Source organism: Vulpes vulpes, chromosome X (genome assembly GCF_048418805.1).
Source record: "Vulpes vulpes isolate BD-2025 chromosome X, VulVul3, whole genome shotgun sequence".
Lineage (NCBI taxonomy): Eukaryota > Metazoa > Chordata > Mammalia > Carnivora > Canidae > Vulpes > Vulpes vulpes.
This window is the reverse complement of record NC_132796.1, coordinates 9584068-9656156: the sequence shown is the minus strand read 5'-3', so window position 1 is coordinate 9656156 and position 72089 is coordinate 9584068. Positions and strand designations below refer to the sequence as shown.

The window sequence follows — 72089 nt, the reverse complement described above, 5'->3', positions numbered from 1 at the left end:
CACAGAGAGAGGCAGAGACACAGGCCGAGGGAGAAGCAGGCTCCTCACAGAGAGCCCGATGTGGGACTCCATCCTGGGGTCCTGGGATCACAGCCTGAGCCGAAGGCAGACTCAACTGTTGAGCCACCCAGGTGTCCCAATAAATGAAATCTTAAAAAATAAAAGAAGGGAAAAAAATCCCTTTAAAAAATTTTTAAATATAGAAACATTTTTGTGCTTTTAAACCATATTTACAATAATTATCAGACTATAATTTAATTAATTTTCATGCTCACCATCAGGACTAATACCATGCACTTCTACTTCACAAGTCTTTATCTATATTAAACACTCAGTCATTTACAGGGTACATCTGTGAGTGAATTTTCTTAGGGTGGAGTCTTGTTTTTTATGATTTAAAAAAATTGTTTTAAAAGATTTATTTATTTATTTGAGAGAGAGAGCAAGCAGGGGGGAGAGGCAGAGGGAGGGACAGAGAAACTCAAGCAGACTGTGCTGAGTTCGGAGCCCTTCATGGGGCTCAATCTCATAACCCTGAGATCAGACCTGAGCCGAAACCAAGAGTCAGACACTTAATCGACTATGCCACCTAGGCCCTCCCCCCGCAAAAAATATTTTTAAATAATCTGTACACCCAATGTGGGGCTCAAGCTCACGACCCTGAGATCAAGAGTTGCACGCTCTACCGACTGAGCCAGGTGGGCACACCAAGGGTGGAATCTTTAGAGATCATATATAAATGAGAATGATTTTGATGGCTTTTGCACATGACTTGATACGGGATTAGTGACTCACACACAGCCTTCCCCTTCAAAATATACATTCTGTCTTGTGTATCCTGCTGATACAGGCTAGTTGGGTCCAAGGACCCAGAGGGGGTCCCGCAGGACCAGCCAAGAGGGTCCCTGACCACGTGCAGGATAGAAATCAAACACGAGCCCAGAGGAAGTGAGAGTAGAGTTTATTGGAGACGTAGAGAGAGTGCACGTACAGACCCAGTGGCTCAGAGACTCGGAAGGAAGGAGAGTGAGTCTCGTCTTTCCTCGAGAGTCTGGGGTTTTATTGAAGACTATGGTTTGGGGTGTGAGTCCTCTCAGGCTTCCAGGAACTGGTCAAACAAGGACAAGGGCTCTAGTGTCCTCCTGTAAGTCACTTGGGCCCTGGAACCAGGGGTCTTGGCATCAAGGTGTCTGGAGTCAGTGGTCTTGGAAACCGTTCGTGACAACCCGCCCAGTCACCCCTCAGATGTTATCGATTGTGCTGGAAGACTCCAGAGAAATCGTTAACTCCTTGACCTTTACAAGGAGGACATACGTTAAGGCACGTGTAAGGCCTGGGTGCGGGTCCTAGCCAGACCAGAAGCCGGAAAAGGAGCAAAAAGGCAGGTTTTTTTAATCCCCCCCAAAGGGCCCTTTCTGTTTTCCTGTCTCACTGTTACTCTGTGACACTCAGGAGAAGCCTGATTTCATACTCTATAGGTAATTTTTTTTCCCCAAAAAATCTACGTCATTCTTTATCTTTGAAATTAAACCATTAGCTGCTCACCTTCAGATATCGAACAACTTTAGTCCATTTTGCTTTGACTATGATACAGTCTTGCCATCTGGAGATGAAACTTTTTCCTTCAACTCGAGAAAATTGTATTCTCTTCTCCAAATATCCTTTATCTTCCACTTGTCTGGAATTTTCTTTCGGACATGTCAATAATCCATGTATTGGATCTCTAGTGTCTGTGTCTCATATCTGATTTTCTTAGGCTGCTACTGCACGCGTCTTGGGATAAATGCAATCACCCTTTGAATTTTAAGCTTCCAAGCCCAGTTCATCTCCTGGTCAAAACTGGAGCAGTTAGTACTGAGGTCAGCAGCCCTCTTTCCCTCCCTTTGTGAAGGAGGAAAAATCATTTTCCCTCACCTGCTGGGATCTTGGCTGAGACGCTCCTATAATAAAAAGACAAACTAACAAGAGAGAAAAAAAACAGAAGTTCAATAATATGTATACGTTCTGCATACATCCGTGGGAGAGACTCTCAGAAAGGGCCCAGGTCCCCACCTTCCATGTCATCTTCAGCTGAAGACAAAACAAAGACATTGGGGGTAGGGTGCCAGGGATAGGAGGTTACCCGGCAAAGCGCAGAAAGCAAGGTTCAGGCTCCATGCAGATTGGTCGGTGCCTCCTCCATTAATAGAAGTTTCTAGAGATTTGCTCATCTCTTTCTTCCCAGTACAGTGATACAAATGGAGATTTCCCTTATAGATATAAATGTTCTTACAAAAGGATAACTTCTGTTCCATTTTCAGAGCTTCTGTGTCTGCTGTTCCTTAAAAACAACCATCTCAAGGCAACCCTTCCACCAAAGAGGCATATTTTGGGATGACAAGTTCTGCTCCCCTTCCCCTGTCAATGTGGGATCTCAAGAAAATGTGCAAGGCAGACGGGTGTGTGTGTGTGTGTGTGTGAGAGAGAGTTTTTGAGGCTGTATTTTATAGAATTGGGCGGGGGTGGGAGTGCCAACCAAACTCCTCTGGCTATGGAACGTTTGTTGGCTTCTGATGCCTGCGACCACTAGCGGCCCACCTCCAACCACTTCTGGGCTGGCAGGTGCGTTCTTGCAGGTGCACAGTCCGAAGACTCAACCCACAGTGAGCCTGAAGTCTGGTCGCAGCAGTGGCCAGATGCTGTGCATGTGGTCAAGGTGTGTGCAAGGTGTGTGTCCTCCTAAGCAGGAGGCGGCCGAGGACCCAGCGAGAGGCCTCTGGAGAGGGTCTGCCCGCTACAGCAGCCCTACTCGGGGACAGTTTGTAATAGGCGTCCCCCACCCCCAATCCCAGACCCCCAGCCAGGATCGCACATTATATTTTACTGTCCTGTCTTTTTTGTCACCTTTAATCTGGAGGAGTTCTGGCCTCCTTTGGTCTTTAGTGGCATTGGCATTGTGGAAGAATACAGGGCCGCTGTGCAGCAACGGAGCCGAGGCGCAGGCGTGTGACAGCACCTCGCCAAGGGTCCCACGCAGACCAGATTTGGCCACCGGCCACCGCTGACAAAATCCAAAGGCCGAGAGATGGTGGTGGTGAAATGAGAAAGGAATTTATTTCAATGAGACCAACAACCGGGAAGAGTGGACTAGGGTCTCGGAGACCGTGTCCAGAGTGCCAGACGTACGTCCGGGTTTATAGAAGGAGAGTGTGGGGCACCGGCAGGTGGGTGCCTGTAGGTGGGGCCGTGAAGGTCAAGTCCATCATGGTCCTGGGGTCAGTCACAGGCAGGGGCTTGCTGGCTCAGGGCAGCCCTGGTTGCTTGAGAGGGTGGTTTCGGTTCCCATCAGGGCCTGCTTTGCCCACAACGTCATCTGCTTGAGCCAAGAGACAAGGTGGGAAGAACCCAACTAGAAAGTCTGAGGTCGAAATGGAGGCAGCTGGGGACCTGGGTGACTCAGTGGTCGAGCGTCTGCCTTTGGCTCAGGGCATGATCCTGGGGGTCTTGGGATCGAGTCCCGCATTGGGCTCCCCACATGGAGCCTGCTTCTCCCTCTGCCTGTGTCTCTACCTCTCTGAGTGTGTGTCTCATAAATAAATAAAGAAAGAATCTTTAAAAAAATAAAACTAAAATTTTTTTTAAAAAAGGAGGCAGCTGAAGTTTCAGTAACATGTTGGAGGGTATTTGATGTTTTCTTAAGATTACAATCAGGTGATGAATTTCTGGCAAGAGAATTTCATAAGTGATGCCGTGTCTTTATCAACGTATTTTATCAGTAGACATCATTTTGGTGCTGACTAATCATTGAGTTAAGGCGGTGTCGTCTATGCTTCTCTACTGTAAAGGTCCCTTTTTCTCCTTTGCAATTAATATGAACTATTAAGGGGCACCTGGGTGGCTCAGTCGGTTAAACATCTGCCTTTGGCTCAGGTCGTGATCCCAGGGTCCTGGGATCGAGCCCCATGTCAGCTCCTCCCTCAGCAGAGAGTCTGCTTCTCCCTCTCTTTCTGCCCCTCTCCTTTGCTCTCACTCAAATAAGTACAATCGTTTTTTTAAAATTTTTTATTTTTTTATAAGATTTCATTTATTTATTCATGAGAGACATACACACACACAGAGAAAGAGAGAGAAAGAGGCACAGACACAGGCAGAGGGAGAAGCAGGCTCCATGCAGGGAGCCCGACGTGGGGCTCGATCCCGGGTCTCCAGGATCATGTCCTGGGCTGAAGGTAGGTGCTAAACCCCTGAGCCACCCCGGGATCCCCTAAATAAAATCTTTAAAAAATATATGTGAACTATTAAATTTTGAGACTGTAATCTACAGTGTATGTACATTTTTAGTTCTTGTTCAACCTGGATACTCCACAGGAACTTGCACTAGCACATTGTCCAGAACCAACCTCTTTGGCTTCACTCTGTGTACGTGGCGTCTCTTTCCAAATTTCCTTTCTCGGCTGTCATGTCATCTTCCACCCAGAGTTTTCGGCTAGAAATCTCAGGCAGCTCTAACTTCTTTTTCTCCTTTGCACCTGAAGGGAAGGAAACATTCTTCTCTACTCTTCAAGGTCTTCCAACTGGACTAAGGATTAAACTGACACGAGACCGATCAACAGGAGAAAAAAAAAAATCCAAGTTTTCTTACATGTGTACAGAGGCCCCATCATGAAATTGAGACCCAAGAGATTGACAAGGCAGGCAGGTTTTATACTTTTCTAGACAAAGAGACAATTCCTCTGGGAGGAATTGACAGGGCAAAGAAAAGTGAATCTTGGGAGCTTCAATTAGTAAGGAATTCTAAACAATTCAGGCTGGGGTAGTAAATTACTAAAAAGTAACAAGGGTCATGTAGAGGCCGCGTTTAGGCAACAGGCTTGAGCAATGGGACGTAGAGCAAGGCCAAAGGGCCCACAGGGACCACCCAGCTGGCTACGACGAGGCCTATCAGGCGAGCCACCTCAAAATCTCCGGAAGTCCTGGCTGACCAATGGGTTACTTGCAACTGAACACAGGTACCAAGAAAGGAAAATTCGAAACATTCCCCATCCCTGCTCACCTTCCCCCTTAAATACAGCCCACCCACCGCCTCCTGGCAGACAACGTCTCTCCTCTTCTGTCCTGCCCGCTGCTCCGTGTAGTGTATTCAATAAACTTCTATTTTTCTTCTGCCCTATTTCGTTGCCCCACCTTTGGGACCCCATCTGATCAAGAGAGACACCACGGGCTGTTGATATAGACTTCCTGGCTCTGAATTTCCCATCTCTGGTGATAAGGATCTCTCTTTACTCCCTACCACGGGGCTGGTACCTTTTGCGTGGGAGACTTAGCTCCTGCTTTCAGGAGGACAGAGGCAGGTCTGCGAGTCCTACTTGTGCAGGCTGCCCCTGAAGTAACTCTTAGTTACAATAATCAAAATGCAAAGTGGCACATTTGGGGGCAGCTTACCCTGGGCCCCTTGTCACCCAAAAGGCCAACAAGTCCTCCTGATTCCATCTCAGAAACATTTCCCAGATCAAGTGCCACCTCTACCCCAATACTTCAACAGCCTCCTAACTGGCTTCCGTGCTTCCAGAATACCATCTCTATTCTAGGCCATCCTCCGTGCTATTCCAGAATTATTTCCCCTAGGGATCCCTGGGTGACGCAGCGGTTTGGCGCCTGCCTTTGGCCCAGGGCGCGATCCTGGAGACCCGGGATCGAATCCCACGTCAGGCTCCCGGTGCATGGAGCCTGCTTCTCCCTCTGCCTGTGTCTCTGCCTCTCTCTCTCTCACTGTGTGCCTATCATAAATAAATAAAATAAAATTAAAAAAAAAAAAAAGAATTATTTCCCCTAAACTTGACACCATCAGGTCACTCACTGCTCTGCTGAACGTCTGTCCTCTATTACTATCTACTTGTTGACCTCTCTTCATATACAGAAAGTAAATATTCAGGATATGTACAGTATCATCCAAGATTCCATAACTTGACCCCATGCTACCTCCCCAGCCCCCTGTTCTGCACTCCCCACTTTTCCCCTGACCACAAGCCAAAATGAACGGCCTCATTCTCCACATGTTTCATGTCTCTCAAAACCTTATGTCTTGGTCCCTGGTATTTTCTCAACTTGGGATGCCTTTCCTTCATTTATCCTTAGACCCTTGCTCATCCTTTCCAGACTTCTATCTGAGAGAATCTTGTCTTTGAAGGTTTTCTCATCCTCTTCCTCACAGGAATTAGCTGCCCTCTGCCCAGACCCATAAGCTCCAGGATTACCAAGACTGCGGCTCACTCAGTGTTGTGCCTCCAAGCACCTAGACTGTTGCTGGGCAGCGTTTCATAAAGATTTGCTGAGTGAGTGAAGGCACAGGGCAGCCAACAGCATACCGCAGGTTGACAGAGTGTGACAATGAATGTAAAGCTTGGCATATAACTGCACGAACGTTTCATATATTTGTGTCCTAGAAACAATAACTTAATACATCCAGACTCAACGGCACTAGAGTTTCCGTTTCCGCATGTAACAACATATGTTGAGAGAATTTCTAGCAGAGCCCAAGTTGTATCTCAGTCGTAAAGTGGAAATGTCACTGAAATATTGCATCATGTCTTGGGGGCCTGAGAAAGGTGCTATTCACTTAATTCACTGTGAGTTAGTGTAGTTATTAGAATAAACTTTGTCATTTGTTGCCAAAACATTAACTAGAATAATGCATCTTAATTGAGGGGGTCTTTTTTGTTTGGTTGGTTTTTAGTTTTTTTGGTTTTACCTTCCATGTGCTGGAAAAAGAAAGGACGTTACGACTGATGAATAGAGTTATTATCAGAGATTTCTTTCTAAAAGCCCCTTTCAGGCTACATTACTGCGTCAGTGTGGAACGTTCTCCAATAGTAAACAATGAAAATAGATTATCCTTAGTAGGGGGAAGGAGAACACTTTATTTTTAAATGCACAGTATAAATCTTTACTACGTAAGGTCAAACTATGCTATAACATGTACATCCCCAATTTTAGTGGGTTAGAGAAACTAGAAATCTATTTCTTTTTCCTACAAGGTCCAAAAGTGGTGCTTCTGATGGGTCGGTGACATTCCTCCAAGTGACAATTCTGGTACCTCGTTTTTTTCTATCTTGTGGCTCTGCCATTTTCAACATATGGCCTCCAAGGTCACAGGTAATAGGAATGAATTCAAAGGATGGTACCTGGAGGAGTGTAATGGGCGGGGCCTGGAATTCATCCACTTTACTACTGTATACATTTCATTGGTTAGGATGTAGTCACATGACCACCCCGCACTTCAAGGGCAGCTGGGAAATGTGGGTGCTCCAGAGGCGGAAGAGAGGGCTTTGTTCAACAGCTAGGCAGTCGATGCCACGAAGGCCCGATTTTCTGTGTCTCCTTTATCAACTGCTAGAAGCCTAGTCCGTGAAGAGTTGTGATCATAATCATGAACCAATATTATAAGATTTAATTGTCAAAACAAACACCTTATTAAATTAATAATGGTGCTTACTAAAGCATGAAGCTAAAGATGGAAAACGGAATGATTTTTTCTTAGTTCATCCTGAGTTGGATAAAAATAAAATATTTGTGAAACTACTTAACAGCATATAGTTGAACAAAAAAATCAAAATGGCTGCACGAATGCTTCAGTGAAGCTTGATTTTATTTTTTTTAAGATTTTATTTTAACTTAAATTCAATTTGCCAACATATAGCACCCAGTGCTCATCCCATCAAGTGCCCTCCTTAGTGCCTGTCACCCAGTCCCCCTAATCTCCTTCCCTTTTGCAACCCTTTGTTTCTTTCCCAGAGTTAGGAGTCTCTTATGGTTTGTCTTCCTCTAATTTTTCCCCACTCAGTTTCCCTCCTTTTTAAGATTTTATTTATTTATTCATGAGAGACATACAGAGAGAGGCAGAGACACAGGCAGAGGGAGAAGCAGGCTCCATGCAGGGAGCCTGATGTGGGACTCGATCCCGGGACCCCAGGATCACGACCTGAGCCAAAGGCAGATGCTCAACCATTGAGCCACCCAGGTGCCTGTAGCTTGATTTTAGAATAACCTTTTTCTTCACTTCTGCAAACCTCCTCTCCTACTTTCTTAGCCTTCTGTTTCAGGAACCCGGTACCACCCTGAAAACAACTAAGGAGGCTGGCAACACATGCACAGTCCCTGTCTAAACTGGCTAGATCCAAAAAAACAAAACAAAACTGGCTAGATCCTGTGTTCCCCCGTAAAGCAGCCCAGCCTCCTCCTCCTGGAAGGCTTGCAGTCTTTGAAGGCCAGAGCCTGCCACAGCCTCCTTCGCCCAGCAAAGTGATAAAGCTATTGTCCCTCTTTATCCCAGACTCTGTCTTTGCATTATATTTTGGTTCTGAAGCACAGAGGTTGGTTTTCTACAACACTTGTTTATCGAGACTTGCAGTTAATTTTGCTGTCATTACAACGGATTTTGCTGTCATTACAACGTGGAAAGCTGTCACTTTAGTTCATGCTGGAAAAATTGGAAGGGTTGGTTTGTACCATGGCTACTAAAATGCTATGGCATAAATACATGTCACCTAGCGTTTGACAAAGGCAGCCTGCCCCAAGAAATTCAGTCAGGTGGAGGCAATTAATGTGATTGTGCCTGAATGACTCAGCTGGGGGTGTGGACTCACAGAACCCAGGAGAGAAGGGCCGCGTGCGTGTAGGAGTGGAGCCGTGGGAGCCCTGTGATTAAACCTGAGAAGTAGCTGGCTAGTCCTGGAACAGTCAATCTGAAGACTTTTTGGGTACATGTAGAGCCAGCGTTTTATGGGGAAAAAAAGGAGAGTAGAGAAGCAGGCATTACACAGTGATAGCCAAATGGAGTGAGCCAAGGGGGGGACAGAACTATTTCTTTTCTGTCTGTGTCATGGGTGGTGTAGGGGCCAAGGGCATGCTGCCCCAAGATGGGCCACTTTAGCATGAAGATTATTTTGAGTTCAAAGCAATCAAAACCCAGCGGTTTCAGGAAAAGCTCTTTACCTGCCTCTCGACTGCCTAAAAAGGGTTTAGATGGAGGACCTGCTCCAGGAAGGCAGCTGTCACCATAAATACCCTATGATAGGAACTGGGCACGACAGGGATGAAGCTAGCAAACCCGTTTGATCAAAGTCCTCTCTGTCCCATTGTTTCTGAGTGGCCTGGCAAACATTTGCTTATCAAACATTTACTCTTCTCCATCTTCCTGTAAACTGCATTCCTTCTCTTTGAAGTCCCAAATGCCTACTTCCTTCTCCTTAATTCAGGATGACATACATACTTCATTATGTCTGTCTTGGAATTTCATGGCTGTGTGCATTCCCCATAAGCATAAAATTAAATTTGATTTTCTCCTGTTGATCTGTCTCATGTTAATTTGATTCTTAGTCTGGTTAGAAGGACCTAGAAGAGCAGAGGAAATTCTTCCTTCCCAACAGTAGCATATCCGGTGAGTTCCTAAAGCTGCAAACACCTCTTTGTTTATGATGAATGGTCAGGAAATCTCATGGACTGAACCTAAATGAAAGGAAGTGTTTGGCAAGCCATCTTATTTCCTCTTGTAGTGTCATCTCCAGATGCCTTTGTGTGAGGCGAGTTAATAAGGCAGCCTTTCCTAAAAGAGGAAGCACATAATAACAGCCGCCATCACTGAGCACACAGCGCAGAGTGGGTACCCTACTAGGCACGTACACATGTTATTCTGATTGCAGATGGCGGTTGTTTTTGAAAGGAACTAACTTGCTAATTTTCTTTTTAATTTTTTTCTGATTGTGCTAAATGAGTGAGATATGTCAAACCACACCAAACAATAGCAATTGTGGAATAATAGCCCCCTTCCTTCTCTAAAAGTGAAAGGATGTAATTTGCAAAAGACAGATAGATTCGGAAATACAAAAATTAAACTTATTCAGAGGCGCCTAGGTGGCTCAGCTGGTTAAGTGTCTACCTTCAGCTCAGGTCATGATCCCGGCGTCCTGGGATCAAGTCCCACATTGGGCTCCCACTCAGCAGGGTGTCTGCTTGTCCCTCTTCCTCTCCCTCTCTCTCTCTCTCTCTCTGCTCTCTCTCTCTCAAATAAATAAATAAAATCTTTTTTAAAAATTAAGCTTGTTCATAAGAATATTAAAATAGTTCGATTTGGACTAAGCACTAGAGTTATTTTCTAAAGAATTCATTCATAACTGAAAAATATTTTAAGTTACTGATCAGACTCCATGTATTTATTCATTTTGGACTAGGCACTATGTTTGTAAGAGAGTAAGCACATGGTTGTTGCTTATCTGGGGTCTTCAATTTGGGGAGAAAAAAAAACAGTGGTCCTTAAACATTGAGATCACTTGGGGAGTTTTAAAAAAATACTGATGTCTGGGTCTTGCTTCCAGAGATTGTGAGGTAATGAGCTTAGAGTGTGCAAGCTACATTGAGATCCTTTGCAGATAGACATGTAAGAAGCGTCTGGAGCATAGGGGAGAGGATTAATTGGCCTGGGACCATAGGATGTGAAGGCTTTGAGCTTAAGTTTCGAAAGATGAATAGGAGTTTCCCAGGCACACAAATCTGGAAAGTCATCTTGGGAAATGGTACATGTGAAGGTCCAAAAGAAGGAAGAAAGCATGGCATTTTGAGAGCGTTAACCTCAATGGGTACTGCTGGCATGTTACTTGTAATGGGACAGGTTGGGGGAGATGAGTCAAGAAGATATTAAGTCCAGGCTTTTCAAAGGTTAGGCTTCCCCTCATAGGCAGTGGAGGGGTGTTGAATTTTGAGCAAGATGAGATCTGGAAAAAATGGGCAATCACTTGTCTAAATAATCAAATCCCCAGCCTGCTTTTATACAGGTTTCACTCTCAAATGAAGGAGAGAAAGTCCTGTAAAAGCTGTGTCTTGTACAGAAACAAAGGCCAGTAGAGTGGGTTTCTCTCTATATTACTTACTTCTGCTGGTTTGAAAATGTGCCAGTTATATGGGCACAGATCTCATGAGAGCCCAGAGATCTGTGGGAAGCATGGAGTGTAGGCTGCAATAGAGAGGGACACTGACCCAGGGAGCCTTAAATACAACAGGTAGGGGAGTGGTAGTGACATTTCTGATCTGCTCATTGACAAAACTGTTAAAATATCTACCCTCGAGTGACGAAATCTCCAGGGGACTCTAACAGGTTTCCTAATCCTTGGTCCCAAGGGAAGACCATTTTATTTTTTCAATTTAAAAAAATATATATATTTTATTTGTTTATTTGCGAGAGAGACAGCGAGAGCATGAGCAGGGCAGGGGCAGAGGGAGAGGGAGAAGCAGACTCCCCTCTGAGCGAGGAGCCTGAGGCAGGGGCTCAATCCCAGGACCCTGACATCATGACCTGAGCCCAAGTCAGATGCTCAACTGACTGAGCCACCCAGGCACCCGAGAGAAAAACAAAAAACAAAACAACATTTTAAGGTATTTGACGGTCATCCTGTGCCCTTGCTGGCTGGTTAGCGTGAACATGCAGATTTAAAAGTTTTTAGGAGCTGACTGTGATGGTTACCCAAAAAGCTTGCGTGGCATGACCAGGCTCCTGCTTCGAGCATGGAAGTGAAAGAATAAAGAGAACAAATTCAGGATGGTCCTGCCTCTAGGGAGGGGGCCATGTCCCATCACGGTCACTTTCGTAGAGGCAGACGAATGGAGAGCACATTTAAGGATGGCCTTGCTTCTAAATTGGAGTCCACCACTGTCATGGCCACTCTTGAGCTGAACAGAGAAGAGAATTACACCCACAGCATTTGCTAAATAGGGACAAAGAAAATTATCGTGCGGGGATCCCTGGGTGGCTCAGCGGTTTAGCCCCTGCCTTCTGCCCTGGGGCGTGCGTGATCCTGGAGACCTGGGATCGAGTCACGCATCGGGCTCCCTGCATGGAGCCTGCTTCTCCCTCTGCCTGTGTCTCTGCCTCTCTCTCTCTCTCTCTCTGTCTATCATAAATAAATAAATAAATAAAATCTTTAAAAATAAAGAAAATTCTCGTGCAGTGCACCTACTCTCTCTGGCCCATTTGGAACCCAGCAAATAGATTTGTCTTATATCACGCAGGCAGTACCTTGAAGTTAGTAAATCAGAATGCTAAGACTTTTTCTGTCACTTTAACAGCTTTGAAATCAGTGAATAGATTACTCTTCTCATTTTTCTTCCTAAGCCTCGACTTTTAAAATTGCAATCAATACAAGAAAAAAAATCACATTTAAATCAAGGTGGAAAGATTAGAACGGGAGAGGAGATTACACCATAGCCTGACATGAGCTCTGGTTGACCCTCTGCTGCGACCCTCAGTGACAGGACTTGGCCACGTGTGCAGGGCTCCAGCACACCCAGTGCTATTCTGCAGTGGCTATTCTTTCTTTCTTTCTTCTTCTTCTTCTTCTTTTTTAATTTATTTGAGAGAGAGAGAGAGAGGAGGGAGAGGGAGAGAATGAGCAATGGGGAGGGGCAGAGAGAGAAGCAGGCCCTCTGCTGAGCAGGGAGCCTGGTGGGAGGCTCAATCCCAGCACCCCGGCATCATGACCCGAGCCAAAGGCAGACACTTAACTGACTGAGCCACCCAGGTGCCCCAACACATATGCTTCTGAATTAAAGCATTACAAACAAGAGCTCCCTGAGTTCTTTTTTCTTTTTTCAAGATTTTAATTTATTTATTTTTGAGAGAAAGAGGGAGCACATGTGAGCAGGGGGGAGGGGCAGAGGGGAAGAGAAAATCTCAAGCCGACTCTGAGCAGAGCTGGGAGCCTGATGCAGGGCTCCATCTCCAGACCCTGAGATCATGACCTGAGCCAAAACCAAGAGTCGGATGCCTAACCGACTGAGCCACCCGAGAGCTGCCCGGGTTCTACTAGCAATTGTACTTTCTTTTTTTTTTTTTATAATAAATTTATTTTTTATTGGTGTTCAATTTGCCAACATACAGAATAACACCCAGTGCTCATCCCGTCAAGTGCCCCTCTCAGTGCCCGTCACCCAGTCACCCCCACCCCCCACCCTCCTCCCCTTCCACCACCCCTAGTTCGTTTCCCAGAGTTAGGAGACTTTATGTTCTGTCTCCCTTTCTGATATTTCCTACCCACTTCTTCTCCTTTCCCTTCTATTCCCTTTCACTATTATTTATATTCCCCAAATGAATGAGAACATATAATGTTTGTCCTTCTCCAACTGACTCACTTCACTCAGCATAATACCCTCCAGTTCCATCCACGTCGAAGCAAATGGTGGGTATTTGTCGCTTCTAATGGCTGAGGAATATTCCATTGTATCCATAGACCACAGCTTCTTTATCCATTCATCTTTCGGTAGACACCGAGGCTCCTTCCACAGTTTGGCTATTGTGGACATTGCTGCTAGAAACATCGGGGTGCAGGTGTCCCGGCGTTTCATTGCATCTGTGTCTTTGGGGTAAATCCCCAACAGTGCAGCAATTGTACTTTCAAAGCTTTTTTAAAAATTCATTTATTCATGAGAAACCCAGAGAGAGAGGCAGAGACATAGGCAGAGGGAGAAGCAGGCTCCCTGTAGGGAGCCCGATGCGGGACTCGATCCCAGGACCCCAGGATCTCACCCTGAGCCGAAGGCAGGCGCTCAACCACTGAGCCACCCAGGCGCCCCTGGGCTACTCTTTCAAAGGCAATACCTGTGGGCTGGAAAACAGTCTCTCTTACATAACAACGAATCCATATTCAACTACACTGCAAATTACTTCTAAATCGTACGGTTGCTATTTACCAAGGTTTTCAAGTATTTGGCAATATGACTTTGACAAAGAGCTCGTGCTGGGTATTTTTCTTTTTTTCCCCTTCCAGCCTCAAGGTAAACTCTTGTTCCTGATCACGAATTTGTTTCAAAGTGTTCAGAGCCGGGAATAATCCAGTTTGTGGTACGTATGTGTGTGTAGAAGAAAACGAACTGGGATCAAGGATAGAATCATCCAAATTAATTTTTATTTTATTTTATTTTTTTATTTATTTTTTCACATTGAATTTTAAATCTCAAGAACGTTCCAGAAAGAATAGAGAAACTCACATGTGCTCTCATGGGTCCGGGGGGTACATAGTCCTTTTGTAGACCAACCACCTTTCTAATGGGTCGGAATTGTCACGAGGTACCTTCCAACTCTCATGTGAGGGACAGATGAAATAAAAAGCCAGGGTCGCTTGGGGGGTTCAGCTGTTGAGCGGCTCCCTTCGGCTCAGGTCCTGGGATCGAGTCCCACGTCGGGCTCCCTGCGTGGAGCCTGCTTCTCCCTCTGCCTGTGTCTCTGCCTCTCTCTGTGGGTCTCTCATGGATAAATAAGCAAATCTTTAAAAAATAATAATAAATAAATAGCCAAACTGCTGTACCTGAAGGCCATGTCGCCCTATCTTTAGCAAGGAGAGCAGAAATGAAACTTTCTTTCCGCACCTAAGTGACGCCAGGTTTGTTGTACCCGCTATCCTTAGCACACTCTGTTCCTTCTGCCGGCCTGCTTCTCTGTGCTTTTAGCTCTGAACCTCCTTCCTGAAAATGTCATTTTTATTTGTCTGCAGAAATAAAACCCTTTACCCTTGTTTTTCCAGGTTTTAATATCGAACGTGTTGGTTAGTTTTGTTACCCAATGAGGAAGCAGTAAGGAGGTCCTGGGGGCTGGGAAAGGTCACAGAGTCTGGAGACCAAGACCTAGTCCCTCATGGTGACACGGCAGCCCTGGTTGTGATGGAACAACGACTCTTCTATTTGTACTTACGCCACAGCTCTGAACACACACACACGCACATGTACACAATACCTTCGGATAAAAACACACATAAAGTTGCACGCGTACAATAGCAGAAAACAAAAATTGTAGGGACACCTGGGGGGCTCAGCAGTTGAGGATCTGCCTTCATCCTAGGGCATGGTCCCGGGGTCCTGGGATGAGTCCCACATCGGGCTCCCCACAGGGAACCTGCTTCTCCCTCTGCCTATGTCTCTGCCTCTCTCTCTGGGTCTCTCATGAATAAATGAATTTTTAAAGAATATTTGAAAGTACAATTGCTAGTAGAACCCGGGCAGCTCTCGGGTGGCTCAGTCGGTTAGGCATCCGACTCTTGGTTTTGGCTCGGGTCATGATCTCAGGGTCTGGAGATGGAGCCCTGCATCAGGCTCCAAGCTCTGCTCAGAGTCTGCTTGAGATTTTCTCTTCCCCTCTACCCCTCCCCCCTGCTCACATGTGCTCTCTCTCTCTCTCTAAAATAAATAAATAAATTTTTTTAAAGAAGCATTTATTGGAATATATGCTGAGTGAAATGTATTGAAATCTTTTGCTAACTGAATTTTAGTATAACCAGTTTTCTTTGTAACTCCATGCATTTTGGCATTTTGCTTATGCATTGAAATGCTTACTCTGGACAAGGTCCTGTGGATTTTGTCAGACCACCGTTGGACGTCGTAGTACAGAAAAAAATTCAAACGCTGACTCCGGAGAGTTAAGAACGATAACTTCACATGGTACAGAACTTTCTGATGATCTCACTTGATACAAGTACAGGCTTGGAAGATCTAGAAGGGAGATAAGATAGCATGTCTCTTAAATTGTAAACCTCTTTCTGCTAAAAAAAAAAAAATAAAATAAAATAAAATAAAATCCCATGATTTTGAGTATTTGCTAAAGTTACAAAGAGCAATCAGAGAGCAAGATTCACGGGGCCCGATGCCTTGCCCTTTTTTTTTTTTTCAAAGATGTTATTTATTTATTCACGAGAGACACACAGAGAGAGGCAGAGACACAGGCAGAGGGAGAAGCAGGCTCCCTGCGGGGAGCCCGAGGCGGGACTCGATTCCGGGACCCCAGGATCACAAAGGCAGATGTTCAACCACTGAGCCACCCAGGCGTCCCCCTACATCCTGCTTTTTAAATCGTATCCTATTCACTGAGAGAATAAAACTTGAACAATTTACTTTGCCTGTGTGAGTATGGCCTTTGCCATCTTGAAATAATTTCTGTCTGAATTAAGGCATTAAAGGGCAATCAATCAGCTGAACAATGGGAGACTGGCCCCAGAGTGGGCCAGGTCCTGATGTTATTTGTTATATTTTAATATCATACATTGTATGTCATCTCGGGCCTCCTACTGTCCCTGTAATCCTCTCGAGTATCCCTCAGCTACGCTCTGGCGCCCAGTTGGAAGGCCGGAATGCACCATGGCTCCTGGTTACAGGCCCTCTTCCCACGGAACCGCCTCGGACTGCTCTACCCCAACATCTGCTGAAGACAGACTTCCAGTTCTTCACTCTCTTATCACTGAGCATTTTTCCAGCATCAGACATTATTTGTCTCTCAAAGTATTATAATCCTGGCTCTAACCTATTTGATATTTTTTGCAGGAAATATTTAAGTATCTTTTTATTAAAGCATAACATACATAGGGGGAAAGTGTACACGTTAGACTTGGAAACTTGAGTTCTTGCAAAGTGAACATACCTGTGTAAACAGTACCCAGATGGAGAAACTCAGCATCACCCATACCCCGGGAGCTCTCTCCTGACCGCTTCCTGGCCCTATGCACCCCCCCAACCCCACCAACAGCAACTACAAGGCTGACTTCTAACAGCCCAGATTAGGTTTTGTTCCCCCCGTTTTTTCATGCTCTACAGAAATGAAACCATCAAGTATTGCATTTGTGTCTGGCTTCTTTCTCTCAACAGTGTTTGTGAGATTCAGGTTACTGGAAAATTTTAAACTCGAAAGTTTAATTCTTGTTTATCCCTCTTGAAGGTTAGTGTACGGTGTGGGGAAAAGAACAAAAATATTTCTTTTAGAAAAGTTGACTCTCAGGGGACCTAAGAATCCAGCCCTCGTAGTTTGGATAGTCTGTTTTTCACTTGTTCTGTGCTTTCTTTTTCTTAGAAATTGAGCTTTGATTATCATTCTGTTTCCTGTCCAGAGTCAGCGTTGAGTACAATGAAGCTGTGGCCCCGGGTATATTGGACACCTCGCACAGAAATTGTACCTGAATTCTTGAAAGCAATTAGAAGGTAGAGCTTGCTGCCCCGCAAAGCCACCCAGAGCATCGTAGCTGCACATCTAAAGTGAGCCAGGCGCTACTGCATTATTACGTATTTAAAATCCTTTCTTGACTCCTAACTCTGGGAAACGAACTAGGGGTAGTGGAAGTGGAGGTGGGCGGGGGGTGGGGGTGACTGGGTGGCAAGCACTGATGGGGGCACTTGATGGGATGAACACTGGGTGTTATTCTATATGTTGGCAAATTGAACACCAATAAAAAATAAATATAAAAATAATAAAGTCCTTTCTCATAGCTGCTTCTCTGTGTTACATGCCGTACAACGTCGATGAGCAGAACCAACACGGGGCAGTGGGAAGAAAGCTGAGCAAAAGGGATAAAAGACTCCTATTCTGTTCCAAACGTGGGCTCATCCAGTTGGGTCACACTGAGTCTTTGAGCCACACTTGCCCTCATCTCTCAGGCTTGAAGGAAAGAATGAGACCACGTGTAAGAAAGGCTTCACAGACTGTACTGGGCCACACGGTTGCGAGCTGCCCCACATCACTGCACCCTCTCGTTCCACACTTGCTGTTCCTATTCACAGGAGATCTGATTCCTTCTTTCTGCTCAGCACTTCTTTTCCATGACCTTCTCCCTGCTCAGTGGCTCATTTTCCTTTCCTACCTGTTCTTCGATGCCTACCTCCATGTCTGACATGGTCGTGAAGTTTCTGCCATATGTGTGCCTGTTGCTTTCTCTCTCTTCTTTGGACTCCTTTTATCCTCATGGATAATGTTCCCTCTTTGTTTTCTTTTCTCAAATAGAAAAATATATATATATATATACACACACACAAGATATATATATATATATATATATATATGCACATATATATACACACACACATATATAATTTTTTTGGTGGGTCTGCTAGCTTAAAAAGGACATGGCAGGCATTTCACGCATAGTGTTCATTGCTTGTAAGTATTTAAAAAGAAGGGATAAATTCAATGGTGCATTGGCAAAAGCCCTGGTTTGTAGCATTTGCTGATTTCCATGGTGTAAATACTTCCATCGTGGCCGATGTCAAGCTACCAGCCTGTCATCAATCAACTCACACAATTCCTGAATTTTTAAGAATTAGATCTTACGGGCCAGTGTGAGCTGGCTCCAGCACCCCACTTGACAAAATGCTATAAATAAGAAGTCCCTTCTAAATAAACATCATAACCTTCTTCCTGAGTCATAAGAAAATCTGGTATTCAAGTTTGTCAAAATCATTCTGGTGCTTCCTAGTCTCCCAAGAGAAGGTTGGAGATGAACATTTTTCAAGAATAGATTAACATGGACAGATGCTACAAGCCAATGCTTAATTTCTCAGAAGCTTCTTGCTCTGTCTGTCGAGTGTGGCCAACGCCACAAAGTGATTCATCTGTATCATGTGTGTGACTCGGTGTCACCTTAATTAGAAATGCCACTCTTCTAACCATAGAACTGCGCTTCAATTTTAATTTGAAAAATGAAAATGTTCCCACAGCGGAAAATGTATTTCCAACATGTTGAAGCTTTGAGTAGAAGGCTCTCAGTTGGTGAGGTGCAGGATTTTGATCTTGAAGCTGTAGGAAACTCTTGAGAGCTCCAGGGCGGCAGGGGAAGGAGGCCAGGACACCAGGGAGACTTCCTAAAGAGAAACATACCAGAAAGCAACCAAAGGCCCTATACATTCCTTGAGTGTTTTGAGAGATTTAGTACTAAAGTCTCAACAAAAAGCTTAAAATCATGCAGTAATCGTCTGCTTGGCAGAAAAACACAGTTTCTTAAAAAACCATATGAAGTTCATTTTTAACAATCCATGTCTCTGTAGAGAAAGCAATCTGGTTTAGTGAGGTCAGATTCTTATAAGCATCAAATAAGATTCATCAAGATATGATAAATTTGGACTTTTTACCTAGCCTGAGCCAGATCTTTGGAAATTTACTATCTCTGGGTGACAAGGAAAGAGCGAGGTGAAATGCACATGAGCAGACGTACAAAGGCCATATGAAGGAATAATTGAACTACGCTATGCTAGCTGAGCCCTGATCCTTTGTTTTCTGAGACAGAACTAGGAACTGACCTACATACCAATCATTTATTTTCTTTTTCTCTTGAATTAAAAATGAGTTCACTGTACAAAAGTGGCTGGTTTCCACGGGGTGGGGGGTGGATCAAGGGAATGATACAAATGGTTTGCATTCAAAGGGCCTCTGTAAACAATGAAAAGCAATTCTCTGGAACTGTAGAACTTAAAATAAATAAAGCATGTGGGCATTTTGGGTGGAAATCATAGGGGTTTGAGATGTTGAAGTCCCAGCTCACAGTAGTTCAAAATCTGACCTTATTTAGAAATAGGATCATTGTAGATGTAATTACTGAAGATGATGTCATACTCAAAAATCTTCAACAAAATACCAGCAAACCCAATTTAAGAGCACATCAAAAGGATTATTCACCATGACCAAGTGGGATCTATTCTGGAATATAAGAGTGGTTCAGCATATGAGAATTCATCAGTGTAACATGACACATTGATAGAATGTGAGACAAAAACCACATGATCATTTCAATTAATGCAGGACAAGCATTTGACAAGATCCAACACCTTTTCACTATAAACAAACAAACAAACACCCAACATACCAGGAGTAGAAGGAAACTACCTCCACATAATGAAAACCATATGGGGACTTGGATGGCTCAGTGGTTGAGCATCTGCCTTCAGCCCAGGGCATGATCCTGGGGTCCTGGGATCAAGTCCTGCATTGGGCTCTCCGCAGGGAGCCTGCTTCTCTCTCTGCCTGTGTCTCTGCCTCTCTGTGTCTCTCATGAATAAATAAATAAAATCAATAAAATCTCTAAAATAAATAAATAAATACATACATACATACATACCACATATGAAAACCCCAATAGCAAACATCATACTCAGTAGAAGATGAAAAATCTCCTCTAAGATCATGAGCATGATAAGAATGCTCTCTCTTGCCACTTTAGTTCAACGTACTATTGGAAGTCCCAGACAAACCGAATAGATAAGAAAAAAAAAAAGAAAAGGGATTCAAATTAGGAAGAAGTAAAATTATCTTTGTTTGCAGAGGACATGAGCTTATATGGGAAAACTCGAAAGAACCCCACAGCAAAGTGTTAGAACTAATAAATGAAAAAAAAAAAAAGAACTAATAAATGATTTAGCCAAGTTGCAGGAAACAAAGTGAATGTGCTAAAATCAACTGTGGCTCAACACACTGACAGTGAACAATCTGAAAAGAAAATTTAAAAAATATTTACAGCAGCATCAAAAAGAATAAAATACTTAGGAAAAAACCTAAGCAAGGAGGTGAAAGACTCACATATGGAAAACTATAAAACACTGTTGAAAGAAATTAAAGACATAAATAAATGGAAAGACATTTGTGTTCATGGATTGAAAAACTTAGTATTGTTAGGATGTCAGTACTATCCAAAGCGATCTACAAATTCATGCAAGCCCTGTCAAAATCCCAGCTGCACTTTTTGCAGCCAACCCCCTCCCAAAAAAGCCAGAAAAAAAAAAACAATTTAAAATTCATGTGAAATCTCGAGGGACCCCAAATAGGCAAAACAATGTTGAAAAAGAAGAGTGAAGTTAGAGGTCTCACACTTTGTGATTTCAAAACATATATTTTTTTAAAGATGTTTATCTATTTATTCATGAGAGATGGACAGAGAGAGAGGCAGAGACATAGGCAGAGGGAGAAGCAGGCTCCATGCAGGGAGCCTGATGTGGGACTTGATCCCAGAACCTCGGGATCACGCCCCGAGCCAAAGGCAGATGCTCAACCACTGAGCCACCCAGGTGTCCTTCAAAACATATTTGAAAGCTATAGAAATCAGGGGCTCCTGGGTGGCTCAGTCAGTTGAATGTCTGCCTTCAGCTCAGGTCCTGGTCCCAGGGTCCTGGGAATTGGGCCCTGCATCAGGCTCCCTGCTCTGTGGGGAGTCAGCTTCTCCCTCTCTGCCTGCTGCTGCTCCCTTTGCTTATGGTCTCTCTCTCAAATAAATAAAATATTTTAAAAATAAAGAGAGAGAAAGAAAGAAAGAAATAGTATTCAAAAGAGTGTGGTACTGGCATAAAGACAGACCTTCAGACTAATGGAATAGAACAGAGACCCCAATAAACCATCAGATATGTGGTTAACTGGTCTTCAACATAGGTGCCAAGACCATTTGATGGGGGAAAGGATGGACCTTTTCTACGAATAGTGCTGGGGAAACTGGATATCCACATGCCAAAGGGTGAAGTTGAACCTTGCTCTTATACCATATATAAAAATGAACCCGAAAGTAGATTAAAGACCTGAACTTAAGACTCAAAACTGTAAAACTCCCAGAAGAAAATGAAGGGGGGCAGGATGAGATATTTCCAAATGTGCTGCTTTGACATAAAGATTATTTTGAGTTAGAAGTCATCAAAACCCAGCAGATTCAGGAAAAGCAGTCCTGCCCCCCCCTCCCCCAACTGCCTCCATTTACAGTGGAAATGAGAGCCTGCGAGGGAGGGGAAGTAGTATCAGAGGCCCCTTGGGCCAGAAGGAGCTTCATCTGCATCACAAAACCATCTTGTTTCTGCAAACCTCTCCTTTCACCTTCTTGCCAATGGGCTTTCTTCCCTTGGTGTCAGCGGGCCGCTCCTTTTTCCTTGGCTCCTAGGCGCTTCGCGGTGCCTCGGGGTCCCTGGAATCTCCTGTCTGGGTGGCTTCCCTGTATCTGTGCTATTCAACTTGATTTTCTCCTGTTAATCTGTCTTATGTCAATTTGATTCTAAGTCCAGCTCTAGCCGAAGGGCCTTGAAGAGCAGAGGACGGCCTTCCTCCCTGACAAAAGCATAAGGGAAGAACTCCGTGACTTTGGATTTGACAATGATTTCTTGGAAATGCACAGAAAACAAAAGCAATAATAGACAGATGGGACTCTATCAAACTTACAAGCCTTTGGGCGGGAGGCAGCTTTGGGATAAAGCTGAGCATCTCTTTCCCAGCTACTGGCTGCCAGCAACTCCTTGAAGTGGATGGTGAACGCAAGCTTCGTACCTTTTACGAGAAGCCTGTCCTGTAGAAGTTGTCGTTGATGCTCTGGGTGAAGAATGGAAGGGTCACATCAGGGGTGGCAATGGCAGGCAAGGCTTCCCCAGGGAGCAGGGTGTCTTGACCCATGGCCGTGTTCACCTGCGCCCATAGGACGTTCCTGCCCCAGACCAAGGAGGCCTGGAGAAAGGAAGTGCAAATCTGTTCGGGGTTGCACCTTATCCATCTCCGTGTTCTCAACTTGGTCATGGTAAACAAAAAAAGGAACAAGGACATTTCTGGACTCACTGATACTACTGTGCCTCGTCGCCCAGGGCCCAGAAGAGCTCGTGGAATCCGCAAACTCTCCGATCTCCCCGGAGAGGATGCCTGCCCGTATGTTGTGGAAAGCCCCTAAACAAAGACAGTAAGAAACCTAGAACCGAAGCGCCCAAGATTCAGCGTCTTGTGACTCCACGTGTCCTCCAACGCCAATGTCGACGTATCACTCAGAAGAAACAGCGTACTAAGCAAGGAAGAGGCTGCAGAACCTGCTACACTTTTGGCCAAGAGAATGAAGGAGGCCAAAGAAAAACGCCAGGAGCAGATTGCCAAGAGACGGATGGAGGTTGTCCTCTGAGAGCTTCCACCCCTAGGTCTGGGTCCAGTCAAAAAGGACTCTCTAAGAGTAGCCAGTCGATAAGGTCAGACATCAACAAACCGACCAACCCGCAAAACAAAGCAAAACAAAACAAAGTTTGCGTATCAGAGAGCATAATCAAGAAAATGAAAAGGCAACCATCTGTCTAACAAGGGACAAATAATTAGAACACAGAACCACAACTCGATAAGAATAACAGCAAACAAATAACCTGATTTATAAGTGGCCAAAAGACTTGAACAGACATTCCTCCAAATGGCCAAGAAACCCATGAAAAGATGCTCAACATCATCCATTACAGAAATGCACATCAGTACCACAATGAGAGGCCGCCTCACATCCAGTATGATGGCAAAGAAAAGAAAAACAAGTATTAGTGAGGATGTGGAGTGATGGAAACCCCTGTGTCCTGTTGACAAGATCGTAAAATGGTGCAACCAGTATGAAAGAGTAGGACAATTCCTCAGAAAAGTAAATCTAGAAGTACTGCATGACCCAGTAATTCCACTTCTGGGTATATATCCGAAAGGATCGCAAGCAGGGTTGCAAAGATTGCCTGTTCTGGGAAACAAACTGTTTTGTTTTGATCAGGCCCACGGAGGACCTGAAGCCTCTGGCCAACAGCCCCCTGGAGCTGAGGCTTGCTGATAACCACATGGAAGAGCTGCAAACAGATCCTCCAACCTCAGCCAGAGGTCAAGGGACTATAATCCTGGTCAACAGCTCAACTGCAACCTCAGGAGGTCCCAAGAACCATCACCCAGCTAAGATGCTCTTGAATTCCTGATCCACAGATGTGGTGAGATAATAAACGTCTGCTGGTTTAAACTATGATTTGGAGGGCCCCTGGGGGCTCAGGGGGTCAAGAGTCTGCCTTCAGCTCAGGTCATGATCCCGGGGTCCTGGGATGGAGCCCCACGTCGGGCTCCCTGCTCAGTGGAGAATCTGCTTCTCCTTCTGCTTCACCCCCTGCTTGTTTTTTCTCTCTCTCTCTCTCCAAGAAATAAATAAAATCTTTAAAATGACAACAACTATGATTTGGGGGAGTTTGTTATGTAACCATACAAAATAAACAGATAGCCATAGCGCTAACATTGTGAATGGAATGGAGACATTTAAACATCACTGCAGAGACGCATCCCTGTTTTTCAACTTGGGCTGCTATTGTACATTTATGGGAGGAAAAGAAAGAGTTCATTGTTTAAAGTGCTTTTTAAATGTACATAAGCATGGCTGTTTAATAGTGGTGGGAATGTCATAACCAAATATCGAAACTAGAGCACACAGAAAATACCATGAGATCCCATCAGACTGTGACCACTGATGTTTGAAGGATCAAAATATTATAAAGTATTTTGGATAACTGAAAAATGTTGGCCTCATACGCCCTAGCAATATTTTCACTTTATATTCAAGATATTCAGATTATATGCTGTATTCCTCGCTAGGATTGCATGCTCCAGATCACAGAACATTGCCTCCCCTCATCATGATTTGAGAACATTCTATTTCACTGCAATTACAATTTTCAGGAGCGGCAGCTGCTGAATAATCATAGGAAAATTGCTTTAGTTCTCTTCCATAAAATCAACATGTTCCCAAACCCAGCATTTGTTGAGATTGTAATCCCCATGGCTCGAAAATGTGTGTGTAGACCTCTGTCTACACAAAGATCAAAATGAAATCTAAATGTATTTTGTGAGACTTCCTTTGAATACCTTGGCTGCTTTACAGCATCGGGCAAAGGGCCTATTAGTATTCTCTGAATTATCTATTCAACCACTTTGTTTTTGTTATTTGCCCCAACTTGTCATTTAAAAAAGAGTATAGAATGTATAGATCCTCCTTAAAATGAAAGGTTAGAATAGTTGATAGATAATTTTTAAGGTTCATTTTATAGACTGTAAATGTATCTAAGAATTGACTCCTGGGCCTAAAATGAGGAGTCTTGGGGCTTGTCTAGAAGCCCTCTGATCACCTAGTGTGTGATCTAGAGTGTGTCCCTCCTTCTGGGGAGAGGCCAACTCTCCTACATAGAATGGAACACAGACTGACCCTGAACAAGATACAGGCCATCCTGCTGAGGATGGAATCGATGATAGGAATGTTCTGGAATCTAGGCTATTTGTTGTAGTTCCTTAGCAGGCAGGTTGATTTTTTCTGAATAAAGATAAAAGAGTGTCCTTGGGCAGAACCATTGGCGTGTGGCCAATCCATGCAGCAGGCACAAGCTGCAACAGGAATGTGTATGTGGTGGGGGTGGGGTGAGGTGAAGGGAATCTGAGAAGGAGGAGCCCCCCTGTGGGGGGCCCCTTTATACAAGCACGTAGATCCCAGTGAGGGGACAGTAAACCCTGGATAAGCTGGATGTTTCCAGGCTCCCTTCTATTGATACATGCCTCCTTTGAGGAATGTGAACCTTAGAAGCTTACAGAGAAAAGTCTTTGTCAAGAAGCAATGAAAAGGAGTGCCGGGCTGGCTCAGTCAGAAGAGCATGAGACTCTTGATCTCGGGGTCACGAGTTCAAGCCCCGCATTGGGTGTAGAGATTACAAAAATAAATAAATAAACCAACTTAAAAAAAAAGAAAAGCAATTAAACAAGAAGGAAACACACTAGTTATTTTAACAGAGAGAATTTAATATACTCAGGGAAATAGGTATTAGAGGACTGAGAAGTCGTGGAGGGAAGACTGTAGGGACACTGACATAGTCACTGCTGCTGGAAGCAGCTGTCACTCCTAGGCCCTACGGGAGCAAACAGACATTGGGGCTATCAGAACCCCAAATCTATGAGCAGAGACCTGTAGAGCCAGGGTCTAGAGCTCTGAGGAAGCAGCTGCTAGTTGGCTGGTGTTAGTACCCTCAAGGGGATGGAGAATACTGGAAATTGGAACCAACTATTACTGGAAGCAACAGCTACAGGGCAAGGAAGCATGGCTAGGGTGGCACTGACCTGCCCAGCAAGCAAATGGGAAGCAGTCGTGTCCTCCGTCCTTTTCTTCCTCTCGAGCTAGCACCCTTCCCTGGCACGGCCAGACCGGGGGACAGATGGCAAGGGGGCCATGAGGTTTGCAGAGTTCCAGCCCCAGCAGCAGAGGACAGAGTACAGACGGCAGGGCTTGAGCCGAGAGACTGTGGTTTAATAACTAGTCTAAGAGGCAGATAATACACAAAAGAGGGGCTGTGGCCTGGCATGATCTCAGAGCAAAGGACAATGGACTTGAGGCCGCTCAGAGAGAGTGGCAGGAAGTCACGGATCGGACCCTCCTCCTGTGAATAATATTGAAGCCAGGGATTGGACTCAGGGGGGCAGTGGAAGGCACAGGGGGCCAGGGATAGTTGGGCCATTTGGCTCAGGCCTCAAAGGTAGGTTTGGATGGGGCTCCATTTTAGCCATTGTTCAGCGGAGGGGTTTATAGGGGAGCAGAGTGAGTCCTCGTCTATGTGCACAGGCCATCAAGAAAAAGCAGTTCCTGCATTTAGGTGTAGCTCCGAAACTAATCTTGAAATAGGTAGCTTGCGTGCATCCAGGGGCGTTGGAAGTAGGTATTAAAATGCACAAAATATGATTAACGGTTTCCTGATTTGTCACCAGGGAAACTAGGAAGCTGATGGCCACTTGTTCTGCAGAGTTGAGTGAATGGTGGTGGGTGAGTAGCAGAACCTGTGACACACGCATGCGCTTTGTATCTGTACTGCACTATGCGTTTACATGCCTTGGGAGAAAGTTGGTGAAATAGTACTTTAGAGATTTTTATTTATTTACTTATTATTTGAGAGAGAGAGAGCAAGGGGGTTGGGGGTGGGGGGAGCAGAGGGGGAGGGAGAGAATCTCAGGCAGATTCCCCACTGAGCGCAGAGCCCAACGCGGGGCTTGATCTCATCGCCCTGAGATCATGACCTGAACCCAAATCAAGAGTCGGACGCTCGGCCCCCCGAGCCCCCCGGGTGCCCCTGCGAAGTATCACTTTAATACTTCCTTCAAATTCCACCGCTCAGACCCTCCATGGCCATGCTCAGTGTGCCCGAGAGGCCCCTGGTCTCTGTTTGCTCCCCTGTGATCCCTTGCACCACTCTGAGCTTTCCTAGTTTGTGGCCCTCGTGCCCCAACCTGCTCCCCTTACAACGAAGCAAAGTTTCCACTTAGGGAAAGACACTCAGTGCCAGGTTTCTTGTAGAATCAAGATATTAAGACCCCTACCTACAGGGGTCTCCCCTCTTTCCCCTTGATTTCATGCCACAGAAGGGGCAGGAGGATCCATGTAGAGGAACTGAGTGATTATTTTCCAGCATCACTGATTCTGCTAAAGGAGATTCTAAAGAGAACTACCCACAGCCACAGATTCAGAAGATACAAGGGGTTTTGATGCCAAGAACAAAAGATGCTTTTATGACCCAAATTGGATGAGTCGGAAAGCCGCAACCATGGCTCTAAACAGGATGGGAACTGGAGCAAGTTGATGACAACGAAAAAAAAAAAAAAAAGATTGCAAAAGATTCTAAATTGTCTCCTTGATTTCGTTTTACTCGATGACGTCCTCTTGTGAGCTATCAGATCTGCTTCTTAATATTTAAGGGTTCCTGTTTTTATAAAGTACAAATGGAAAACCGTGGTCATGGCAAAGCTCCCCTGTACCTGGTTTCAAGTGCCCCAGAGAACAATAGCCTTTTGAGTTTTGGGGGCGGCAGTCTCAAAGATTCAAATGAGCAGTAATAATGCACACACTAAAAGCATGGGACGACAGTTGTCGCTTTGATCCCTGGCTGTCTCCAAAGCAGTCCCAACTAGGAATTTCTTGTACGCGTCGCCAGGCTCGCAGCTAGGTCCGTGCCGCGCGTCGTCTGCAGACTAACCCAGGGAGTAATTATACAATCTGTCACTTCCGAGTCGTAAGGTTGGGCTGTGTTTCATCAGAACGTCCAGCATTTATCACAGCCGGAGGATGTATACGCTTGTACTCAAAACCACCTGCCACGCCTGTGAATAAGCCTCTTCCTCAGCTGCCACCTGTTGGGGTTGGGACTTGTAACTGGATTAATCGAGCTTAATCCAGAAAAGGAAGACGAGCTGAGTCTAGGGTAGATTTCCCTTGCGACTTTCCCAGCCGGGGTCTTTGCCTACTGTGCACGCGTCCAAGCTCCTGGCAGCATTTGCCTTTCAAGCTTCTTACCATTCATTCTGGCCCCGGATTTCCCACAAAAGCAACCTGTCCAAGAATCTCATGTGGATGGTGGCCAATCATCCTGGGGTCCCGGGACCCAGGGCTGCAACCCCCAGCCCCGGCCGGGCGAACCAAGACAGGTTGGTCAGCCGGCAGCTGGAGGCCTGGCCCCAGTAGGCATTAGGTGACAACCTCAGTGGGCGTCTTTTTAGGCCTAAATTCAGTCTTCCTGTAACAAGTAACAAGAGCTTCTAGTAGGTTTTCTGGTGGTGTGGTTAGAAAGCAAGCAATTTTGGGTTTACCCAAATGTAAATTTTATTGTTTAAAACAAGGGTCAGCAAATCCTGTCCATCACCTGTTTTTCACGTTTTTATTTTTTTAAAAGATGTTATTTATTCATTCATGAGAGACACACAGAGAGAGGCAGACACACAGGCAGAGGGAGAAGCAGGCTCCCTGCAGGGAGCCCGATGTGGGACTCGATCCCGGGACCCCAGGATCACGACCTAGGCCGAAGGCAGACACTCAACCACTGAGCCACCCAGGCGCCCTGTTTTTCACATTTTAAGATGACTAAAAAAAGAAAAAAACTACAGGACAGAAATTTTCCTAGCCTGCTCCTCGAAGCTGAAAATATTTTCTATCTGCTCCTTTACAGAAAAATTTGCTGATCGCCCGTCAAAGACACAGTGAGCTATAGAAATACCATATAGCCCAAACACTAGGCCCATTTTTCTGATATGAGGAGATATATTTCTTACAAACTGCCCCAAATTCCTTTCTAAATTGTATATTATTTTGTCATATAATGCCTTATACATTTACAAAAAATGTAAAATGTTCAACTGTTTAATTTTTTTCTATATTTGCAAGTATCACTCCTAGTTATTTTTCTTTCTGAATTCAGTGAAACAGTAGAAATCATATAACCAAGCCCTCTCATCTTGTAGGCGAGTAAACCGAGGCAGGGCGGAATGAAAGGGCTTGACGGAAGCTAGTCAGAGAAAGAGCCAAAATGAAGAACACTGCCCGGGTTCTAGAAATCTCTTTTCTTTTTTTAAAGTTTATTTTCGGGGCACCCGGGTGGTTCAGCGGTTGAGCATCTGCCTTCGGCTCAGGATGTGATCCCGGGGTCCTGGGATTGAGTCCCGCACCCTGCTTCTCCCTCTGCCTGTGTCTCTGCCCCTCTCTCTCTCTGTGTCTCTCATGAACGAATAAATAAGATGTTAAAAAAAAAAAAGTTTATTTTTAAGTAATCTGTACAGCCAGCATGGGGCTGGAACCCACAAACCCAAGATCAGGAATCACGTGCTCTACCAACTGAGCCAGCCAGGCGTCCCTAACATTCTTTACTTTCTCATTCAGGATGGCAGTGTAAAGATTTTTTTAAAATTTTTATTTATTTGAAAGAGAGACAGAGAATGAGTAATGGGAGAAAGAGAGAAGCAGACTCCCGGCCAAGCAGGAAGCCCGATGCAGATCCCAGGACCCGCCGAGCATGACCTGAGCCACAGGCAGGCGCCCAGCCCACTGAGCCACCCAGGAGCCCCGGATGGCAGGTCAAAGATGATCATTACTAGGTTGTTAACATACCAAATGTATTCTCCTGGATGATCCCCACTCTCTGTCCCCACTAGCCTGAGATAGAGGAACGTCCTTCCATCTCTCTGGGGCCACACTTGCCCAGGACACCTGCCGATCCGGTGGTCTCTGGCAGTGTGTGCTTCAGACCTGGGTTTCCAGCCAGCCTTCCCGCTGCGGAGGCCAGTAGACTGGCCTGATGCGTGTGCACATTTGTACGTGTGTGTGTGTGTGTGTGTGTTGTTTTGTTTTCATGTCGGCCTCAGTTATTCTAATCCAGCCTCCAGTCTGAGTGGAACCTAAGAGACGAGTATGCTTTTAAGGCTCAATTGATTCTAATATGAACCACTGTGTTTTACAGAAAAGAAAACTATTTTTACAAAGGGTGAAATACGGAATCTCTTCACCAGAGCGCATACTCTGATTTTGGAAGTGTCTCAGGCCTGAGCGATTTTCAAACAACAGAATAATCTTAATTAGGAACTTCTAAGGGAAAAGCCATAGATTCTGCAGACTGTATTATAAGGTGATTGAAAAAAAAGAAAAAAAAAGAAGGTGATTGAAGACGGATTCGGGCAATTCACTTTGGTCTCCATTTTAGGTGCCTCTTTATAAAGTTAGTTATAATCACCCTTTTTTTTTTCCTGGCATCTCCAATCTACTTGATGCTATGAAGAGGGCACTTAACTAACTCGTACCTCAATGTATGTAATAACTAGTGACCAATAGTCCTTAGAGTGTGGGGTCTGGGGTGGTCTGGTCAACATGGAGCTACTTGGATAGAACAATTGGTACCTAAGGAGAACAACACAGTTGGCCCTTGAACCGCACAGGTTCGAACAACATGAGTCTATTTACACGTGGATTCTTTTTCTCAGTAAATACAGTGCACTACTCTAAAAGTATTTTCTCGTCCTCATGATTTTCTTAATCACATTTTCTTTTTTCTAGCTTACTTTATCGTAGGAATACAGGATACAATAAATCTATACAAAATAAGTGTTAACCGACTGTTTGTGCTAGTCAGGCTTCTGGTCAACAGTAGGCTAATAGTAGTAAAGTTTCGGGGAGTCAAAAATTATATACAGCTTTCTGACTGCACAGGGGGTCAGCACCCCTCACAGCCACATCGTTCAAGGGTCAGCTGTATATGTTTTTATATACATCTATACCTATGTATATATGTGCATATATATGGGTATATATGAGATTACTGATATTCTGATTTCTAAATATTGAGCTGAAAAAATTTTGGGCCAGGAAAACATGATGTTAAATAACATAAACCTACTATGACATGTGATTTTAAATATAGATTTAATTATATATATATATATTATATGCATGCATATTTGAACAATGTGTATTTTCCCCTAGTGTGTCAAATTCTAAGAGGTTATAAATATTTCCAAGTGAGGAGGATGAATTCTTTAATCACATTTCATGCCATTTGGAGTATATTTAAGACTCAGCTGAGCGTGAAGTAAAGACATGTTGTTGGCTGTAAGAAAGCAAAATTACTGCACGTAGGAAAATTTTCACCCCTCTGTGCTCAATATACAATTTTCTAAAATTTTACACCCACTGCTTAGATCAAATCTTCCAACGATAGAGCCAAAGACGAGAAATTATCATTTGGGTCCTGTTTCTTTGTAAAAAAACAAAACAGAACAAAAAAAAAAAAAAAAAACAAAGACGGTTCCATATTCTAAATTAATACAGTGAACATGGGAATGTAAGTCCCTCGAGGTGCCCATTTGTCAGTAGCAATTTGACTCGATAGGAATTTGTAAATGATATTCACAAAGAAGGCCATAGAACAGAGCTCAGCCTGGGCACCACTGACATTTCCAACCAAAGAAGTCTTTGTCACTCGGGGCCGTCCTGTGCATTGTTGGATGTTTAGCAGCATCCCTAGCCTTGACCCACTAGATGCCAGGAGCACGCACACCCCTTATTTGTGACAGCCAGAAATGTCTCCAGACACTGCCCAGTGTCCACATGGGGCGGAATCATCCCGGGTTGAGAACCCCTGCCAGGGACTATCGACCACAGAAGGGAAATCGTTCAGCAATGAGAACGTGAAATTACTTTGTCACTAAACCCCTCTCCTCCTTGCAGTATGAAATGGTAAGATGACAGGCTCCTGACAAGAGTTACGGTGACATAAACAGTGACTCAGTTTCTAGGATGGCATTAGCAACTGGCAACGGACTCTCCTATTTATCATCACATCAGGCTTCCACTAAATCTTTCAAGTCTGAAAAGAAGAGGGCCAGGCCCTTCCAGGCACAATGCAGTCAAAGCTGAAACTGTGTCTTCATTGTAGCTGGAGAGAGGTTCTGATGGGGACATGGCTCTTCCCCGTGAACTGGTCCAGCGACCGTGCGTTGGAGGGGGATGGGCAACCGTGAGTGGAGGTGGAGTGGAGGGAGGGGTGCCGGGTAGACATTGGTCACCCCAGAAAATATGTCAACATCTGTCCATCACTGCGGCCCTGGGCCGAGGATCATTTTTTCTGCTTCTGTGAGCACCAATGAGCTGATGCCACCGAGCTGTGTCCTTTGTTGCCAGTGGCATTTCCCACCACTGTGCCACCTCTGATATGCTAATGAGGAAGCCCAGGGTTTTGTGTGGCTGAAAAGGCTTTCAGGCACCTTCGAGGGTCAACAATCCAACAATCTGGTGACTCAGCGGGCTGGGTGAGGGGCTCCCCTTCCCAGGGCCCTTCCTCACACCTTTTCTGTGAATGTGTGTGTGCTTGAGGGAGGGCGATTAACCATCTGGCTGCCAGAGGAAGGAATAGAACGTTACAGAGACCGAGGGTGCACCCTGACAACTGCCAAGTGGCACACGACCGTCTAGTGCACTCTGCGGTGAAGCCAGGAACCCGTGGCCCGGATCCGACAGTGACCCGATGGCACCAGCTCGTAGGGAAACTTCGACGAGAAAAATCCATGCAAGAGCTCTAACCCCGTCATGCCTGGTTCTTCATGTAAATCTACCCCGTGTGACTGCCACGGTTTAAAAATACCTTCCGTAGGCGTGCAGCATCATAAGGTCATAGAATTATGAAACGTCAAGTGGCAGAAGTATTTTCTTTTTTTTCTCTCTTGGCAGAGGTATTTGCTCATCCTAAGTCTTCAGTATTTATTCATTGGATCGAAATCAACAGGTTTAAAAGGAATCTTGCGTGGATTCTTTTTCTAGAATGGTCTCTCCTTTCTAGAATTATTTAATGATTATTGTGTCTTTATTCAGATCAAGTAACCCCAAAGGTTTTTCTTGGGGGGTTTCTTTTGCCTTTTATTTTTTTTAACAAATTTATTTATTTCAAGTGGGCTCCATGCCCAGGGTGGGGGCTGAACTCACGACCCTGGGATCAGGCCTGAGCTGAGATCAAGAGTCAGATGCTTACCCAACTGAGGCACTCAGGTGCCCCCAAAGGTTCTTTTTTTAATCCAAATAAATTCATACTCATAAACTTTTCCCCACCCCTCACTGAAATTCTAAAAATTCCTGCTAATACTGTTAACAATTGCAAGGAAATACTGTTGTTCTCCTTTAAAGCCTGGATTGCCTGCTCCCAGGGTTTATTTATTTATCAAAGATTTATTGTGTCGGACACTCTAATAGGCCATGACAACTCAAAGAAGAGTAAGGTATAATTTCTGACCCGAGGAGAAACATAGCGACATTAAGGAGATAATATGTAAAGCAATGGGGTCAGTACCCGACAAAGCCGTGTACACGGCGTTTCGGATCACAGAAGAGGGGTATAACCAGCCAGGGGAAGTCAAGGAAAGCTTCCTGGAGGAGGTGAAGCTGCGTGCTGGACAGTGTGTTAGGTGCCTAGGGAAAAAGAAAGGAAGTGTAAGGTTCAACTCTGGGTTCCGTAAAACAAACAAACTACCCTGTAGAGAGAGTCAAGAATACACCAGGGAAGAAGCACTGTGTAGCTGTAATGCTAAGCTGGTCCTCTCTGTTGTTGCTTTTGTTTTGTTTTACTATTTAAATGTTCTTTGTCTTTCTCTCTTTTTATTCATTCAAGAGAGAGGCAGAGAGAGAAGGAACAGGTTGGGGGGGGGGCAGAAGGTGAGAGAGAAATAGACTCCCTGCTGAGCAGGGAACCCATGCGGGGACTCGATCCTGGGACCCTGGGATCATGACCTGAGCCGAAGGCAGATGCTTAACCGACTGAGCCACCCGGGCGCCCCTTAACTGTTCTTTCTCTTGAGATATTTCCGTTTCACTGACAGAAGAGAAGAAATCCTCATAGGAGAACATGAAATTTCCCCTTGTTTTCTTTCTTATTCTTGGTGACTATCAGCCCATCAGAAATAAGATTTAAGTGAATTTATGTTTTACCCCAGCAAAGAGCCCGGAGTTACCAGATCTGCTCAGTCTGCTCGGAAGATAAAAGGCAGATATTCTTATCCCAAAGAGGCGCCATCAGATTCATAGAAGTGTGGGTTGTTGGACTTCTGTGGTGTTAAATGTGTCTATCATGCCGCCTTCATTCATTAGCTAGTTGATTATTTCGCTTGAGATGTGGCTGCCTACACAGTGCAACCTTCAGTGATGCGAAGAGGACCGGAGCCACTCCTTGACCTTCAGGAGCTCTGTCTGAGGCATAGGGGACACGTATGCACGTGACCCTGAACTGAATCTGAAGATCACGCGTGAGTTTTCCACGTGAAAAAAATTAGAGAAATAGCGTTCCTAGCAAAGGAAACAGCATAGGGACAGCCCTGGAGGCGGAGGAGCTCGGTGGGCTCTCCTATCAAGTGGTGAGATGTACCCAGGAGACTGGGGGGCAGAGAGGGTTCTGGAAGAGAGGGCTGGGGTCCTTTGGTGAACGATCCTAAATGCCAAGCTAATCTGGTTGGCAGAGACACATAAGCATGAGAATGTCACCAGAAGCTCTACGGCTACACGGTACTGTCCCGTAGGACCCCCTGCAATGACGAAAATGTTCTATTTCTGCACTAAAATATTGTAGCCACTGGCCGTGCCTGACTATGGAGCAACTGAAATGTGGCTTGTGTGACTGAGAAACTGAATTTTAATTCGGATGTCATTTATATTGATTTAAGCTGAACTCTGACAAGCCACACGTGGCTGGTGGCTAGTGACAGCAGTGTTAGAGTCCCTAGGGCTGGAAAGCTACCCCAGGAGCAGCAGGGGAGGGAGGGGAGATGGCCGCCCATGGGAACCAATGACTCGATTGGAGAGGGAACGACTTGTCTTCTCTTTCTTGCAGAGCTGGATCTTTAATGTGATATAAACAATTTTGACTGTGGATTTGTGTATACGACATACAGACCCTAAATTATTACAGGGCCAATTTCGTCTGGGTGTCTGTAATGGAGAGGAAAGGTATTTCAGGGTAGAGTTATGGAATGCACCACTGATCCCACCTCTAGGCTGAGGATGGGACAGTGAGCAGTTCTTTCATTCCTTAGATTTTTTTTTTTTTTTTTTAGAAAGGTGAGCAAGGCAGACACTCCACCTTCAAATTTTTTTTATTTTTTTTATTTATGATAGTCACACACTGAGGGGGGCGGGGCAGAGACACAGGCAGAGGGAGAAGCAGGTTCCATGCACCGGGAGCCCGACGCGGGACTCGATCCCGGGTCTCCAGGATCGTGCCCTGGGCCAAAGGCAGGCGCCAAACCGCTGCGCCACCCAGGGATCCCCATTCCTTAGATTTTTATTTCAGAGAGCTGAACTTCCATCCCACCCACCCCCTCCAACGTCTCTGCACACAGTGGCCAAGACGGTGGTTCCCCATGGGGGGTGGGGGGGTGGGGCAGCGAGTTTGTCCCTCAGGGTACATTTGACATTTGGCAATACCTGGAGACATCTTGGCCGTCATGATGGTCATGATGGGAGGAGCGGATGTTAGGGGCCTCTCCTCGGTAGATGCTGCTAAACGTCCTGCAGCCACAGGACACCCTCCCCCACAGCTCAGAATGAGCTGGCCCAAAGTACCACCAGCCCTGTGGTGGAGAAATCCCGGTCTAGGACAGGACTTCTCAACCCTCAATGCCCATTAGGGTCACTTGGGAAACTTCAGAGGTGTCCCAATGCCCTGGGCCTTCCCCAGGCCCAACTGAATCTGAAACTCTGAGGGTGCGGCCCAGCCCAGGCACTGGGGCTTTTAGAAAACTTTCCAGGCGATTCTAACATGCAGCCGGAATTGGGAACTCCTTCAACATCCTAAACCCCTACATATGTGATTCCCAAAAGCATCCGTTTTGCGTGTCTCATGGAATGTTCTGCATCCCCACCTCCCCACCCCCACCCCCCCAGACCGCCGCCAGGTTACTTTGCCTATTTGTCACTGTGGGGCTCCTGAGACCTGTCGCACAAAGATAGGTTTGGGTTTTGCCTATCAAGTGAAAGAGGATTCGGGGGGCTTCTCTGGTAAACCACGCCATGGTCTGCTTCCTGCCCAGCAGAGGAAACCCAGAGTTAAAAATGGCTAACAGGAAAGCTAGTAGAGGGGGATCATTAGCAACTATTAGTTCTTTGGTGGCTGTAGTCCTACTGCGTGGGATTGCTCAGTAGCGGGGAGGGCCGGCCTTCTATCACGTCTGTTTAGCTTAATAAAGTGGAAAAGAACAACAGTTGTTTTCGCTTCTTTTTTTTTTAAGGTGGAAGAAACACACGTTTTGAAGTTGCCCTTGTTAATCTGTTGAAATGTCATTGGAAAAGATGTTTCAACAGAAGAGAAAAAATTTCATGGTTTTTGCGAGAGCTCAAAACACTTTCCCTACATCATCCTTTAATTGTCAAGAGACGCCAGAGGGAACTTTCTTACCCTTGTTTCGCTTAAAGCTAACAGCTTGGGGGGAAATCAGACGCCTTTGTTCTCTGCAAATTCTCTGGGCAGCCTGTATAGCCCAGTGGCTCCAGGACTGGCATCTTTGGAGATGCAGCCCTGCTGCGCATGCGGCTCTGGTTTTCAGATTTTTTTTTTTTTTAAGATTTTACTTATTTATTCATGAGAGACACACAGAGAGAGGCAGAGACATAGGCAGAGGGAGAAGCAGGCTCCGTGCAGGGACCCCCATGGGGGACTCGATCCCGGGACCCCGGGATCATGACCTGAACCAAAGACAGACGCTGGACCGCTGAGTCACCCAGATACCCCTGGTTTTCAGGTGTTTCATGCTTTACTAGGAGTTTCATTTGTTCGATGCCATATAAACTCTAAGCATCCCAGTTACGCTTGCTTACCTGGCGGAAGCACACTAGGCTCTCAGTCCCCTGTCTTTGGCCACATCTGTCCGGCTAGTAGCTGGTCCCACTCGGAGCAGCTGAAGGAAGCCGGAGAACCAACATGTTCATGAATGCGGAGCGCTGTCAACATAAAACCTTCCAGCTCGAGTTGGGGCACTGTCCCTCACTCTCATCTTCAACACTGGGCTACCACTCATCTCAGGCTCGGTTCCTCCACCTCTACACAAATGACATTTGGGACTGGACATTCTTTGGCATCAGTGGGCTGTCAGCGAATGTCCAGCAGCATCCCTGGTCTCCACCCCCTAGATGCCGGTAATGCCCCCTAATGATGACAACCAAAACTGTCTCCAAACCTTGCCCCCGGGTGGGGGTGCAAAATTGCCCCCAGTTCGGAATCTCTGTTGTGGACTTCCCAGCTTCTAGTTAATAATTCCAACAGGGAACCTCGGCAGGGCTTTGAGTGTCCAGCTGGCAAGGGAGGTGAGTGATAGATCTGACTGCTGCTCTAGGGGGAGTGGGAGGAAAGGGGATAAGAAGAGATTCTGGACCAGATAAGTCAAGGCACTAGTCCAGGCGAGGGAGGGTGATGGCCTAGACAGGGATTTTAGCCGTGGGAATGAGAGATGTTAAAAGGGAGATAGAAGACCCAAAATGGAGTCACTTGTGCTAAGCGCACATCACCAAACTGAGATTTATCACTTCGCTCACTTACAGTTTCAGCTGTCGCAGGAGGGGAGTCTTAAACCAGTCAGTCTGGAATGAGCTTGTCAGCACCAGTGAAGTAATTGGCCTGAGGGACCCCTGCCGTTCCCAAAGGCAGGCAGCTGCCTGCAAATGATTCCTTCTTCCCTGGTAACTTCCTTGTCCCGTCCCCTTCCACCTACAAAAGTCCTTCATAGCATACAGTTCTCAGGAGCTCCATCCTATTTGCTTGAAGGGGTGCTGCTTATTCAATGAGTCATGAATATTGTTGATTAAAATCAGCAACACCTTTAAAATTTACTCTGCTGAATTTCATTTTTTGGCAGAGAGACATGCACTGGAGAAGCATTCTGAGAGAAGCCGTAGGGCCAGTCGATGGACTGGAAAGGGTGTGTGTGAAAAAGGTCACCCCAAATGGCTCTCAGGTTGCTGGACCTCGGTGCCACACACTGGGAAGCAGGCTACGGGATGAGAAACTGCTAGAACACACGGGGAGCCCGGGACGGGGTAGGCCAAGAGTCCTGCTTTGAACATGCTAGTTTTGAGATCCCACTAGACAGTCTGGCAGAGGCAGTGAGAAGGCGATTGGGCGTCAGGGTCTTAGAACTTGGGAGGGAGGAGTTGGGGAGACAGATTTGGCCAAGCAACGTCAAGGATCTGTAGGAATATGACACGCATGAAAACATAGGAGACTTGGGCAGCCCTGGTGGCTCAGCGGTTTAGCGCCACCTTCGACCCAGGGCCTGATCCTGGAGACCCGGGATCGAGTCCCACGTCGGGCTCCCTGCATGGAGCCTGCTTCTCCCTCTGCCTGTGTCTCTGCCTCTCTCTCTTTCTCTGTCTGTCATGAATAAATAAATAAAATCTTAAAAAAAAAAAAAAAAAAGAAAAGAAAAAGAAAACATAGGAGACTTAGAATAGTTACATCTTCCTTTGTCTAAGGCCATAGTTGTCTTTGTGTATATCAGCCCAGTGACCCCCAGGAAGGTTGTTGTTCTGTCCTATTATAATTCTATAGGAACCTTCACACACAGAAGGGTCTGGGCTTCTCTAACCCTCTCCGGGGGCCGGCTGGGCCGGAATCCCACAGCTGACGGGGCTTCACACCCAGTACCCAGTGCTGCAAGTTCACCCCAGCAACACCCGTGCCTGTTCGTTAGCTGTGTCCCCATAGGAGCACGACAAAAATAGTCATTCCCCATCACCGAGGGCCCGCCCCGTCAGATAGGGACTCTTCCTCTCACTTCTAGGATGATCAAATGGAAGCACAGAGGAGAAATGAGAGCATTGATTCTCCCTTGGAGCGCAAACAGGCTGGAGGAGGGCACCTCTCTATTTTAGATTTACGCCACCGTCTTGTGATTTTACAGGAGACGCAGAAGAGACCCACTTTTCCCTAAACAGCCAAATCCCACCCCCACCCCCTTTCAAGAGATAAGATGGTAGCTCTAGCTCGAGTTTCTCTTTCTGGAGGGATCTCCCACCAGAACTCACTGTTCTAGTGCAGCTTTCAGCAGCATCCCATGTGTGTGCTTCTATTTAAAAGTTGTCTGTCTGCAAATGCTCGAGGGAACAGACAATCTGGTTTCTCCTTCACTTTTGGTTGGTCTGTGCTGGAAATAAATGCCCGTGTTTTATGTGACGAGCGGGGACGGGACCCTGCAGGAAGGAGGCCTGGGACCACGACTGGCTGGGGATGAGGTAGCTCCCAGCCCTCACACACCAGCACATCTGGCCAGATGCTTAAGGGCCAAAGCACAGAACTTCGGGACCAGTGAATTTATAAACATACACTCAATGAACAGAGGCCTGGACAACCGTGGGGTCCCCTCCTTCCCCGGTCACTGTGCTTAGCCTCCCGCCATCCAGCTGGCAGGGCCCAGCAAGGGTCTGCAGGATGGCTCAGCTCAAGACCCATCCTGTTCTGATTGCTCTGACCTTGTGCTCTATGATTGTTACAGCTGCTGAACATCACCCATGGGTCAAGGTCACACTTAAGAATCAAATGACCTGGGTTTTGCTGGCTCCACCGGTGACACACCTCATCCTGAGGGCTTAGTTTCCTCAGCTGCAAAACACGAAGTTGCAAGAACCTGTAAACTGCTTCGTGCCGTGATCAATAAATAGTACAATTGCTTTTAAGTTTTAAGCCCAGGTACAAAGAATCGGCTCTCACATTCCCGACTCTCTCCTTCCATCAGCTAAGGCTCTTTCTTATCCGTTGGGCCCACGGAATTGTCCAGAAAATCCAGTACAGCTTAGTCACTTAGAGGGCTGGGAGGCTGAGGCTTCTCCTTTGTGGGGGTTGTGATCGAAAGGGATGTTTCACTTCTTCTGACGCGTCACATTTTAGAAATATGTTTTTAAGCATGCTTCACGTTTGCCCTGAAAGCAATATCAGCATTTTATTCCATGACCCCTTGGTGCTCCTCAGAGCCTGGATCTGCTTCTCCGGGTGCCCCCGACCCCCACTGTGCAACGTGGGCCTTACCTACTATTCACAGCGTCACCCTCGTTTTCTGTTCCTCCTGCCTCCCCTTGTTGGGCAGGTTAGATACACTGGGGTCTTTTTGTCTTGTGGCCACAAAGGGTGAACTTCCTGTTTCCACGCCACCCGTAGATTCTCTTATCTCTCAGTGGCCTTAAACTCTGTGTGTCACAATGAGTTGCTGTCCTCCTACCTCAGGGCCTTCTCTCTACCCATCAGGAGCTGGAGATCAAGTTTCATTGTTTTGTCCTCATAGCTGTGTGTTGCCACATTAGATGATACAGTAGTAGGCCACCGAGAGAAGTGCAGGATGACCTCAGTTGTACGAGTTAGTCATCTATTGCTGTGTAACAAATCACCCTAAAATGTAACAACTTAAAAGATACAAGTAACGATCTTATACTTTCTGCAGGTCAAGAATTGCGGAGCGGCTTAGGTGGGTCTCTCACGAAGGCTGCGGTAAGGTGCTGGCCGGGAGCTACAGTCATCTCAAGGCTCAAGTGCTTGTGGGCAGGATTCAGTTCCGTACATACTGTGGGACTGAAGGCCTCAGTTCCTTGCTGGGTTTGGATCAGAGGTCTCTCTTTGTCCTTTGTCTTGTAGGTGTCTCCATAGGCCAGCTTGCAACATGGCATCTGGCTCCATCAGAGAGAGCAAGAAGAGCCAGAGAAAAAGCAAAGCTGGAGTGACAAGCTTTAGGACTTAATCTTGGAAGCCATATCCTATCACCTGCACCATATTCTATTTGCCAACAGCAAGTCACCAGGTCCAGGCCTCACGCAAGGGGAGGGGACTACACAAAGTGTGACTACCAGGAAGTGGGGATTGTGGTGGCCATTTTGGGAGCTGCCAAGCACAGTGTAATGGTGCAACATGGCATGAAATTAAGAAGTTCACGTGAATTTAAGCAGAAACGTATATGGAAATCATTGTCCTTAGCTAGTTTATTCCCAAACATCAATACCACATAGAAAAATCAGAGATTTCTAGGCTAGAACTGTATATAAATGGTAACAAGTCCACCAAAATGCTTTAATGACCACTATTTTCTGGGATAAAAAAGTTTGCATAGTGCCTTTATAAGACTCAACTGAAGGGGCACCTGGGTGGCTCAGTGGTTGAGCATCTGCCTTTGGCTCAGGTCGCGATCCCAGGGCCCTGGGATCGAGTCCTGCATCAGGCTCCCTGCGTGGAGCCTGCTTCTCCCTCTGCCTGTGTCTCTGCCTCTCTCTGTGTCTCTCATGAATAAATAAATAAAATCTAAAAAAAAACAAAAACAAAAACTCAACTGAAAAAAACTTGAGTGCAAAAGGGCGTTATTTCGGTAAAATATGTCCCACATTGGGCAAAGGCATTTTAAGGCTAGGAAGGATTTCACGGTATGAAAAAACAAAGACAAGTTTCATTTCTTCTGACTTTATGTGTCAAACATGGTTTTAAGCACAACTCAATTTCCTTTGACCTATTAAATCAGTGAATACATACCCCCTTCTACCATATGTGTTCTTTATATGGAGCAAGAAAATTTATGGTCCCAGACTCCCTCCATTGAAGAATCAAATTGTCTAACCCCTGCCTATGCCGTGGCTCTTTATGACGGAGCCATCGCATCCACACTGCCTTACTAGGTGTATCACTCCCTTCATTCCCATTCTGAGTTGTAATAATTGGCCTAGTTTTCTTCCCCCCAGACATTTTTCTACTAAAACGGAGGCCATTTAATGCCTCTTACTGAGTCAGCCTCACTGTAGAGCGGTGGTTCTCAACAGGAGTGATTTTGTCCCCAGGAGGCGTGTGGCAACATTTGGAGACATTTTTGATCATCGCAACTTGGCAGGGGATGGGGGTGCTATGGGCATCTAGTATGTCAAGGCTAGGGATGATGTTAAACTTTCTACAAAGTCACAGGACAGCCCCCACACCAAAGGGTTATCCAGTCCCAAGCCTCATTGATGCCAAGGTTGAAACCTCAGGGGGAATTGAGCATCTTTTGTTTGGTAGGGAAGTTACTCCAATGTCAAGTTAACCTGGGTCCTGACCTTGCTGTGACCTCACCCTAATTCGAATGCTGGGGTTCCTGTGTGCACCTCTCTACCTTGGTATCCCAGGTGTCTTGCTCCTGGGTAGTGTCTGCCTGCCCGAGCCCTGCCAGAGATACAACTCAGAACCTAAGCTCTGGATCTCAAGCCGGGATCCTGCCTCTGATTCATAGGCAGTGGGAGCCCAGGCTGATGTCCTTTCTGATCTTTCTGGCCAACCTCCTGCTCCTCGCAGATTGGCTACTGCATGTACCTAACCCTTCTCTGGCACTCACTGCTAGTCCATCTGCCCACCTTTCCCACCCTTTGTCCCCATGCTCCTGCTATTTATTCCAATTTCTGAAGCTATCTGTCTGTGGTCTCCCAAATGTTCTATGGTCCAGCTCTCTGAACTTCCCCTCATATAACTAGGCGTGGTCTGGTCCAAACTTCTGGTCTTTCCCAATGCAGAAGTCGATTTTCTAATATCTTGCTTGCCTAGTCTAGTCCTTCCTTTTTTTTTTTTTCAGTCTAGTCCTTCCTATTGCCTGATGACCTCTTCTTCTGGACCCATGAGACAGAGCCAGCTACATGTTGACTTATGCCAGAATAGGCACTAAAATCATAGAAAACAAATTCATTAAATGGATGATAACTGATTTTGTGTAGGTGAAACAGCAACCAGGAGAGCCTCTTGGCTGAATTTTTTAATTTTCCAAGGTTTTGTTTTTTTTTTAAGGATTTATTTATTTATTCATGCGAGACACAGAGAGAGGCAGAGACATAGGGATGGGGAGCAGCAGGCTCCTTGCAGGGACCCCGATGTGGGACTCCATCCCAGATCCCGGGATCACACCCTGAGCCAAAGGCAGACGCTCAACCGCTGAGCCACCCAGGTGTCCCTCCAAAGTGGTTTTGATTGGTTTTTAAAATTGTTTGTTGTTATTGTTTGCTTTTTGTTTATTTGCTTCTTGAATTATAGTGCAGGGTATCCCAATATGCCACCTCCAAACATACCACTTTGGCATGAGATTATTTTGAGCTGAAGAAAATTGGGAAACAGCAGATACCAAAAAAAAAAAAAAAAAAAGCTCTCTGCCTTCCCTCCATTGGCCTCAAAGCAGAACATAAAATTCCATTTCCAGAGGTATCTCTCTGTCTGGTACCAGGAAGAAGGGGACAAATCTTAGACTCCTAACCACTAGGAACAACCCTAGACTCTTATCAGCCCTGAGATGAGAAGATAAATAGCCATTATCTTCCATTAGTTTCCCCCCACGTATTTACTTTGCCATGGCTTGTCACTCCTAAAAGCCTAAGCCTGCTTTTCTTTTTGTCTTGTCACTTCTTTGCAAATCTATTGCTCTTATTAAGATGCCGTAACAACTCAAGTTCTAACCAGTACTTTGAGGTAGCACTGAATTTCTTCCACATATATGCACTCTGCTCATGTTAATAAACTCAGTTTTTCTCTTGTTAATCTGTCTTGTGTCCTTTTAACTTCCAGGGACCCAAGCAAAAAACTGAAACGGTAGGGGAAAAGTTTTTTCTCCCTTACCGTAGACACCATTGAAAAGTTGGCCCTGGTGTGTTTAGAAGGGCTTCCCGAGAGCCTATTTTGAAGCTTATGGGCTTAGGCAAAAGAAGAGAGGGGGTCATCAAAAGCCAAGAAAGAAGAGTAGGAGAAATAATGACTAAATGCAATGTAGTGTCCTGGATGGGATCCTGGAACAGAAAGAGGACGTTACGGAAACACTGGTGAAATTCAAATAAAGTCTGGGGCTTGGTTAAATTATAATGCACCAATTTCAGTTTCTTCATTTTTATAAATATGCCACAGTCTTGAAAGATACTAACCGTGGGGAAACTGTGTAAGGGGTTAAAAAAATAAACACAAAGAGGATATTTGGGGGATTTTTATGCTGTGAAAAAACCCTCCAAAAAAAGCATAAGGACATGGGTTTTGTTTTGTTTTTAAAAGGATGTGATTCCAAGGCCGCTTCTGTTTCCTCCCCTGTCCAGACACTATCCCTCAGGTCAAGACTGTGAGGTAATGGTTTTCCAGGCGAATCATATGGTTGGTCCCCCACATTCCTTTTTTTTTTTTTTTTTTAAGATTTTATTTGTTTATTCACGAGAGACACATAGAGAGAGAGAGAGGCAGAGACTCAGGCGGAGGGAGAAGCAGGCTCTATGCAGGGAGCCCGACGTGGGACTCGATCCGGGGACTCCAGGATCACTCTAAACCACTGAGCCACCCAGGGATCCCCATGGTCCCCACACTCTTCCTAGTTCAGAATGGTTTGAAACAGATGTTTCCATACAACCATTTGAGGACAGAATCCATTTCCGTGCTGAGAGACTCATGCCCGCCCTTGTGTGTATTTGTTAATTTCTCTCTAATACGTCACTTCCTATCGTAGCAATAGTCTTCCAGTTTCAAACATATGAAGTCCTGGCCTCAGTGGCCCCACGGAAGTGTGCACTGTTATTAGAAAGGGTTGGCCTGGGGATCCCTGGGTGGCTCAGGGGTTTAGCACCTGCCTTGGGCCCAGGGTGTGATCCTGGAGTCCCGGAATCGAGTCCCACGTCGGGCTCCCTGCATGGAGCCTGCTTCTCCCTCTGCCTGTGTCTCTGCCTCTCTCTCTCTGTGTGTCTCTCATGAATAAATAAATAAATAAATAAAATCTTAAAAAAAAAAAAAAAAAAACAAACAAAGAAAAGAAAGGGTTGGCCAGAGCCCTAGATGAAGAAAAATATGAATTTGATTTCCTGGCATTTTCAGTAAGACTGAATTCACATAAGCAAGTGCCCCCTGTCCTCGAACATGACTTTTCCATTTATTCTGGATGGCCCCTGTTGGAAAGTTTACCACTGCCGGGTCAAGTACAGATGCATCTGGCAAACCCATTATAGAGGAACTATAATGAGCCCCCTCCCCCGTGTGACCTCTGAATCGTCAAACAATGTGTTCAACATGGTATCTCCTAGTTGTAACATTTTTCTGCAGCTAGGGAGAAACCAAGCATATTTTTCAGAAAGTAAATCATCCAGCAAGTAAATAATTACTGAAGGTTTTCCCTAAGGTATTTTCTAAAGTAATGTAAGTGTAGTTAAGGGTGTTTTGAACGTGTCGTCTCTCTGCAGAATAATAAGGAGAATATTTAAGAATCTTTTGCCATTTTATGCAGCATGGGTTTGCTCCCTTCCAGAAAGACAGTGATGAGGTTTTTAAGATGGAGGATCTGATTTTCATCCAAGATCATGCCTGTTTTAAAAGCATTTGTTTTTTACTACTATTCAAATAATATTCAAGAAAATGAAACTGATCCATATAGCCAGTGTTTCCCTTGTAAGATAAAAAGACCAACCTTCTATATAAGCAGATTAATAAAAATAAATAAATAAGCCTTGGTTCAGAATGAAATCACTGACGATGCAATTATTAGTGAGGATAATTGAAATGATAAAGAAAAATGATAATAAATATGCTCATTTCCTCCCATTATAGATCATGCTGTTCTTATGCTGTAAAAAGCATTCTGATTCCTTAATCTGCTCATCTTGGCCGGGCAGCCAGCATGCGGAATCCATGGGGCTGGACATGGAAGGGTTAACTTGCATTTATTGTTCCGAGATGGCTGCATGCTCCAGGACCTTATGGGATATAGCCTTTGTGGAATCAGTAAGTCACAAGCCTGAGGTCTGTGATTTCCCTATAGAGTTCCAGAACTCTCTCCTCGGGGCTGTCTCAGCATCTGGCATCACAAGCCACAGAGACCGAGAGAATGGGAGCTGTCTCCATAAGATCGCCCACAATAAGTAGTTATTGGCACTTTCAATTAGATGGTATCTATACTATAATCCTGAGTTTCTCAGCCTTAGCCCTGTTGACATTTGGGGTCAGAGAATTCTTTGCTGTGAGGGCTGTCCGGCGCATTGTAGGATATTTAGCAGCATCCCTGGCCTCTGTCTGCTAGATAGCATTAGGCTGTGGCAACCAAACTGTCTCCAGACATCGCTGAATGTCCCCTGTGAGTCACAACAACCCACCCCCTCCCCCACCCCCACCTTTGAGAACCACTGTCATAGTCAACAAGGAAGAAATAGCTGACCCAGAGCAGCTCAGGGAAGAGGCCAAAAAGACAAAATACAAAGAATGAAAAAAAAATAAAAAATAAAAAAATACAAAGAATGGGGAAAAAATTTAAAAAAAATAAAAAATACAAAGAATGGTGCTACGGGTTTAAAGTCTTTAAAAAGTCCATCTATTACTGTCTACTTTGTGGCCTTTGGTACATTTACAATGTTATGCAAGCATCACCTCTATCTAATTCCAGAGCATTTTCATCACCACAGGAACCCTGTACCCGTGAAGCAGCCATTCCCTTTGCTCCCTCCTCAGTCCCAGACAACCACCATCTACTTGCTGTCTACGGATGTATTTATTCTGCACATGTCATATCAATGGAATCATATGACCTGTGGCCTTTTGTATCTGGCTTCTCTCACTTAATATAACCTTTTCAAGGTTCATCCATGTCGTAGCACGCAGCAGGACCTCATTTCCTTTTACTGCCAAATACTTTCATTGTATGACTGGACCACAATTTGTTTATCCATTCATCCACTGATGGACGTTTGGGTTGTTTCCATCTTTTGGCTATTGTGAATAGTGCTGCTATGAACATGCGTGTAGAAGTTTTTGTTTAAACACCTGCTTTCAGTTCTTTGGAACCCATACCCAGGGGTGGAATTGCTGGGTTACATGGTAATTCTATGAAGAGTAGCCCATTTTTAATCTGGAAAACTAAAGTGGTTAGTGTTTTCAACGATTATTTTTAAAATCCACCGGTGACGACTTAACACCAGTGATGGCTTTGAAAGTCCCTAGAATAAGCCTTGTTAACCTTGGGTTTCAAATGGTCTTGGGCAATCTCTGGATGGGTTTCAAAAGACCTGAAAATCTCTAGAAATGTGGTATCAATTTTGTGCATGTACAAATGTGAACCTTGCTAGGGAGAAGGTTAATAGTTGTCAGTACAATCTGAGAGGGGTCCATGACCCCTCTCACCAAACCTGGAACCCTCTGTATCAGAATTATCATTCAGTTGCTTGAAGAAAAAATAGCAAAGCTAAATATATTACAATGTTATTTGTCGATTATATTATACCTCAATGAAGCTGAAAAAATAAGAGACCATCTGGAAATCCTACTTATAAGACTGGGAGTGGTGTAATTCTTGGCAAACATCAACATTTCTGAGCTTCCCCATCTGAAAAATGGCTCCTTGCATTCATCTGCCTGACCCCCCGCCCCCGACATCATCCATTGATTCTCAACATTGCTGCACAGGTGATCTTTTCATATGCCAATTTGATTAAACCACCCTTTCTAGAAACACGTCAATGGCACCTCTTTGTTCTCTGCATAAAAACCAACATGTCAGTGGAGACTATGATATATTCTCATCTATACTTTCCATTCTGGCATTATCTCCCATCAGCCTCCCTCCTTTTCAGAACTGCTTCTCATTTCTGCGACATGCCAAGTTCCCTCCTGCCTCAGGACCTTTGCATATGCTAATCCTGCTGCCTGGAACACTCTCTCACCACTCATCACCACCTCCTCCACCTGCTCATACCTATTGACCCTTGAGGTTTTAAGGCAAACATTATGTCCTTAGGAACATTGTGTCTTAACCTCCCACCTGCATTTTAAGCCAACGGGCCCAACTGTGGTTCTCGTGGCACTTAAGACAACTGTACATTTACAATTACCTGATGATGGGATTACAGCTTGTCTCACCCAGAACAGAAATTCCATAAGGGCAAAGACTTTTTTGCTCACCATTGTATTGCCAGCACATTACAATGTATATACACATGTAATTCCTGAATAAAAGAATGCTAAATTCATCTGTAATGCTAAATATGTAAAATTCTGATATCAAATTTACCTAAAAGAAAAAAAATTCCCTAAAGGAGATTAAAAAATATTGAGAGCCTTTATAAGTGGATCTCAAAGTGTGGTCCCCAGATACCTGGGGGTCCCCAAGACCCTTCCAAGGGTTCTGTGAAGTCAAAACTATTCTCATAATGCCTCCAAGATGTTATTTGCCTTTCTCACCTTGTTGATATTTGCACTAGTGCTATAAAGCAGTGGGCAGGGGCTCCTCGGGGGGCTTAGTCGGTTAAGCATCTGCCTTCAGCTCAGGTCATGATCCAGGGGTCCTGGGATAGAGCCCCACATTGGGATCCCTGCTCAGCGGGGAGTCTGCTTCTCTCTCTCCTCTGCCTGCTGTTCCAACTGCTTGTGCTCTCGCTCTCTCTCTCTCTCTGTGTCAAATAAATAAATAAAATCTTAAAAAAAAAAAAAACAACCAAAGGCAGGGAGCAGTACAGCCACTGGCACCTGAATGTGAATCGAGGCATTGGCACCACACTGTACTAGTGGGGATTGTGCTTTTCACCACCATGCACTCGCAGAAAATACAAATGCCAGTAAAATTATTACTTTTACTACCTTTCAACCCTTGGGTACACATCTTCTTAAATTCTGTGTGACCAAGTGAGAAGTACGTCTAAATCCTTTCTGCCGCCTACCAGTGTTCATATACTGTCTCAAGGAAAAGCACTCCAGTGACTGAAGTGCCAATATTTGAGTTGCCAGATAAACTAGCTGCTGTTTTCATGTGACACCATTTTAACTTGAAAGGCTAACTGACAACCAGGGACTTTACGGAGTTGAGGATTAGACAGACATTTTCTCAAAAATGAACAAAACGGGCTTGTCAGTTTAAGGAAAACAATTGACAGTATTTGCTGCCAATAATAACATTTGAGTTTGAGCTTCCGTTTTCAAGTGACAGTTACAATTTTAGAAAACTTGAATATGCCCCCATGGGCTTGACAGTTTCACATCACTTAAAGACTCCTCTGAGGAGATCAGTGGTACTAATGAGTGTGCTTTCATTCTATACTGTATAGGGAAGAGGTGCATAACTCAATGAAATAATATTTCCCTCATGATCAACGCATGATGTTACAAAATCATGCATGGGTAAAATATTCATTCAAAATGTAAGGTAAACCAATGAATTTTAATGTAACAGAGTACAAAAACGTCATTATTATGGTTTCGAATCTCATAATGCATATTTTCCTCAATAAACTACCACTTTTCACAATTTGGTGTAGTACCAAAGGAGAACGTCCACAACTACCTGAAAAAGCTGTTAATATACTTCTCCTATTTCCAAAGACATATATGTGGGAGGCTGGATTTTCTCCATATTTTTCAGACAAAACAATGTTCCAGAATCTATTGACTATAGAAGCAAAAATGAGACTTCAGCTGCGTCTATTAAGGCAGACATTAAAGAGATTGCAAAAGTGTGTAACAATGCCATTTTCCCAATGAATTTTTTATTTAAGAAAATAGCTATTTCCATGAAAATGTGTTATGTTAACATATATTGGGTTTGTTACTGTGATTTTTAAATAAATTAATACATAAGCATTCAGAAATTTTTCTCTGCCTTTATCTCTAACTTGGTGACACCAATTGCTAAAATCCATACAAAGACAAGCTCTCTGGAGTCGTCAGTGATTCTTAAGACTAAATGACTCCCAAGACCAAAATGTTGGAGAACTACTGACTTACATTACAAATAAGATTTCCATTTTAAAATTTTGAAATTGCGGATAGTGCTGTAACATGTGGCTGTTATTCAAAATATGTAAGGAACTCATACCACTCAATAGCAAAAACCAAGGAATCCAATTTAAAAAAATGAAGAGAGGACCTAATAGACATATTTCAAAGAAGACATCCAGATGGCCAACAGATACATGAAAAGATGCTCAACATCACTCATTGTCAGGGAAATACAAATCAAAACCACAAGGAGATATCACTTCTTACCTGTTAGAATAGTTAGTATCAAAAAGACAAGAGATGACACGTGTTGGAAAGGATATGGAGAAAAGGGAACCCTTATGTACTGTTGGTGGGAGCATCACTTGGTGCAGCCACTGTGGAAGACAGGTGGTTTCTCACAAAATTAAAGATAGAACTACCATATGATCCACCAATTCCACTTCTGGGTACATATTCAAAGGAAATGAAATCAGGATCTCAAAGAGATATCTGAACTTCTATGTTCATTGCAGTATTATTCACAATAGCCAAGATACAGAAACAACTTAGATGTCCCTGGATAGATGAATGGATAAAGAAGATGTTTCCATATGGATATTATATATATATATAATGTAATAATATATGTAATGTATATATATGCAATATAATGTATGTATATGTAATGTAATATATATAATGTAATAATATATATAATGTAATAATATATATATATATAATAGATCTTAAGTGTTCTCATCACAACAACAAAAAGTAATTATGTGAGGTTATGGATGTGTTAATTAATATTATTGTGGTAAAGGCAGCCCCTGTGGCGCAGCGGTTTGGTGCTGCCTGCAGCCTGGGGTGTGATCCTGGGGACCCAGGATCGAGTCCCACATCGGGCTCCCTGCATGGAGCCTGCTTCTCCCTCTGCCTGTGTCTCTGCCTCTTTCTCTCTGTGTCTATGAATAAATAAATAAAATGTTAAAAAATATTGTGGTAATTATATATTATATATTTATATGTATTATATAAATATACATTATATATTATTATAATAATATTATATATTATATATTATATTATTGTGGTAATTATATATATAATACCCACATGGAAACATCTTTATCCATTATATATCCATTATATCCATTATATATATATATAATATCCATATGGATATATAATACACATATACACACACAATGGAATATTATTCAGCCATGAGAAAGGAGGAAATCCTGCCACTTGTGACAACATGGGTGGACCTCGAGGTCATTATGTTAAGTGAAATATGTCAGAGAAAAACAAATACTGTACGATCTCACTTACATGCAGAATCTAAAAAAGCCAAACTCGGAAACAGAGTCGATTGGTGGTTGCCAAGGGCTAGGGAGTGCAGAAAATAGAGAGATGTTGGTCAAGGGGTACAAATCCACATTTATAAGATGAATAACTTCTGGGAATCTAATGTATGGCATGGTGACTACAGTTACCATGGCAAAATGGCACTATATACTTGGAAGTTGCTAAGAGAGTAGAACTTAAGTGTTCTCATAACAACAAAAAGTAATTATGTGAGGTGATGGAGGTGTTAATTAATATTATTATGGTAATCATCTCACAATATATACGTGTATTAAATCATCACGTTGTACACCTTGACGTTAGACAGCGCTATACATCAGTTGTATCTCCATAAAGCTGAAAAGAATACAATTATAAAGCAACCAGACTGTGGAGTCTGTAGAGATATAAAAGCAGGTATGTCTCCATTATTTTAACAAAAACTCTATTAAGTACAAAAAAATCTCTATAAATTATAGATAAAAAAGCTAAGAGCAGTCACTCATTCAGATATATGCACCTGTTTAGGAAAACAGGAGTAATATCCAATTACCAATTTCCATGTCCAAGTGCCTACTTCCAAGTGCATATAACATAAAAGTGAGGAAAAAGTCAAGAGGGTAAATGTTAATAGAAGGACAACTCTGATTCAGTGGAACTATTTAGTTATTAATAATCACTGATCAAAGAATAAAACACGCCTGCAATCTTGAAAAAGAAGGCATCTGGGGCACCTGGCTGGCTCAGTCAGTGGAGTATGTGACCCTTGATCTGTGGGGTGGTGGGTTCAAGGCCCACGTCTGGTGTAGCGATTACTTAAAAATGAAATCTTAAAAAGAGAAAAAGAGGTAATCTGACAAGACTGGATCATGGAAATATCCCCTTTTTTTTTTAAGTAGGCTCCATGCCCAACGTGGGGCTCTAACTCACCACCCCGAGATCAAGAATCACATGTTCCACGGACTGAGCCAGCCAGGTGCACCAAAACTGGATCACGGATGTACTATTTGTTATATTTTTGTTTGTTATATTATTTATTATTTTTTTGTTATATTTGTTATATTATTCAAATTTGTTATATTATTTTATATATTATATAAAATATATGTTATATTATTATATAAAATATGTTATATTATTCTCTGTATTTTCTATGCTTGAAATTTGCATGATAGTAGAAGAAGCACACCACATAGGTAAACTGAGGATATAGAGTGAGATTCAAAGTGGGAACAGGAGGGTAAAGACCCTGAAACAATACAATTTTAATAACATTTATTCTTTACCCACATACTTTTATCATTTTTCCCAAACCCATAATGCCATGGATTATATCCTGGAGCAGGGCCTCTCCTCCCTGCCAGTTCTTGTCCCACTTCTACATTTACTTAGGGAAAGACATCAGAGACCTGGAGACGCCCAACTGCCACCAGCCTGCGTGGGGTCTCCTCCAAGGATTCACCACAGAGTTGCCGCTAGTCTACAGCTTCCTCACTCTCCACACCCCCAACCCCCACAACCCTAGGGATTATTTCTACATGAGGACTGACTGCAAAAGGAAGCCTGCTCAGTGCAGGGCAAAGGTCTGGTTTCCTGGCAGTGCCGGCAGAAAGGCAATTGCCCCGGAACAGGCATCTTCTAGTTCAGATACATGTTTCTTCTTACTTCCACCCACCCGTCTCTACGGACATGGTCTAAAGACTTTCCTACGTTGTGGTTGGTGAAGATGATGACGGAGCTGATGAAAATGCAAATTTAACACATTTAGCTCTTAACCCTGTCACCATCCCAACTATTTTCCCTGGGAGTTTGTCTCATTTCCCAGTGTTTTGCTATAGGTAAAATTCACATATAACAAAACACACAGATCTTCAGTGTACCGTTCCGTGAGTTTTGACAAATCCATGCCACACCACCTAATGCAAACCCCGGTGAAAATGGTCATTACTTTCACCCCAGAAAATTCCCCCTTGCTCCTTCCTTCTTAGCCAAAAATCACTATCCTCTCCAGCTTAGAGGCAGTCACTGTTTGCTTTTCCCATCACCTGAATCTTGAGGTGTGTTTGGGGATTGGAGAGGGAGGAGGCGAATTTCTGAGATCCCTCATTCATTAAATGAGTTGAGGTGTGGATTCATCCAAAGAGGCTCTCCCCAGTCTTGAACTGGAGGCCAAATTCTCACAAGTGGGCTTTTGATTAGGGCCTAGCTGAAATCCATTTTCCCCAATGTTGCTTCTGTTTTCGTGGACATAACTCTGGTGCTATATTCAGGAGATGTCAGTGCTGAAGGGCCAGGGAGGAGAAAATATAGCTAGGTAAAGAAATCAAGACTCAGGGGCGCCTGGGTGGCTCCGTTGGTTAAGCATCTGCCTTCAGCTCAGGTCACGATCCAAGGGTCCTGGGATCGGTCTCCCTGCTCATTGGGGAGTCTGCTTCTCACTCTCCCTCTGCCCTTCCCCCCTGCTTGTGCTCTCTCTCCATCAAATAAATAAATAAAATCTCAAAAAAAAAAAAAAGAAAGAAAGAAATCAAGACTCAAAGTTTAAAATCTAGCTCTTACTTGGAGCTCATCATTTTTACATCTATGCTTTAGATGAAGAGGCTTCAGACTAGGGATCTAAATTTTAAGCATATCCCCAACCTGGACTGGCTATGACTTTAGATAAATTACTTCCCATCTCTGAACTTCTTCCAGCTATAAAGTGAGAATCGCACTGCATTGATCTCCACTATAACGGACAGTGTAAATCTTGTAGCCACAGCGTTTGGGGCGATGGCTTGTTTATGTGCACCCAGGCTTCTTCAGCTTCAAGGAAAGAACAAAGTAGTCCTGCTCCGTGATGTCTAATATAATGAAAGCGAACTCTTTCAGTCACAGCATAAGAGCTGTCGAAGAGAAAGTTCGATGACAAAATTAGCCATAAACTTGTGGAGGAGTGACAGTTTCCAGAATTTTATTCATTATCGAATCAATTTGGTTGTTTTCTATTTCCTGCCAGATTATTTTTCAGATGTCGCTATTCATAAGTATGCAAAAAAGCCACGCCGCCTTTCCAACTCTGCTAAAGTCACTTCTGTATTGTTGTGTTCATCAGAATGTTCAGGAAGGATTCATTTGGTTCGTACAATAAAAGAGCTCCAAATGGTAATGATTCCCAAACAGTACTTGGTTCGCAAAGAATCCCACACCAGAACATTGAGGGGGCTGCCTTCTGTGGTGGGAACTCAGCTGCACCATGTGTTCTAGCAGAACCCGGTTTCTCCCTGCGAGCCAGTCATTCTCCTTGGCAGCCCAGAGTCTCCTTTCTCTCCCTGTGGGGCTCTTTACACCCGGGGTGGCTTTTGCTTCTATCCCTTCCCACCAGGATTCGAGCAGCATCTCCGTGTGGAGACCCAAAGCAAACAGTCACAAAGTCAAATAAGCAAACCCTCAGGTATAGAAAGCCCTTCTCTCCTGTCGGGCTGTACCTACTCCTGGGTGCGCCCCGGCTTAGGAGGCAAGTTGGCTGTGAATGCACGTTCTGGGCACTGGGTGCCCCCCCAGTAGGCTGCAAACACGTGGGCAGGAGTCACGGTGAGCGCTCCGGCCTGAGATGGGGAATCAAGTCCTTGGGGTGCATGTGGCATTTGAGAGAGTGGAAACACCGGGGGAGGTTTAGGGGTTCCAGCTTCCGATTCCAGATCTGGGGCTAGAAACCCCCAGTCTCTGAGCTTCAGTACCCTCTGCTGGAACTGTGAAGTGAGGACCCACGTACTTGTAGAACTTCTCTCAGACTTTCACCCTCATAATTCTGCCCCGAGGGCCTGGGGACACTGCAGATTCCGATGGCGCAGATCTGGGGTGGGGCCGGAGCCTGCAGGTCTCCCGAGCTCCCAGGGGATGCCGCTGCTGCTGCTGGTCTGGGGACCCCAGGTTGAGGAGCATATTCCGTGGCCAGGCCTGGCAATGAGGTGCTTGGTGTTTAAAAACGTCTTCAAGCTGTCACAGTGAAGTTAGCATCACTCCGTGTTATATGAAAAGAAACTCGGGGGGTGCCTGGGGGGCTCAGCCGTTGAGCGTCTGCCTTCGGCTCAGGTCATGATCCCCGGGTCCTGGGATCGAGTCCCACATCAGGTTCCCCGCAGGGAGCCTGCTTCTCCCTCTGCCTGTGTCTCTGCCTCTCTCTGTCTCTCATGAATAAATAAATAAACTCTTAAAAAAAGAAAGAAAGAAAGAGAGAGAAAGAGAGAAAGAAACTTGGGCTTGGAGAGGTCAGAGAGTGTGGGGCATACAGGAAATCTGGTTCCCCAACCAGTGAGGGAAGGAAGCTACAGCAGAGCTGGTCAGCAGCACCTGGGAATGTGCTGGAAACACAAACTCTTGGGTCCTGTCTCAGACCTACTTGATCAGAAGGGCCGGGGGTGCTCCCTGCAATCTGCGGTGCAACAGGTCACCCTTTACTTTTTTTTTTTTTTTTAAGATTTATTTATTTATTTATTCATGATAGACATAGAGAGAGAGAGGCAGAGACAATGGAGGAGGGAGAAGCAGGCTCCGTGCCAGAGTCCCACGTGGGACTCGATCCTGGGACTCTAGGATCGGGCCCTGGGCCAAACGCAGGCACCAAACCACTGAGCCACCCAGGAATCCCCACCCTTTGCTTTTCGGAGTCTGCCCAACGTCCGACTTCGAGGACCACTGAACCAGAGCACTGCTTCTCAGGCCTGTTGGGGCGCACCACCTCCCGGGGCTCCTGTTACACCGCGGCCTCCGATTCCGCAAGCCCAGGGCCCGGCCTGATGTCGCGCGGCTGCCACAGGCCCCGGGGCCGCCGGTGCTGCTGGGCCAAGGGCCACACTGGGGCCCGCAGGGAACTGGATGCTCTCTCCCTCCAGCGGGAAGACTTCGTTGAGTTGCCTGCGGGCTTTGTTCTTCACAGGCAGATGGAGGCGCAGGAAGGAGCAGAGAGTGCACTCCTGGGTTCAAGGACCTGCAGAACTGGCTCAAACCAGAAAGCTCTGAATTCCATCTCAAGCTTCTGGGATAAGCACTAGTACAGTAAAGCACCAAAAGACAGGATGGGCAGTTGCTTCGAAGAGAAAATTCTGGTGTTGGGCTCAGCACTGCCCTCAGAGAATGGAGAAATTCCGCCTGCAAAGACCAGGGTTCAGGGCCCCTGGGTGGCTGAGCGGTTGAGCACCTGTCTTCAGCCCAGGGTGTGATCCCGGGGTCCCGGGATGGAGTCCCGCATCCCCTGCAGGGAGCCTGCTTCTCCCTCTGCCTGTGTCTCTGCCTCTCTCTCTGTGTCTCTCATGAATACATAAATAAAAATCTTTTTAAAAAAATAAAAAAAGACCTTTCTCCATCACAAGGATAAGGATGCCTTGTTTTAGCTACCCTGGCTGAGCCTCTAATCTTTTTCTAGCCAACACTGGATTTTCCTTCTGAGCTCACTTGGTCTGTAAACATCATTTCCTTTGCAACCCCAAGCCCCAAATTTCACAGAACCATGCTATGTCAAATAAGAAAAACCTGCCTTACTATGACCTCGCTCTCTTCAACATGAATCACTGCTTCCCTAGAATTTTTCCTTTGTGCTTTTGGCTGCCCAATGGCTTGTGTCTCTTGAAAATACTGAGAGGTCACACAGAGAAGGGAAGAAATCCTTCATTTTAAAAAAATTATTTATTTGAGAGAGAGAGATAGAGAGAAGCATTTGCAGAGGGAGAGGCAGAGGGAGAAGCAGACTCCTCGCTGGGCAGGGAGCCCAATGCAGGACACGATCCCAGGACCCCGGGATCATGACCTGAGCCAAAGTCAGACGGACAACCTACTGAGCCACCCCGGCACCCCAATCCCTCATTTTATATTTGGATAGATTTTCTATGCAAAAACACGGCCAACGCAGTGTGCTCCCCTGCTGGGGAGGGCGGCAGCTGAAAGCAGTTAGTTGGGCAACACTCCCAACAGCTGGGGTGTCGATGCTCTGTTCCCGAGAAGGGGTCCAGAGAATGTCTGCACACCTGGAGAAGTCACCCATACTGCTCATTCCTATGTCGTTGTTTGGCCTTCTCTAGAACACACCATGAGGCTAGGATGTATACCTCTTTGGTTTGGGACGCATACCTAGCACAGTATCTGGCATGGGGAAGGGCCACACATCTTCGTTGAGTACAGTTTTCCAATTTTGAAAAACATTCCATAAGTTCTGCTTGACTTCCCTGTGTATTTTCCCTTAGCCGCCAAAACGTATTAGGTTTCATTTCTACCGTGTTGCGTACTTTGAAGCATTTGAAGCTTGTCTGTTATCTCAAGACGTATTTCTAAAGCCATCCCAATCACCTCGATTGATTTTTAGCACCTGGTGTGCGTTTAGAACAGACCTTCTGGCTATGATGAGAATGTTCTAGTATACACTGTCGGGCGTATGCCTTGATGGGCTGTGACTTGGCATCATGGTTGGGTGCCCTGGTACCAAAGGCACAGTCCTTGGTTTAATAGACCGAGGAGGAATGCAGAGCTTGCCTAATCAGGAGCCTGACCCCTCATGAGGAACGTCAGATGCTGGCTGTATAGGCCGACGGGCCACTTGCCCTGACCACACCGCTTATCCATTCCAGAAGCTCACCAGGTCAGCAGTTTCCTCGACGGTGGCCCGACTGGGAACTGCATGGCCTCGTCCCCTTCTCTAAGGCCTCTGGTTGGGGCATTTCCTTCAAGAGGCCCCTGAGCAGCTGGAGTCTGCCCATGGTACTGGAATGGAAGCAAAATACATCAGCTGACATTCTGTCCTCCGTCCTATCTCGCTTTCTGGCTCAAGGGCATTTTGATTCATTCAGCCTTTACTTTTATTTCCATTTCCAAAGTTTACAAATTCGAGCTTAGGGCTGTTCGGCTATTAGAAGAAAAATCTTTCCTTCCTCTCCAGCTGTCTTCTAAAACACGATTGTCCAGTGGATGGCAATGGCTTTTCCACCAAAAAAATAAAAATAAAAATAAAAATAAAAATAAAAAAATCACAAGGCAAGGATGTTGCAACCAGCAAATTATCTCTCATATTGGAAAAGTAGATTGAAAACTCCAGATCTGGGAAGCCCGGGTGGCTCAGTGGTTTAGCGCCTGCCTTTGGCCCAGGGTGTGATCCTGGAGTCCCGGGATCGAGTCCCACATCGGGCTCCCTGCATGGAGCCTGCTTCTCCCTCTGCCTGTGTCTCTGCCTCTCTCTCTCTATGTCTCTCATGAATAAATGAATAAAATCTTAAAAAAAAAAATAGAGGGTAAGAATTTAAAATAAAATAAAACTCCAGATCTTTGATCTCTTTACAAATTCTTAGCAATATGCTCTAGTCTTGGCAATGAGTATTATAATAGTATTATTATTGAAAACAGCTGTTAAGTTTGCATCTAAGAAATGTTTGCAAAAAACTCAGATCAGGTCAGCAACGTACTCGACAACAGGGTTTTCCTGTGTCCTACTTCCATGTGTTATAATATTTTCGGTTATATAATCTTTTCCCTAGAGAAGGAGGAATAATGTGAATTAAATGTGTCAGATAAATGGATGTGGGTCTTTCTCTTGATAGGAATGCTTAATGCAAAAATTCTTTCTAGGAGGCATCCTTGGTAGTTCCCGAATTAGGTTATTGAAAGTTTTCTTTTCTTCTTTTTTTGGTGAAAGTTTTCTTTTTTAAAACAGTTTTAGTGCTCTGTATTTAACTCTAATCTACAGCCTTCTCCGTATTATTTGAATGCCAGCAATTCTGATGATAAGGGCGTGTCTCATGGAGGCAGCAATAAGAAGGAGCTAGTGGCGGCTCTAAGAGAGGAGCAACCAGTCTTCATTCAGGAAGGCTCTGGCTTTACCATATGAATTAAAAAGAGCAGCACGAACTGCAACATTGATCTGTTGCTGATGGAATAGAAGCAAAAACTCCTCATTTGAAATCTCCCCACATTGTCTCTCTCTGCAGCTTGGAATCTGCAGACTAATTCTGCTTCTATCAGCGAACAGGGATGTAGATTAGCTTCACCGAAGGAAGATCACCGAGGGCAATCCCTCCCCGCCCCCCCCTTCCTTTGAGAGAGTGTCTAATTGTTTGAATGTATTCGATCCGTTTGATGGGGGAATTGCCATTACAGTCATAGAAGCTAGTTCCAAATCTCAAGAGTGGGAGAGTATGGATTTATGATTTTTAAAGCTCCAATAAATGTTTCGTGTTGGATTGCTACATGAAACCATGAAAAAAGAACTTGGGAAAAATATGAAAAATGTATGCTTTGTGCTTCTAGTACATTTCAATACCAGATTTCAGTGTGATATACAGTGGTGGTTGCCATAACAACAGAGCAATCCAGGAGCCGCGATTACGCATATAAGGAAATGGCAGCCAAGGATCCTGCTCTCTGGTCAGAGCCACTGTCTTGTTCATCGCCATCTAGTTCTTTCACTTTGTACATCAATTATCTACATTCGGGCTCTTAAAATTGCTGATCGTCTACCTAAACTTTAGGTTCTGAGCTTTTTCTCTTGAAAAATAGTCCCAGAATATTAGAGCAGAGGAGCGTAAAGTGGGTACGTGTCAGATCCCCTTGTCTCAACAGCTTCAGAAATCGATATAACTGATGACAGGGAGTTGAAGCTACAATATAATTAAGGCAAGGAGGAACCCCTGCAATTTTGGATTAAATAATGGGATGGTGGGTATGTACTTACCTAAATGATGAAAGGATTGCTTTGGAATAAAATATCACACGCATGGGCCAGCATAAGAAATATTCCCCTTCCTTCCTTTTTTTTTTTTTTTTAAGATTTTATTTATTTATTCATGAGAGACACAGAGAGAGAGAGAGGCAGAGACACAGGCAGAGGGAGAAGCAGGCTCCATGCAGGGAGCCCGACGTGGGACTTGATCCCAAGACTCCAGGATCACGCTCTGGGCCCAAGGCAGGCGCTAAACCACTGGGCCACCCAGGCATCCCCCCTTCCTTCCAACAAAATGACTGATGGCACTTCGTATGTTGGCACACCAGAGTGAAAACTTTGCTTATTTATTATTCTAAATGATTAGTAATGAGAAGATCCATTCACATCCAGCTCATGAGAGGCACTGAGTCAAATCTAAACCATGGCACCATCATTTCCCTGAGAGGTTTTAAAACCAACAGTTTTGAGAAAGACAGTGGAGAGCTTTTCCTAGTCAAGTTACTAACTTTCCAAAACCAGCAGTGACAATGCTGCTTTCCACCCTCATGCAATGATGAGACATTTTTGGCATCATGCAGGGGCTCTAACTTGAAGTCTGGAAAAAAATTAAAAAAGCTGGTGGTGAAAATCCACCTCTTTAATAATAATAACAAGCACTTACGAGTGACAACTCGTGCTAGGTACTTTAATGTCATTTCTCAACCTCACAGCAATGCAAAGTAAATATTATTCTCTATTTCATAAATCAAGGGCAAGTGATATTAAGTAACTTCCTCAACATCACAAACGTTTGGCTCCTTTTCTTTCACTCCGTGTTTGTGGAATTCAAAGATAAGCTGCCCAAAAGCAGATTCCGGGTTTGTTTTCCTCACCACGATGAACCCACCGTGTAGTTCAGACTCTACTTATGGTAGACACCACATGGTGTGGATATCAAATCCTTCAGGAGAGTTTCCAGCAGCAAAGTTCTGTGGTAAGCTGTGTTGTTTATCCTTTGCTGCCAACAAATTACTGCAAAACAGTGGCTCAAAGCAATCGGCACTTACCACCTCACAGTTTCTGTGGAATGGGAATTTGGGAGCAGCTTACCTGGGGGATTCTGACTCAGGGTGTCTTGAGATTTTGTAGTTAGGACATCAGCAAGGCTGCGGTCATCTGAAGGCTGACGAAGGCTGATGGATCTGCTTCCAAGATGGTGTGCTCACATGGCTGTGGGCAGGAGGCCCCTGTCCCTTGCAGCATGGGCCTTGCACATGTCCCTTGCAGCATGGGCCTCCCCGTAGGGCTCTTTGAGTGTTCTCACAACATGGCAGCTGGCTTCCCTGAGAATGAGCCATCAAAGAAACAGCAAGGAGAGGCCACACTTCGAGCTCGCAGCCTTGGAAGTCCCGTACCATCACTTTAGTCACATTCTGTTTGTTAGAAGTGAGTCACTAAGTACAGCCCACACTCAAGGGGAGAGGAATTAGACTTAACCTCTTAAGGAAGCAATACCAGAGAATTTGTAGACATATTTTCAAGCTACCCCATAAGCAGACTTTGGATTTCAGAAGATACAGAAGGTCTGGAAATCCAAAAACATAAAAGCACAATCCAATTTCATCTATCTAATGGAGCTAAAAATATGCCCACAGCCAACCTGTCTCCACTAAATGTAATGAGTAATGTCAGTGAAGTTTGCATTCGTCAAAGATCTTGAGTCCCGGACATAATGCAATACGTCTGAATAGGATTGAGGTGACTTTTCAAATAATATTGTATCTCTAAAATATAATTATATAGTGTAGCATTTATCTAAAAGGGTCAGGCTCACAGTCAGTATCATTATTCATGAAGACTCCAGAAAAAGGCAAATAACTAAAACAGACACATAATATAAAGATAACCTATTAATATTTATAGATATCTCGCCAGCACTTACCATGTGTCCGGATGAATTGTATTATTACCTAAAGTGTCACCTCCTTGCATTCTTAAGCTTACAACACCCCCAACCTCTGCCGTATATTTTTCCAATTATGGAAAGTGCCTCATTTAACCTTTGGAATACTCCAAAGCCAGATGTAAGAGGAAAGGAACTGGATATTTGGAAAACTGAAGAATCAAGCTAATAGTATTGGTCCATAATGAGAAGATGAAAGGCACAGAGCTAAAAAATTACCCCAAAACACAAAACAAAGAATAATGGCTGGGATCAGATGCTTATATAATGGCTCAAACCCTAGATCTCTCTGTTTTTATTTATCTTATTTTATTTTTAAAGATTTTATTTCTTTATGTTTGTTTGTTATTTTAAAGAGAGAGAGCACGTGTGAACACCCACCTGGGGGGAAGGCTCACAGTCTTCACAGAGGGAGAGGAAGAGGAGGAGGAAGAGGGAAAGCGGCAAATCCTCCTAATCCCAGATGAGTACTAGCAAGCTGTAGCTGATCCAGAGACCAGTGCATGAAAAAATAGATATTTGTTGTTTCAAGCTCCCGAGAATTGGGGGGTTATTTGTTATGCAGTAATAACTAATGTACATGCTCGGTTACCGCAAAGGTCCTTAACCTGGGGTTCATGAAGATCTAGAGTCAGCAATGGATTTCACTTTCCCTGGGCAATCTCCACGAATATTAATTTTTACCCTCAAGCTTTTTATAAAAATTGAGCAATTTTTAGACCTCAGTAACAAGTCTTCATTGTGGTATTTATGAGCAAAATGAATCAAATTGAAAAAGTTAATTTTGCATGGCTGAAGGTGATAATAAAATGAATTGCTTATAATGATCATGAAATATGTACAAGTGGGAGAGGAAATGTTAATCCAGTTGTACAAAAATTTAAAATCAACAGCAGGTGACTTGGGAAGAAAACAAGAAGGAAACAATTTGCCTTAAGGCATACCTTTTGCCTTGAGCCTACCTGGCTCCTTACTCCTAGATTGAGGATTTCTGACGAAGGCCGGTAGACAAGGGGTTAAGCGTGGAGCTAAAACCAGTCCTAGCTGCTGTTGAAGTAGCACAGAAAAAAAGACAGTGAGAAAGGAAGCAAACAGAAGATGAGGAAGAGAGAAAGGAAACAGGTTTTTATCAGGCCTTGGAGCTCAACCATTAACACTAGAATTTTATCCTTTGGCTAGTATAGAAGTTGATTTTAATCAGGTTTACTTATCCTAATTTTCAAAGCATTTTTCGTATTTTTATCATTCTCTGAGTCTTTAATAGTATTTCAAAATGGATCTGATGTGAAACCCCACTGTTTGCGCAGCAGTAACTAAAAACATTCTGACTCCATAGAATTGAAATTATTTTTAGAATGCTGAAAATTCCCCTGGTGCAACAGAGATAATGACAATCATAATATTTGCAAAAGGAAGTGTTTGGTTGGGCTGTATGTAAGAGAAACACACACACACACACACACACACACACACACACGCTGGACCAGAAAAAATTCACTAAGATCCAGGAGGACACAGATTTATCTGCACGCCCCCTCCGCCCCGCCCCCATAAATCTACACAAAGAGTCTTTCTTCTTGCAATGGATCTTCTAATGTCAGTAGAGTCTTCATTAAGATTTTTCGGGCTACTGATGAAAGATACAGAAATGATTAATAAATCTAGATTCATTTTATAAAGCTTTGTAGATGAGATTTAGAAAGAAAACGTGAATCTTATTCAAACAGGCAAGCATTGTTAGTCAGAAGAATAAAGCCTTTTCAACAACTTGCTGGTGGCTTGTTTTACACTTTATTCAAAGTTTTATTTTCATAATAGGCAGAAACTTTTATCATTGTGGTAGTGTAGAAATAATTTCATTTCCTTTAACATCTCCTATATTCCTGGCAAAGTGTTAGCGTTATTGAAATCCTCACATACAAATTTCTTTCTCAACCTGAAAGTACAACTCTTGCTTCATATGGGGAAAAATAACTACTAAAAATTGTTTCTGTGTGTAATAGATTGCTTTAAACATTTTTTAAAAAGAATCTACTTCTTTTTTTATTTGGGGGGTGGGGACAGGGAGCATGAGCAGGGGGGAGGGGCAGAGGGAGAAGGAGAGCCAGACTCCTCACTGAGCAGGAAGCCCAACGTGGGGCTGGATCCCAGGACCCCGGCATCATGGCCTGAGCCAAAGGCAGATGCTTAGCCAACTGAGCCACCCAGGCGCCCCTGTAATAGATTGCTTTGAACTATGGCTCTAACATAGCTATTTCCATTGGAAATGTTGGAACAATGAGAGAAAGAGATATGGCGTATATGAGCGTGTATTAAAATATATGCACAACCATGCAACACCATAGGTGGATTCAACAATAGAGGATGGAGAAGGTTCTGGTAGAATGCATTATCCAGTTACCTACTCCTGTTCCTTGAAGGGGATTGCCCAGGAAACTAATGAAGCTTAAAGGCTCCACGGCACACCTGGGCCCCTTTCAAGGCAACGTTTCCACATGCTCATAACGTTTTGGTAAAATTTGCAAAAGTAATATATTTCACCCATAATTCGTTAAGTCTCTTTCCACTATGACACCCCGTCCTTGTATTGGGTGGCACTGGGGATGGCCATGGCATTTTTGAAATCTGACTCAGAAAAAAAAAAATCTGACTAGGAGAGAGTGGGTTTAGTGGGAAATATTTGTAATTATACCTAAGTTATTATTAGTCATCCTGATGTAGGAATGGCTTTCAGGAATACTTCCATCTTCTCCCGGGATGACTCATCTGGAACCATGACATTTAGGCCCAGAAGCAAAGAATATTAATGTGTGCTATCAATCATGCCTAGAAGCACCAGAAGTATGGGGTAGTGCAGGAGAAAGCAAGTTTGAAATACAGAAAGCCAGAAGCTGGTCTGTGGAAAAACTTCCAATCACGAGGTGAGTCAAATTAGAAGATTTAGTTCTCAGTAACTTCAAGTCAAAATGGAAGTTCTCGCTCATTAGGAGCAGACCGTGATAGTTCAGTGTATACAATTATAATCTCATGGGGATCCCTGGGTGGCTCAGTGGTTTAGCGCCTGCCTCTGGCCCAGGGTGTGATCTTGGAGTCCTGGGATCAAGTCCCACATCGGGCTCCCTGCATGGAGCCTGCTTCTCCCTCTGCCTGTGTCTCTGCCTCTCTCTCTCTGTGTCTCTCATGAATAAATGTAAAAGAAAATTTAAAAAATGATAATAATCTCATGATACAGTGAAATTATATGTGTGTGTGTGAAACATGTCAGATGATATTTATTTTCAAATATATGAAATATATTTTCACATGCTATGGATTTCACTACATACAATATGCATTTCATATATATCATCTCACTCTATGAGTAGAAAAACTATATATGAAATCAATAGATGTATCATGTATATGATACATATTCAAAATCAGTAGAAATTACATGGATACAGAGAAAAGAATGACAATTGTAGGATCCTTTTAGATCATAACGAAAAAAATCAATCATACATGAAGAGCAAGAAAGAAATTGTGAATAGGAACAATGAATAGGCACTTGGGTTGTTTGCTAATTTAGTTCATTAAAAAAGTGAATCATATAAACACAGATGAAGAAAATTAAAATTCTTGCCAATTTGATAAGGAATACTGATATTGACAATGATTATCACAAAAATAGTATGGCACTAAACAAGGCCGTCAGTGACATATTGTTTGAGGAGAGTCACCAGTTCAAAGAACATTTAAGATTAGTTGCTGTGTAAGGAAACTTGAAATGCCCTGAAATCTGAGAGCTCATACATGCAAGAAATTTGATAGACTTTCCAAGCCTGGCAACGGATTCTAAAAATTTACGTGACATTTTTGACAATGAACGTCATTTTGACTTGAAAATGAATTGGTAAGCTGGAAATCAATTTCTATGCTATCAGTAATTTTTTAAAAATCAATCATGCTAGATAGAGGAAAGCCTTTGAATTCCTGTGCCAGAAAACATTTATAAAAGCATTATCGGGGATCCCTGGGTGGCGCAGCGGTTTGGCGCCTGCCTTTGGCCCAGGGCGTGATCCTGGAGACCCGGGATCGAATCCCACGTCAGGCTCCCGGTGCATGGAGCCTGCTTCTCCCCCTGCCTATGCCTCTGCCTCTCTCTCTTTCTCTCCCTGTGACTATCATAAATAAATAAAAATTTTAAAAAAAATAAATAAAAGCATTATCGGAGCAACTGGGTGACTCGGTTGGTTAAGCGTCAAGTCATGATCTCAGGGTCCTGGGATTGAGCCCCACATCGGACTCCGTGGTCAGCGGGGAGTCTGCTTCTCCCCATCGCTCTGCCCCTTGTCCTCTCTCTCTCAAATAAATAAATAAATAAATAAATAAATAAAATCCTTTTTTAAAAAAGCCTTGTTATCTAAAGAGTCAATCAAAGAAAATGCAGCTGAAAAATGTAGGAAAAAATATTATAGGGGTGTGCCAGGGAGTTAATGAAGATATGTGACTCTTCCAGATTTTGTGATGCTTTTGGTATTTGCAAGCTTTTTCATATTTGTAATGTGTTGCAATCTTTTTTCTCATTCTAAATATGTATTTCAATCTTTGTACTTAATTTTGAATTTATAATGTAGTGTTCTTTTTTTCTAAAAACGGGCCCACAACATCGTGTCTCAGGCACAAATTCTGGTTCCACTCCTACCTGCCCAGCAGGCACAAGTAGGCACAAGTGTATACATGTGCACGCACGTGAACACACAAGTGCTCGTGTGCTACTCTCACCATTGCTACTTCAGCACATTTTTGGCAACAAGTCTGGCTACCCACTGCGGACACCAGACTTCTGGGATCCCCTCTGACCCCAACGGCGTTCTAGTGCACTGAGCCCTCCATACAGGACTGGAGAGAACCTAAGGAGCCATTGCCAGCCTGGAAAGACCACTGTGAGCCAAGTTGGATTTGACCCAAAGGATCTCTAGGGAAGCCTCCTTGTTTTCAATCACAGGCACCTCAGGAGTTCTGAACTGTTTCTGGAGTGTCTAGGGAAGTTAAGTTTGTTCGGCTCCCAAGAGCACCCAAGGGGCTGTAGAATCCTCAATGGATTCTCTAACAACCTCCCCCTCCCAGCATCTTCTGGGCTTTTGAAGACAGCCCCAGTGCGGAGACTCCTCCGAAGAACTGCAGGTCCCTGACTCTAGAGAGTGAGTAGCTGCTCAGCACCTGGGGAACAGCATTTCCACGGGCAATTAGGGGATCGGGTTAGTGGTTGCTTTGCAACAAGCTGGTGCAACTCCCAGGTCGTCCAAGGGCTGGCTTCTAAGATGCTTGTATGTATGAAATGCAACTCGAGGTAGTGAAGCAGCTCTGCGAACACTTGGTATTTTGTCATGCACCATGCAGGACCCTAGGAAGGGGAGACGGTGATCTGGCCCTGAGACATCCACCCCAGTGGCCCTGGTGACTGAGCCAAGTTGAAGGCACGTGATAGGCGCACCACCAATGGAGGCCTGAGCGCATTCTGCAGGGACGTGTGATTCAGCCCTCAGCTCTCTTTCCCCGTCTACACAGGTCACACACATCTTCCCCCGCTTCTAAGTGTTTCCCCTGAAGCCCAATCAGACGTGGATAAGTTACAGTTTGGCTGAAGATTTGGGGTGACGAGGAGCTACCCGAACTACAACCCACTGAATTCCTCTGAAAACACGCTGTGGGTATGTTTTCCTTCAAAAATCTCCTTCCAAAAAAAAAAAAAAAAAACCTCCACCTTCTTCTGAGCTCAGCCCCAAGCAGCCTGGGTCCCTCTGCTCCTCTAGCTCCCTCTCTACTATGCGCTGCGAGTTTTAGCCAGACACTTAGGCCTGAGGATCCTCTTCCGGCCCGTGAGCTTCATAAAGCTTCTTTTCAACTTCTCCATTAAAGCGGTCTCTCCCCACATAGAAATTCTGGTACCAGCTGCTAAGACGATAACTGTTTCTCCATATGGCTTCCTAGATAAAATAGGAAAGAACACTGCTCTTTTCCCACAGATGTGATGATTGATAGCGGTCTGTCTGGGCGACATATATCATCACAGTTCTCTGAATGGGATCTTTACTTTCATAAATCAACCTAAGACTTCACTTTTGTATTTTTCTCTATACAGGCCCATAAAGGGAATTTGAAATATTCATAAAATTTGAAAGAAAAATGAATCAACATCATTTCACCACTCACATTACGCACCGTTCGCATTTTTACGAATTTTCTCCCAGATTTTCCGTCTGTGGAATGAAAGGTTTTGTCTCTTTGTTTTTCAAGCCTAATTCTAACCACTCTGTGTATACATGTCTATGCAGTGCTTTTTGTTTATTTATTTTTAAGATTTTATTTATTTGTTTGAAAGAGAGAGAGAGAGATAGCAAGAGAAAGCACTAGTGGGGGTGGGGAGGGTGGGAGGAGAAGGAGACGCAGACTCCCCACTGAGCAGGGAGCCTGATGCGAGGCTCGATGCAGGACTCGATCCCAGGACCTCGGGACCATCACCTGAGCCGAAGGTAGACGCTTAACCGACTGAGCCACCCGGGGCCCCTATGCGGTGCTTTCTAAACGTAGATCCTACAAATTTTCCTTGCTCCCACGTAGACCGCCTACATATTTAAATGCTTGCATGAGAGGCCCTAGAGTACATAGTCCCTACCGACTTACGGTATTAGTTTTCTGTTGCTGCTGCGACAAATCAACACAAACAGAACAGCTTACGACAACACGGATTTATTCTCCGACAACTCAGGAGGGCAGCAGTCCGACATGGCTCTCCCGGAGCTGAAGGCCAGGTGTTGCAAGGCTGTGGTCCTTCTGGAGGTTCCAGAAAGATTTCCTTGCCCTCTGCAACTTCCAAAAGCCTCCTGAGCTCCTTAGCTTCTGGGCCTTCCTCCATCTTCCAAGCAAGCAACATTGCCTCCCACCATGCCTGTCTTCCACTTCTGCTTTTAAGGACACCCATGATTGTAGTGGGCCCCTCAATAATCTCCCTGATTAGCAATATTAATTCCACCTGGGACCTTAATCCAGCCAACCGCCACCCCCCTCTGCCATGTAAGGTGACACATTCACAGGTCCCAGGAACTAGGACATAGATCATAGATCTCTCTCTCTCTCTCTCTCTCTCTTTTTTCTTTTTAGGACATAGATCTCTTAGGGTGGCCATTATTCTTCCCACCATACTTATCCATTTCTTATTATTGGACTTTCAGGTTGTTTCTCATGTTTTACTGTGGTATATCACACTGAAACAAATGTCATTGTTCAGTTTACTTTTTCCTTATTCGGTAAGCCGGTCTTTTCTAGCTACAAACCTTTCCTTTTTTTTTTTTTTTTTTAAGATTTTATTTATTTATTTATTTATTCAGGAGAGACACACAGAGAGAGGCAGAGACACAGGCAGAGGGAGAAGCAGGCTCCTCACAGGGAGCCCGATGAGGGACTCGATCCCAGGACCCTGGTATCATGCCCCGAGCCAAAGGCAGACGCCCAACCGCTGAGCCACCCAGGCACCCCCAAATCTTTCCTCTTAAGAGGAAGAATTATAGAGGGTAAGGATATTTCAAGGAGGTGTACTGGGTGCTGCTGGCCTGGAAGCAGGATGTAGTACTTGGCACAAATAATACTGAGTTTCTAGTCCACACTCCACCAGCATTAACTAAGTCATTTTAAGCAAGTCACCTAATCTATCTGAAAATTTTCGCTACCTGCAAAATGGGAAATAACACTTATTCAGGCATTATTTTTCCTATAAAGATGGTATTTATTTATTCATGAGAGATTCAGAGAGAAGCAGAGACACAGGCATAAGGGAGAATCAGGCTCCCTGCGGGGAACCCAAAGTGAGACTCGATCCTGGGACCCCGGGGTCACGCCCTGAGCTGAAGGCAGACACCCAAATGCTGAGCCACCCAGGCGCCCCCTATCCAGGCATCATTACGGGGTCAGATGAGACGACGTAAACTCTGGAGCCACTGTGTTACTAGTGGTCACAATGGAGATGATCGTGATTAGGATAATCAGTGTAACACTGGAAAGGGGATCAGAGAGCGCACCCCTCTCATAATTTCTAATACTCCTAGTGATGATACAGTTGACACCTCAAGTCATTTATCTTCTCAGGATGGTGAAAGAAAAGTCAGAAAAATAATTTGGTTAAGAATCACATTGAGAGGCGCCCGGGTGGCTCAGTGGTTGAGTGTCTGCCTTCGGCCCAGAGGGTGATCCTGAAGTCCCGGGATCGAGTCCCACGTCGGGCTTGCTGCAGAGAGCCTGCTTCTCCCTCTGCCTGTGTCTCAGCCTCTCTCTCGGTGTCTCTCATGAATAAATAAATAAAATCTTTTTTTTTTTTTTAAAGGAATCCCAGTGAGAGGAATGCCTGGGTGGCTCAGAGGTTCAGCGTCTGCTTTCAGCTCAGGGCATGATCCGGGAGTCCTGGGATCGAGTCCTGCATTGGGCTCCCTGCTCCTCGGGGAGTCTGCTTCTCTCTCTGCCTCTTTCTCTGCATGTCTCATGAATAAATAAATGGAAAAAAATTTTTAAAAAGAATCACATTGAGAAAGAACACTTTTTTGAAATTATAATTATTACTTCACAGGATGCTTTGCCTCCTCCCTTACTCCTGCAGCCCCCCAGCCTCCATGCACTCTGCCATGGCACCAGGCAGGCTTTTACTGCATGGCCTTCCTGCTTCCTACTACATTTTCCAGAAATATGCTGCCCCACACATCCACTTGTCTCCCCTCTTCCCCTTCAGCTCTTTGCTCAAACATCTCTGCAAACATCACCTCTGTGGACTGTCCTCGATAAAATCACACTATCGCTGTGACCGCCAGTGCTCCCTACCCCCTTCCCTTCTTTCCTCTTTCCCCATATCACCACTGGAATAGAAATTTTAAGCAAGCAGGGATTTCAGCCCTATTTTCTGCATTGTGCCCAGTGCCTAGTGTCTAGCATATATTATGGACTCAATAATTTTGTTAAACGATCAAACAGATTTTAATGCAGCCCAAACATTCTATTCATTGGGTGTTGAAAAAAATCGACCCAAAGACTCTTTTTAGTAGTAATTTTCCCCGTTCAGACATACTCTTCACATATAATTTGGACAGCAACAGGCCCTGGGTGAAAAGCGAACAAAAAAGAGGGTATATATATTGAAAGAGCAAATGTCCAAGATGGTTGTTGCCTTTACCCTGATTCTTCTTCTTCTTCTTCTTCTTTTCTTCTTCTTCTTCTTCTTCTTCTTCTTCTTCTTCTTCTTCTTCTTCTTCCTCTTCTTTTTTTAAGATTCTTATTTATTTACTTTAGAGCAAGAGAGAGAGAGAGAGAGAGAGAGAGCCTGAATGGAGGCGGGGGCAGAGGGAGAAGGAAAAGCAGATTTCTTGCTGAGCAGGGAGCCCGACTTGGGGCTCGATCCCAGGCCCCTAAGATCAGGACCTGAGCCGAAGGCAGATGCTTGGCCGACTGAGCCACCCAGGTGCCTCGCCTTTACTCTGCTTCTAAAAAGTGAGATATATGGGATAAATATATATATATACAATATATACATATTTTTTTTAAGTGAGGTATAAACAGCCATGTTGTATAGTTTACAGCGACTGGATTTGGAGCAAGAGCCAGGGATAAATGAAAGAAGACATAAATGAAATCTTCCACATAAAGATGAATCCAGGTGGATGCGCCACTCGGGCCTGCAAGGTTGTCCTTGTGGCCTTCGGCTCAGAGCTGTCGTCACCATGAAGCCCACCTCGGTTTAATGTTGAAAAGCAGAAATCAAGAGAAGTTGGTAGTCGCTCCGCTGGTTCAGTGGAAGTGGATGGAGACGGAGACTTGATACAACTTGGGGAAGCTTGTGGCAGGGACTGATGCCACACTGAGTGCAGTAACTGTATGCGTCTTCATGAACTTCCCATGACGGACCCTCAGTTGTCCCTCACACCAAGCAATACGGACCCAGCACCGCCCCACTCTGCTCGGACATGCAGTGGTCTTACCCTGGCGTACTTGTAGCTCTTGTGCAACTCTGCTCCCCTGCTCGGGACAAGATCAGAGCTGCTAGCACCCAGCTTCCTGGCGGCTCGCTCCGCTTCCCCTTCCTGCCGGTGCCTCTACTCCAGCCCCATGTTATTGCTCTCAAAGCAAGTTTTCCAAACATCGAGACAGATAAAGATCTGAGGACCATAACTCTTGTATGCTCCTTAAGGACAATTTCTTTCTTGTCTTGGATCCCGTAGCCCTAACAATGAAACTGTGCCAAGAATCTCTTTCAAAAGTAAAGCCAAAAAAACAAAACAAAACAAAACAAACAAAACAAAAAAAACAAAAGTAAAGCCAAGATCTATCCCTGAGTGACTAGCGGCAGATAAACGGCTTTCAGCTTAATCCTAACAGGAATGAGCAAATGGACACCGATACTTGGTTTAGCGTTTCATTAACATAATCCCTTTCCTGTGCGGTGATATTCTTCTGTGACTTGTGTGAGTGTGAGTGTGTGTGTGTGTGTGTGTGTGTGTGTGTGTATGAGTGACTGCGGGGGGGGGGGATATATTTATTCTTCTGGGACATGAGACT

General features: G+C 44.5%; 1 long non-coding RNA gene across 2 annotated transcripts; it reads right to left on the bottom strand.

Annotated features, from left to right (window-relative positions):
• Positions 1-13899: 13899 nt before the first annotated feature.
• On the bottom strand, positions 13900-60941 carry LOC140596037 (uncharacterized). Of its 2 annotated transcripts, none has more exons than XR_011998074.1 (3): positions 60662-60941; positions 15349-15504; positions 13900-14286 (listed from the first exon to the last, which is right to left on the bottom strand). It is a non-coding gene; the product is annotated as an uncharacterized lncRNA (long non-coding RNA). The 2 variants fall into 2 exon arrangements; XR_011998073.1 differs by lacking the exon at positions 60662-60941 and adding an exon at positions 25649-25813.
• Positions 60942-72089: the final 11148 nt, after the last annotated feature.